At 37.3% G+C, this 71,501-nt stretch overlaps 5 protein-coding genes across 11 annotated transcripts; 3 read left to right on the forward strand and 2 right to left on the reverse strand.

The window, feature by feature from the left end:
- Positions 1-13,733: 13,733 nt before the first annotated feature.
- Positions 13,734-15,553, forward strand: LOC137739502 (WRKY transcription factor 23). Its single transcript, XM_068479092.2, has 3 exons — positions 13,734-14,301; positions 14,526-14,669; positions 14,836-15,553. Exons 1-3 carry the CDS (start codon positions 13,868-13,870, stop codon positions 15,311-15,313), a joined length of 1,056 nt encoding a protein of 351 aa, XP_068335193.2. The 5' UTR covers positions 13,734-13,867; the 3' UTR covers positions 15,314-15,553.
- Positions 15,554-17,372: 1,819 nt separating this feature from the next.
- Positions 17,373-25,894, reverse strand: LOC137739760 (flowering time control protein FCA). Of its 6 annotated transcripts, none has more exons than XR_011069108.2 (16): positions 25,404-25,894; positions 24,687-24,757; positions 24,438-24,516; positions 23,676-23,758; positions 23,528-23,579; positions 21,784-21,848; positions 21,426-21,492; positions 20,814-20,893; positions 20,653-20,717; positions 19,896-19,952; positions 19,525-19,804; positions 18,809-18,946; positions 18,485-18,682; positions 18,079-18,144; positions 17,904-17,947; positions 17,373-17,795 (listed from the first exon to the last, which is right to left on the reverse strand). XR_011069108.2 is itself a non-coding variant. In XM_068479459.2 (15 exons), exons 5-14 carry the CDS (start codon positions 23,565-23,567, stop codon positions 18,088-18,090), a joined length of 1,047 nt encoding a protein of 348 aa, XP_068335560.2. In that variant the 5' UTR covers positions 23,568-23,579; positions 23,676-23,758; positions 24,438-24,516; positions 24,687-24,757; positions 25,404-25,894; the 3' UTR covers positions 17,373-17,795; positions 18,079-18,087. The 6 variants fall into 6 exon arrangements, 2 of the variants coding, with proteins under 2 accessions (XP_068335560.2, XP_088555870.1); XR_015966407.1 differs by having other exon boundaries at positions 24,419-24,516; positions 25,404-25,821; XR_015966408.1 differs by lacking the exon at positions 21,426-21,492 and having other exon boundaries at positions 25,404-25,821.
- A 3,776-nt stretch (positions 25,895-29,670) lies between these two features.
- On the forward strand, positions 29,671-33,834 carry LOC137739986 (uncharacterized). The gene is made up of 6 exons (XM_068479761.2): positions 29,671-29,889; positions 30,285-30,607; positions 31,527-31,974; positions 32,352-32,650; positions 32,897-33,269; positions 33,553-33,834. The coding sequence occupies exons 2-5, from the start codon at positions 30,305-30,307 to the stop codon at positions 33,245-33,247; spliced, it is 1,401 nt and encodes a 466-aa protein (XP_068335862.2). The 5' UTR covers positions 29,671-29,889; positions 30,285-30,304; the 3' UTR covers positions 33,248-33,269; positions 33,553-33,834.
- A 2,047-nt stretch (positions 33,835-35,881) lies between these two features.
- On the forward strand, positions 35,882-38,678 carry LOC137740905 (uncharacterized). 2 transcript variants are annotated; one of them, XM_088700403.1, is made up of 5 exons: positions 35,966-36,126; positions 36,388-36,584; positions 36,624-37,083; positions 38,161-38,287; positions 38,405-38,678. In XM_088700403.1, exons 2-5 carry the CDS (start codon positions 36,534-36,536, stop codon positions 38,448-38,450), a joined length of 684 nt encoding a protein of 227 aa, XP_088556529.1. In that variant the 5' UTR covers positions 35,966-36,126; positions 36,388-36,533; the 3' UTR covers positions 38,451-38,678. The 2 variants fall into 2 exon arrangements, with proteins under 2 accessions (XP_068336808.2, XP_088556529.1); XM_068480707.2 differs by having other exon boundaries at positions 35,882-36,126; positions 36,388-37,083.
- A 4,419-nt stretch (positions 38,679-43,097) lies between these two features.
- LOC137741114 (Eukaryotic aspartyl protease family protein) lies at positions 43,098-45,002 on the reverse strand. Its single transcript, XM_068480917.2, has one exon. The coding sequence runs from the start codon at positions 44,662-44,664 to the stop codon at positions 43,282-43,284; it is 1,383 nt and encodes a 460-aa protein (XP_068337018.2). The 5' UTR covers positions 44,665-45,002; the 3' UTR covers positions 43,098-43,281.
- Positions 45,003-71,501: the final 26,499 nt, after the last annotated feature.

Raw genomic sequence — 71,501 nt, forward strand, 5'->3', positions numbered from 1 at the left:
GACTAAAAAAATCAACCATCGAACAAGATCGAGGATAGGGTTCACAACCCTCTCAAAGTCCACATTATAGTTCTAGAATAATATACTTAAAGTCTCACTACGATCTGACGGTCGAATTTCCGCCAATCACAAAATCAAGTAGCAGTCAACTTTTGGTTTTACAAACTTAGAAATCCAATACAGGAAGATCCGCATGTCGGATTCCCGATCCATAAGTTTCTAATGTTCTTAGATATTATATTCTACTACCTATTTAAGTTTGGTGTCGATCCAATGGTTGGATCGTCAAATCATATAATGTGTAAGTGACAATCGCTATCAAAACTATAGTTATACGATGAGATTTCGTCAATCGAACGTCACATATGGAATTAGGGTATCCAAATTAGTCTAGGAAGGGTAGGTGGGGTCTCGGCCCACGCGGCGGCCGGCCGCCCCGATTTGCCGAAAAATTCAACTATTTCCAAAAATTACCAAATTTCACAAAAATGAAGATCTCAATGAATAAAGCAAGTTTTATACATGTGGCCAAGTTCAATTTGGCCAAGAAAAGGCCCAATTCCCATGAACTCACCAGGAACCCTAGAAATGAGTGGCTTCAATCTGTCACCTCTGGTGCTCCACCACCCCTATAGTTGTTTGGGCTTTGTTCCAAGCCTCAAGAGGATGCTATAGGTGGTGATGATCAAAGGAAATTGTTTCAAAATTGGGAAGATCAACAGCAAGAACTCCCGCACCCACCGGTACAGTCTTCCCGAATTTCAAGCCAAATATCTTTGATTTTTGGGGTGTAATAGGAAGAGGAAATGATGGGGAATGTTTTCCCAATGGTTAGGTGACGTGGTTCGCCAAAAAAAAACTGACAGAAAACCATCGGAATTGGTTGTGGGAACCGAGTCGGGTCATGAGTCGAAGGAGATCCGGGTTCCCTTCCTCCTATCTTCTCTCATTTCCCCTCCCTTCTTCCCTTTCTGATTGGGCAACCTCCCTCCCCTTCTTCTCTTCTTTCCCTCCTCTCTCACGCTGCCATTTGGCAGCTTCTAATCCCTTTTTAAAAATTAAAAAAATAAAATAAAATAAAATAAACCTCAAATTTCTTCGTTTCAACTCCGATTCACAAACGGTGACCTACACCTTCATAGGGTCGAGCTTTATCCAATTTTATCAAGAAATACAATAAAATATATACGAGGATAAAATACATCCTCACATAATTACATTAAACAAACTAGGGCATTTTAATCATTTTCACTTAACGATAAATTTTACTACATAAATTATAATAATTTCCAGAAACAAAACTTTTAAAAGTTCTCAATTCAACTTTACATAACCATAAATCGATTTATTTTCGATTTTTCTCCACATATTCATATATTTAAATTTTTAGGGTATTACATATCTACTCATGCATTAAATTATATGTTGAATTAATTTGAAAAAAAAAAAAAAGGATTCGTAAAACCCTAACATCGCCAGCTACATGATGTGCCACCGTGCAAGCAGCCAACAGCCTGCGTCGGCTTGGTGAACCCAACCCAACAACAGATTAAAAGGTAGCAAGCCCAGAACCAAACGGTGCGTTTTAGGCATCATCGTCCCCATCTGAAACCCTCAGCTTGAAGCCTAAGTCTCCCCCGTCTATTTTTCCAACGAAAACACAACCGGCAGTTGTGTGAATTGGACAAAACTCATCATTTTCACCAATAATTTTTGAAATTCTAGAAGAATTTCGTGAGTTTTTCGTAGGATTCACTCGAATCCCTTCGGTTCTCATTGCCCCCGACGTTGAGGTTCAACCTCCATCATCAAATCTTGGTTCTCCAATGAACCACAGATTGCACCAACCATGAAACACCGCCTAAAGCGGCATTGTTGACCATCTCTGGCGGATCACCACACCTAGTGTCGTTGGGGTAGCCTGAAGATACAAACCCGAGCCCTAACGGGCCTCAAATTCCTTTAGTCCATCTCGCACATCACCATTTTATTGGGTCTTCTTGTGCCTATCAGCTTGATTCACATCACCAGCCCTTTGGGCTTTGGTGATAACCTAGCCTGAGAACCAGTTGAGCCATTTTGAGCTATTGCCGTATCTCCCATACACCACGTCACACATAATCACAGCCTATGCTGGTGTATGTATATCTGTGCAGCATCGGATCCCAGCACACGCGGGTGTTGTGGTTTTACTGCGCTGCGACACACCAGATCCTAGCCTCGCTAAGGTATCCGTGCTCCCTACCGCACATGATCAGCGCCTTGTCTGGGCTTATGCTTGGGGCCCAGCCTTTTTGCAGCCCGTTTTTCTACCTTGGGCCTGCAACTCAAATTTATTTTGGGGACTGATCAGCCCATGCCTAACCCCAGCCCAGTTTTTGGGCCTGGACCTCACAGTTCTCAATTTACTCAGCCCACCCATGGGCTTTGGCCCTATTATTTTGGGCCCCGAGTTTAAATGCTTATTTTTTTAGGCCCTATGTGGGTCCAAAATGTGAAGCTCCACCTCACTGCAAAGAATTTGCGTCCCGATATTGAAGATGAGACGGATAACCCGGTTGAAAAAGTTGAGAAAGCTAATGCTCTGATCTTCATCCGAATACATATTCATGACACACTGCAACCCAAGTACCTTGCTGAGAAGGATCCACGAGCACTCTGGGTTACTTTGGTTGATCGTTTTGATCACCAAAATGACATATTCTTGCCTGAAGCAAGACATGACTGGCAGCATTTGTGCTTTAAGTCTGTGAATGAATATAATTATGAAGTTTATCGAATCCGATCACTTCTTAAGCTTTGTAATGAGAACTTGACCGAAGATGATCTTCTGGAGAAGACCTATTCGCACTTCTCTGCTATTAATATTGTCCTGCAGTAATAATCTAAGGCTCAAAAGTTCACTAAGTTTTCGGATTTGATCTCTATTTTACTTTTCGCTGAAAAACAGAATCAGTTGTTAATGAAAAATCATCAAGCTCGACCTGCTGGGGCGACTGCTGTGCCTGAAGCACATTATAGCATAAACAAACACCCAAAACACCAAAATAGGCATGGTATGGTAGCCAGAAGCCATCTCATGAAGGTCAACAGAGCCAAGACCCATCTAAGGGAGGAAAATGAGCTCAGAAACGCCCTAACCTGACTCCCAAACCCCCAAACTTCAAGAATAAAGGTAAAGCACCTAAAATTATGGATGCAGACATGTGTTATTGTTGTGGTTCAAAGAACCATTGGTCTCGTTTTTGTCGAGCTCCCCAGAAGGTTGTAGCTTAATATTATTCTCGTTGTAAGAAGTTTGAGTCAAACTTTGTGTTTGTGGATGAACCAGAAAGTACCGAGATGGAGGTTTCTGATTTTCAGGAGGATACCACCCCTATGGAAGATTAGAATCTTAGACATAAACTATTTTCTAGTTGAAATTTAGACAATGGGGCTGAATTCCACATAGTGGCCAAACCCCCCTTGTTTTTGGTTAAATTTTCAACAATTTTCTTTTATGTTTGGATTATTTGTTGGTGATTTGTTTTTAAATATTAAGTTTTTAATTAAATACCATCCTTGGATACTTAAATTATTTCGAATGGATATTTTTTTTAAGAACTTTTATGCATGTGACTGATTCAAATTAATTTTTATTTCTAGGTATGACTAGTGAGAAAGTTAGTTGTCTGGCAGTTAGTGCAACCACGCACACCGTTTTGTAGGAACGAACCTATTTCGCTAACTTCATACCTAAGAATGCACCTCTGATAACCCTGTCAGAACCATCCAACCTGATCGAATGATACAATAAGGCACATATAATGTTGTCCAATGGTACAATTTTGACTATTGATGAGGCACTATATTCTCCACATTTCGGAAAAACGTTGTTAAGTTTCAAGGACATTAGAGATAATAATTACTACGCTGAAACCTATGTAGAAAATGGAGGTGAATTTCTATGTATCACTTCCTACGAATATGGTCAAAAGTGTATTTTATAGAAGATGGAGTGTATCCCAAGTGGTATGTATACTATGACCATAAGCCCTATAGAAAGCCACTATGTGGCCGGCCCTACCTCTGGGACCGCGCACGAAATTATACTTTGGCACGATCATTTGGGACATCCTGGACAAGCAGCGATGCATCGTATTCTCAAATCATCACACGGCATCCACTAACCCGAAGTTTAGGTTCAATTCAAGGAATCGTATGTCAAACCTGCTCCATGGGAAAAGCTTATTATCCTTTTTATGACAAGATTCATTGGAATCCTTATATTTTCTACGAAGGATTCAGGAGGACATTTGTGGACCGATTCATCCTTCATGCAGACCATTTAGATATTTTATGGTTTTGGTTGACGATTCCACACGTGTGCTCGTTGTCCACAAAGATCGTTGCATTCTCCAAACTGTTGGCTCAGGTTATCAAGTTCGGGGCTCATTACCCTGATTATTCGATTAAATCTATTCAATTGGATAATGCTGAAAAATTTACATCTAAAACTTTTGATGATTATTGCATGTCGATTAGGGTTGAAGTTGAACATCCAGTACCTTATGTTCACAACCAGAACGGCATGGCAGAGGCATTCATTAAGCGCTTACAAATGATTACTTAATCGTTGGTCATATGTACCAAGTTCCTGATCGCTGCTTAGGGCCACGCAATATTGCATGCAACCATGTTGATCCACCTGAGTCTTGTTGCAACCCAACCATATTGCACCCTTCAGTTGGTTACTGGATATGAACCCAACATATCGCATCTGTGTGTTTTTTGTTGTGCGGTCTATGTGCTGATTTCGCCGCCCTTACGTACAAAATAGGGCATCAACGAAGGATGGGAATTTATGTCGGATATGATTCTCATTCGATCATTCGTTACTTAGAACCTTTGACAGGAGATCTGTTTACCGCTCGTTTCAAGGATTGTCACTTCTATGAGACAGTCTTCCCGTTGTTAGAGTAAGATAAGAACATCAACGTTCCTGAAGAACGACATGAATTATCGTGGACGACTCCCACTTTTTCTCATTTCCCCGCATCGCTCAGTCTGAAACTAAATTGCAGCGCATATTAGATCTTCAGAGTATGCCAGATGCTTTCACTGATCTAGTGTGAGTGACAAAATCACATATTCTAGTTGCGAATGTGCCTGCAAAGATGGATGTACCACATGTACGACGGACTTCCTCCTGGAGGCTCAGGTCGCCAGTTTGGCTGATCCACGTACATTAGCGGCTAGCCAAATATATGCCCCTACACAAAAGCATGGCAAACCTCTTGGTTCAAATGATTCATACCCTAAGAAGAGGAAACCCACGACACAGGCACCTAAAGAGCCTATTGTGAATCCGACTGTCACTTACTCATTCTATCCAACTAATGAGGAAATTCTAGATTACGGAAGAGTCCTTGAAGAGACGAATCTATCTCCTGAGAATCGTGAGATTTATGATAGCTTAGATAGCTTAGATGATGTTTGGTGTAGAAATGAGATGATCGTCGACAATGCATTAGCATATGCAGTAGCTACTAAGCTCATGTTGAGCGATGACATTGAACCTCGTTCTGTTAATGAATGTCAACATAGAACTGATTGGTCAATCTGGAAACAAGCAATCAATGTCGAACTCGATTCGCTTGCGAAATGTAAGGTGTTTGGACTTGTAGCTCCTACTCATCCACATGTGAAGCTCATTGGCTACAAATGGGTTTTCATTTGGAAGCGTAATGAGAAGAACGAAATTATGCGTTACAAAGCTCGTTTTGTTGCGCAAGGCTTCTCACGACGTCCTTGAATTGACTGTGATGAAATTTATTTACCCATTATGGATGTGATTACTTTTCACAAACTAATAGTTTGGTAGTTTCCAAAAAACTGAGTATGCCACTGATTGACATAGTAACTGCGTATCTCTATGGAGATCTTGATACAAAAATTTATATGAAAATTCTCGCAAGGCTTACATTGACTGGATCAAATATTTCCAAACCCCGGAACACGCTTTTAATTTAGTTGAGGCGTTCACTCTACGGTTTGAAACAATCCAGAATAATGTGGTATAACCATTTGAGTGAGTTATTGACTAGTCAGGTATATGTGAACAATGAACTATACCCTTGTGTGTTCATTAAGAAGTCATATTCCGATTTTACGATTGTTGCAGTTTATGTTGCGACATGAATCTCTAGGAAAGACTCGATAATGTCTCGATTAAGAGATAGAGCACCGTTCGAATGGAATCTTAGTACATCAACATGTAGACACTAGACTGGTGTTAAAGACATTTTCCACTACCTTAAGGGTACTACGAATTTGGGCTTGTTCTATCCCTACGAATCCTCGAGTGATGCTGCACCCCTTTATCTCGAGTCGATTCTCGCCTTGTTGGTTATGTCGATGCAGGATACATATCTGATCCGCACAAGGTGCGCTCTCAAACGGGTTATGCCTTTACCGTTGGAGGCACTGCAATCTCTTGGAGATCAACTAAACAGACCTTAGTTGCCACTTCATCTAACCATACTCAAGGGGGAGTGTTATAAACTTCTTGTTTAAGTGTGATTGTGTAAATCCTAGATTAGATTTGATTCTAGTTATTCTTCCCTATTAGGACTTGTATGGAGGAGAAGGATTTCTTCTCTCTCTAATTACTATAAATAAAGGCACTGCATAGAGGAATAACACATCCTCTACACAACCCTACAAACACATCTCTCTCTATATTTCCTATGTGCCGCCAGCCCCCTCTCCCCTTTCAGTTAAATACAGGCCACAACAATTTGAACAATTGTTCAATCAAAATATTTTGAAATTCGTACATATATAGAGAATTGTTATTAACATTTCAAAATTTTCATTTTGCACTCCTTACAAGTATATTATTCTTTCTAAATACAGAAAGTTTGGAGCGCAAAATAAGAATTTTAGAGTGCTAACAACAATTTTATATATATAGTATTACAACTCCCGCAATTTTGAAACTCTAAAATAATCCGATTTCAAATTTACTGAATTCGGCATGGGTTTATGAAATTCTAAAATTTTAGTTCAGAAATTTAAAATAATATGCATTTCCGAAACTTTTTGAATTGAAATTGTAATATGTATTTCCGATCCTATCTGACCTAAAATCAGGGGTAGAAGTAGATAGGTGGCGGGCCGATAATTCTAATTTATTTGTTTTATTAATTAATATATTTTCTCGATGGTACATGTTGTAAACAAGAATAAGTATTTTCTTAGCATTAATAGTTTAGTTTGTTGTGCAAATGAGATCTGCATGTCAAATGGCAAGTGAGAAAGGCGAGAACGGAAAGGTACCCAGAATTACTTTTTTTTTTGAAGAGGTTTCTCTCCTGAGCTTAGGATGAGGATCCTCCTGACGAGTTCATCCGAACCATTCAAATTTAATCTAACAGCTTCAAACAAAAGGATTCTCTAAAAGTTATGATAATTATAACCGATGGATTAAATTTGAACGATCTGAATGGATTGGTCAGGAGAATCCCCATCCTGAGCTCAGGAGAGGATCCTCTTCCCTTTTTTTTGGGCTAAGATAGTTTAATTTTTGGGCAACAAATATGGCAAGCAACCCATTAAATTCTGATAACTTGTGCCCATTGATTGTAAAATTTATAACACATTAGCTATTTATAATATTTTTGTGCAGGGGAATACTATCATACAGTTTTTGGAGGAAAAGAATATGAAAATTTTTCAACGGGGTTTGGAGTAATTTCAATTAGGTATGCATGGAACAATATCACCTTTTGTTATTATTCCACTTAAATTATAACATCTATATTAATTTTTATTAATATAATTAAGAAGGCTAAAGTTCATTTCCAGCAAAAACTAAAGTTCATTTCAACTCTAAATTCATTTCTTACTTTGAAGCTAATGAAATTTCTCACCGTTTGGCAAAGTTCGAAATGTCTCTCGACAAAAATCTCCGTTAAAAAGCTTATTAGCCACATTCTCTCGAGTCCCGTTTACATGTAAATTTATATATATTAAGGCCCAGCCGAATGGTTTAGCTTTGACTTTCCGTCCATGTCCCATCCCATTCCCATGTGCAGCTCTCACCTCACCTCAACTTTTCAACTGAGAATATGCAGATGAGGTTAAGACTGATGACTCACGAAATATGACTACACCCCAAAAGCAACACATTCACTGGTCACACACATTATATATCAAGCGGAAAAAGCATCCCAAATGACTATGTCAAACTTCTGGAAGTAGAGCTAGCATTGAAATATAGTAACAAAATAGCTTAGAGAACATCCATTGTTAATTATATATATGTGTGTGTATATATATATATGCATGTTAATGTTTGTGATTTAATTAATTAATTAAATTGTTGGTCACATGAACAGGATAAGTGAGTGTGAGGCTTCTAGACTCTAGTGGGTGATTTCTTTTGTTTAAATAAGGTAACGGTTTTGGTGGGAGTAAGAAATACGTAGCCAATTGTAAAGCATGAACAAATGAGTTGCATGAAACTTTAGCTTATGGCCCGGCAATAATGGGGGCAGTTAATTAGTCACTCTTTCCTTCAATGCCTCTTTCATGATTTAGAAGAAGAAAGAAAAGAAAAGATAAGAACGTGCTACCTTAATACGAATTGATGCTTTCTTTTAATTTTTTTGAGGTTTTTGCTTACGTTATGGGTATAAGAATTATTTTATTTTGTAAATTTTCCATCCGTTTATTGTCACATAAAATAAAAATGTGAATTTCTCGTTTAAATTTACCTTACTTCTTCTATTTCTAAATTCTTAGGTTCTTTTCTTCTCTAATTTTTCTGTTAAATAAACATGCTTCAAAAAGAAAAATAAAGAAACATCATAAGAATCAAGAGAGAGATAGAGAGAGAGGAAATATTCTTGTTACAAGGTTTTTGTGGTTGTGATAGAGATGGGAGACACCATGCCAAACTTATTAATTAGAAATCCCTGTCAATCGGTCGGCATCGAGAGCTTAATTGGTGGTTCAATATGGACCAAATGCCATCCAACATATGTTATCGTTGGTAGGGTAGGGTCTCAAACGGTCTAGTAGTAGAGCGTTTACTTTCTTATTTGTCATCACATCTCCTCCTCTTGAATTATATTTAGCCAATTAATTACTAATGTTGAGCTCTTTGTGTTATCTCACAATTACATAAGAAGAGTACAAAAGTAACCGAATGAGTCCCATGACATTTACTAAATGTTAGAGTTATTATGATACATGCTCTATTAACATATCAACTCCGTAATTCGGAAAGTTTGTAAGGAAAATGGAAAGAGGCTATGGGTGGAATAGAGCTCGGTAACTTTTGTTTAGAACTCATTCGTGGTATGAAGTTCATATAAAATCTCATTTTGAGAAAATCACCTTAATATTTCTTATATAAATATAAATTTTCACGTGTCGTACTTGAACAGTGATAAGAGGTGAGATAGTCCTAGAGAGATTATCTTTTTTAAAATATATTTTATAAGCTATATTAAGTGGTTGTTAATGGTTCTTTTTTTCAATTTTTTAATTATAAAATTTTTACTTTCTTGGCACATCATATAATTTATGAAATATAGTTTAGATAATGACTGATCTGTACGTTAGTAATAAAGAAATGCTATAAATACTCTTTCAAAAGTGACACTATCTATAAACCTTTAGTTATCTCATATTTTTTTACATAATGATTATAATATTGATACTATAATTAATGTTAAATTATGAAGTATCATTAAAAGCGTAACATTTCTCCCATAAATATAAATTTAACCCGAGAAGAAATGGATTAGGGTTTGCCGATTTAAATAGCAGAGGCATGGACTCGTGAGTTGTGACTGTGGTCATATCTTGGGCTCTGAGTCCGGAACTTGGGCTTGTAACGGACGGAAGAGACTTTTCACAACAAAACAAAAACATTTTATTTAATTAGTATTGCGTTTTGGCCTTTTTTGAGCTCCTAAACGTACGCAAGAAGCAACACTAGTCAAACAGTTGCACACTAATATTATTTTATTTATTTTACAATCATCTCTGGTAGACTACTACCATTATATTATTTATCTCGAAAGCGTGTTATGTAAGAAACCCAAAATATTCCAAAACCGCGTTAAGATCCATTACAAAACATAAACCAATTAAACTTGAGCGCTAATTACGTTCTCCTTGTTGTGGCTTATATTTAACTGAAAGAAAGAGAGATGCAGCAAAAAAAGAAAGATAGATGAAGAATAGGTTTGAGAAATTTTGTGTGTTATACTCCATACTTTGTGCCTTTATTTATAACAATAAGAAAGAGAAAAACTTACTCTTCAAGTAATACAAAATTTAATTAGAAATATCTTATAGATCCTGAAGGATTCCTATACATATCTCTAAATTTACACAATCACATTTGTATTAGAATGGAGATCACAACATTCATATTTTTCTCTCTTTGTTTCGTTTCTCAATTTTAGGACGATGGATTTCCTCAATTGTTACTTACGAATGAAGTGCTTTGTTTTTTGTTTTTCACAAACTCTAGTGTTTATAGGTTTAAAGTTAAACTATAGTTTTAATATCGAACCAACATCAAACTGTATAGGTTTTTTTTTTCTTTCTATCGTTGCAGTAAACCGTCATCTACTTTTCTTCTTTTTTGTTGTTAGTTTTAACAGTATTTATGTGCTATTTTGTTACGTATATAATGGACTAATTACGACAATGAATTGAACTTATGAGTTTAGTAGTTGAGCTTTTCAATATATGTGTGCTAATTTATTACATGCATAATCGAGATTTGAATTGACAACTAACTTCAGCAATGAAATATTGAATTGACGAGTCCTTCAATATTTGTGTGTTATTTCATATTACAAACGTGGTCGAGATTTGAAAATGGCAAGATGAGCAATGAAATATTAAACTCACGAATTTAGCAGTCGAGCCTTCCAAATTTCAATATGTATGGACAATGCTCGACTATATAACGAGGAGTAATACTAGAAAAATCAAATTTTTAGACAAAATTTACAAACTAAATGATATGTTACTAATAGAAAATAAACACGTTTGTCAACAATTAAATAATAATTCAATCATCAACTTTATTATGAATTAGTTTATAAAATTTTATCTATAAATTCAAATCTTCTTCACATTGCTTTATAACAAAATCATACAAGAAACTTGCGTAGGGAAGGTAGTAATGGACGAACACAAAAAATTAATAGTATCAGGAGGGCCATTGCAATGATGGTTTCTTGCAAAATCGTAGCTCACATAAAGCACTAGTGACCTCAGCAAGCATATATGGTTGAGTGTATCGGTGTATGAAAAGATGTATCATCGGGATCGATGCATCAACAGCCACAACCTTTACTTAAGAAAGTATAGTAGAGGACAATGATATAACTACAAGACTAAGATGTTCAATCATTTTTTTTCTTTTTTCGTTTGGCATGCATGAATGGCGCTCAATAAAATCAAAAGAACACGAAAGTAATCAAATGGTATGATCATTTTATTTTAACTATAAAATAAACAGATCAAATTCTTTCGTTATGCAGTTTCGGTGTCAAATGAGTCGGCATCTTTCGTTATGCAGTTTCGGTGTCAAATGAGTCGGCATATTACAGTTATATCTCTCGGGTTAAATGATTCGTAAAACAGAGCTAGTAACCTGCAAAATACATGAGTTCAAAATAGCAAACAAACCTTACCCGAAATATATTTATAAGAATATGAAGCGATAATTGTTTTACCATGAAAAGTTGGAAACAACATAATTAGAGTCCCGGATTTACACGGGAATTGTGTCAGCATGTAATTTTTGTGTGTCTCGTGTGTTCGTGTGCGTAGTACGCCCACACGTCCATGGGTGAAGTTTGCCCTACACATCATACAAATTTTCACGACCAAAAGAGAAAAGACAAGTAAAAAAAGACGATTGTTTCTTTGGGATTTGCATCCCCTTTTTCTTTTTCTTTTTTCTGTAGGTATTTTCTGATCCTTTGATCTTCATTCGGTGCAAGATAAAAAGTAGCTAGGGTTTTTATCACCGACTATATAAAAGGAATATAATATAATTATACAATTAGTTTAAAAAACACATGATTTCACACCTGAATTAAAAAAAAATTGATACTCTTATCGTATATTTGATTATGTTTCAATTCATTGGATTAATTATCCAAAAAAGAGAAAACTCTCGTACCTGATCTCCACCTAAAGTTTGTCCTGTCCACTGTTTTTATATGCGATATAGGGAGTATCGATTTTATATTAGGTTTCGTAGATGCATCGAATATAGTAACTATATCCTAATTATTCCAGTTAAAATTTACAATATAAATAACAACTTGTATTGAATGATTTTACTTATAATTATCTTTATATCTATTTATGATAAAACACAATATTTACTGAGATGTACAAATAATTACGTAAAACAATATTCGAGTGATTATTAGTCGTCGTTGACCCGACTGATCTAAAAACTGAAACAACTACAACTTAAATAGAGAAATGCTAAGGAAACATTACCCTTTGTTACCTTACAATTTAACGTCAACCGTGTCATATTATAAAATATTATGCTAAAAATATGAGGTAACAAAGTATCTATAAAGAATCTCACTTTTAAAAGGTTCTCTTTAGCATTTCTCACTTAAATATATCCTAATTTTAACATTTTGAATCAATGAAGGACATCGTCGACCTAATTTATATAAGATGGTAAGTCCTGAGAAAGCAGACAGTCGTGGATCTTTTCGGTTCCAAAAAAATGAATAGACGTGACATAGCCACCAACAAATTCTTTTTTTTCTTAAAATAAAAAATTTTGAATCAGTCATAAACGTCGTCCGCCTACCATATATAAAAGATAGCAAGGTATAGTGCTAGTGTTTAATAAGTGGGAATTTCTGTAAAATAATAACTGTCTAATTCAGTATAATCTCCAAATAAAGTAATATATGTTAATGAAGTCGATCCCATAATTATTATTCTAGTTAATTATTAATTCATCGAGGATATAACATATCCTCATCCTGTATACTTTACCTGCAGCACCAATTACAAAACGCCACTACCTTTCCATTAATTAAATCTCCTCCATTTTTATAATATGGTTTTGCTTTGACTATTAAATTTAATTAAGTCGACGAGCATTACGAAATTAAATTATCAAATAATCAAAAGATGATTAGAAGAAGAGAAGTTCACAGCATGTAATCTGTGTAGCCGTAAGAAGGTCACGTGCAACGAAACCCCGTTCACATTACATAAATTAATTAATAAAACAAACGGGTTAACCGGTCAAAGGTCCAAGTATGAGGGTCGACCATTTTGTCGGAGGATCCGGCTTCTCTACCTTTCCACTTGCTATACATTCTTATTCTTTTTTATTTTGTGCAATCATAATTAAGTTATGATGATATTTTATATTAATTTTTTTTATAAAGATAATAAGATAAAAAATAATAATAATAAAAGATATTAACATAATTTAACTGTAACTGTACAAATAAGTAAGAGGGTAGAGAATCCGGTCCTTTGTCGGAACCATTGCGTTCAAATTTTTTTGCCACTGCAAACTGTCTTTCTCCGTACAAAACCCATGACCTCCAATTGCCGGTCAATCTTTGAGGCCAGCCCAAAAACGCTCACTCTCAAATCCCTAACCCCCAAAAGCTCTCTCACTCCTCTCTCTCTCTCTCTCTCAAAAATCTTAACCAGATGAAACCCTACCCTACTTTCACTCTCTATATCTTCTCTCTCTCTCTATGACAAACAAAACCCACTTTTTTTTCTCTCTCTTTCTTTTTCTCTCTAGGATTTGATGAAGTATAGATAGTAGTTTGTGTACTGAGAGTGAGCTATGGATGTGAAGAAGGATGTTGGGAAGAGGGAGGACAACAATATGAATGGAGGAGGAGGATGCGGATTTTCCACATCACCATTTGCAGGCATGTTTGATTTCTGTGAAGGAGAAAAGAGTTCATCTTTAGGGTTTATGGAGCTTTTGGGGGTTGGGGTTGGACAGGACTATTGTCCCACTTCCCTGTTTGATTATTTGCCGCAAACACCATCCACAGTCCTGCCTTCATTAGTTTCCACAATGGGAGGAAAAGACCAATTGTCTGCTGACTACTCCTCTTTGAATCAGCAGCCTGCAACACCAAACTCTTCGTCGATTTCGTCGGAATCAAGCGAGGCAGTGAACGAAGAACACACTGATCATAAAGCTGCCGCAGACCAAGAGGAAAATAATGAAGAAGAAGAACATGATGAGCAAAAAAAGACCAAGAAAGAGTGAGTTTTTATTTTACTTTTTAATCGATTAATTTCTCGCTTTTCTTAGCTTAAAGTTTTGTATTCGAGAGATACCGATTTCGTTACAGATGAAGATAGAAATGGGTTTTCTTGGAGATTGAAAGTTTGGGATTTTTGGGTAAAAGGGCAAGTCAAATTTAATAAAAAGCCTGGTGAACGGTGAGATATTAATGCTTTTGTAATTTCTTGTGTTGGGAGAAAAGGTTGAAAGGCAAGAAGGCGAGTCAGAAGAGGCAGAGAGAGCCCAGGTTTGCATTCATGACAAAGAGCGAAGTTGATCATCTGGAAGATGGCTACAGATGGAGAAAGTACGGCCAGAAAGCGGTCAAAAATAGCCCCTTTCCCAGGTACCAAAACTTCAGTGCCAAATTAATCACTTCCATCTGCACTGTTGGTTTGAATTAATCAAAACCAGGAGAATAATTTAGTAATGGGGTTTCGATCAGAATCTCAATTACATATATGTCATGATTAAATTTTGGTGATGTGATGAAATGATGATATGTTTTGTAGGAGTTACTATCGGTGCACAAGTGCATCATGTAACGTGAAGAAACGAGTGGAGCGATCTTTCGACGATCCGAGCATTGTTGTGACTACTTATGAAGGCCAACACACTCATCCGAGCCCACTCTTGCCTCGCCCAACTCACACTTCAGCTTCTGCTTCTTCTGTTGCTTCTGCTTCTCCTTTTGCACCTAATAATTTTGCCATGCCATTAATCCCCACAAGAACCCTATTTCCTCATCACTATCAACAAGTAGAGCCGTTTGCAGATAACTCCTCTCCGCCTTCATCAGCACCTTTTAATTTTGGTAATTATCATGCGAACGGCTCTTCGTCGTCTCTTACAAATGCTACTAGTACCACTACCCGCCTTGTTCATCCCGAAAGGCGGTTTTGCTCTCCGGCAACCGGTTCTGCTTTGTTAGCTGACCATGGCCTTCTTCAAGACATAGTCCCCTCTCATATGCTTAAGCAAGAGCAGTAGATTTATGCTCACTGCCCTTGTATTTATATAAATATATATATATATATATAGACATATAGATATGGATATTATCATCGTGAGATAGTGAGATCCTCCCATTAGAGCTACTTAATTATGTACTAATTTAGCTTGCTTACTGACTTTCTGTGTTAATTATGTTTTGTAATATGGATGGAACATGGACTTTTGAATCCAATGCAGGTACTACTAGGCAGTAGCTAGTTAACCTCTTTTTCTTTATATTTGTTCTTTTTTCATTTTTTTCTTTTTTTTCGTTTTGTGGGATTGTGGGGAATGAGAAATTTTTAATTGCGATTGAATTACGAATGGTATATCATGTGTTTTTTACGTAAGTAGTAGGAAATTTTATTTTTTAAATTATTAATTTTTTAACACACATATCACATCATTTGTATAGTGACTAGTACACGGGGTGGTACATCACGTGTCAGTATACAAATGGTGGGATATGTGTGCTAAAGTGGGATATGTGTACTAAAAAGTTAATCACCTAAAAAATAAAAATTTTCACCACTTCTATTAAAACACGTTGTACACTACTTGTATTTCCGTCACAATTAAAATTTTCTCTTTCGAAAGAGCCTAAAAGAGGAGAAAGAGAGGTGGGGTTGGGGGATGTAAAGTTAAAGATTATGGTAAAGAGAAAAAAATGGGTTGTTGTATATTTAATTCTTCAGACCCCTTGTTTGTCCTTATGTCTTTGTTTTTCTTTGTGAAGGAATGTGTATTGATTTCATTTGGGTACTAGTAGCAGCAGCACTGCGCGCAGTCATGCTTTGAGGGTTAGGTTTTGGACAGTCTCGGCACCCAGTATTATGTAGGAGCCTCTTCTCTCTCTCTATATAACAATTTTTAAACTCTTTTTTAGGAATTTGTTCTCAGAATTTCGTATTTAATAAGTTTTATGTAATTATACTAGAAATGTATAATTTAAATTCAAATGAGTCGGCATACTAGCTAAATGAATGTGTTGTTTTTCGTGCACTCAAATTTAAATTTTTTTTTTTATTTGTTTTTTTTATAATTCAGATTCATGTAAAGTAGAATATTGATTTTATTGAGGTAAAGTAAAAACATTTTCTCATGGGGATTCACATAAAATCAACATTCTAGAAAAAAGGGCTGCAATTTTTGAAGATTTGGTGACATATAATGCGCGCTGGCCCCAAACTATGTACGCGTATGCGTATTTTACAAGAATTCTCTCCCCCCACCCCTACCTTGGACGATCTATGCTGTCAAATCTCACCCTACATATTCGGTTCATTGAATTTGAATAAGATATAAGGGCTTATTAATTGATTTGTCCTTGGAAATTAGGTTGTTTCAAAATTTAATTTAATTCACTCGTTTAATCTAACATTTGAAATTACACTTTTGCATCAATACACAAGAGAGACTGACGAGAGTTTGAATTATAGTCACTGAAAATAGAATTGGAATTGTTTTAGCAGGCAATTTGGAGGCAAAGAGTTGTGTAAAAATTAAATATCAATACTACATTTTATTTTAACATTTCTTCAATGAAATAGACAAAAATAGGTTGCACATAGACTAAATGAGACTAAAATGGTAATTTTATAGGATAAAGTAAGACAAAACCAGCTTAAAAGGTAAAGTAAAATTAAATGGCAGTTTCACGGAACACATCAATTAATAAGCTATGATATACATTCACAAGCAAAGTCGAATCACCTTCATATTCGCTTCATTTACTGATAGAATAAAGAACATCGAATAGTAAATACCGTCAAACAAATTATAACTGATTTAACGAGTCCTCCATAATATGATCTTTAACATACCTAGATATACCTAAAAAACACAACTACAAGGGATTTCACCAAATATCTCCTCTAGTTGGTGCAGAATCCGCTTTGCATCTACAGACAATGTGTTTCCACTCTCGTACCACTTGCTTCTTTTCCTTTTTGGCAAGTATGTGTAAGAACAAATACGATCGGTTTGGGTAAAATCTTCATAAAGTTCAGCAAAAAGATGTTTAACAAAATTATTGTGTTCACATCATATGGGGCAGTGAGGGCCAAAGATTAACTTTCTAATTGGGAATAATTACTTCAGTTCATCTGTAAAATAACTGGACTATGGTACAAATCTTGGGGCAAGTAACGCGTTGATTGCACGACACTAACAACCCACCATAGTTAAAGCTTGGGTGGGTACATTTTTATACATGTGTCTAATAAGTAGAAGACCCCCTGTTCTAAGCTTACACCACTATTGTTCACCAACTAAGTGCTTCTTGAATTCCCCTTGCCTACAGAAGCAACTTAAATATGAATATAAACTGAGAAACGATTAAATACGATTGAAGAAATGAAGGCGGAGGGAGTGAACACAAAATTTCAGGATCTTGCAAATCTTCCAACAGCTAACTAATGGTTCCCTCAGACCGGACAGGCTTGCAATTGTCTTCTCTAGAAACAGAAAATTGACCATTCTGCATAAGAAACAAGAAGAATGATATGAACTTTATGAATAGGAACTAAGTAGGAGGGCCGGAACGGAACTAGAGGACTTTGTGAGACCCCATTCATTTCCTGTCTACCTCTCTGAATCCCGAGTTTTCAGAGCAATATCCCTGGATAGACCCTATAAAAGAAGACGAGTCATAAAGGCAAATATAAAGAAAACCCTTGGTTTCTCCTGCATTGTTTTTTATTCGAATGTGATTCCTAAAAGACACTTATAAGCAGAGGCATTGTTAAGTACAAAATCTACACCTGTCAAACTCAGGTTGGGCCAACTAGAGGACTTGTTTGTGGCTGGATTTGCAAATGATCAAGTTCCTGCAAAATCACAACATCAGCCTATATCGTCAGACATTATTTACACTATAAAGGCCTTTGGGAATTCCTGAACAGAAATTCTCCCTTCTTACACAATGAGTGCATGGTGTAAACAAAACCATTCCAAAACATAACCAGATTGAAGTTTTATACTCAAAGCGCGTATGGTGGTAGACACAATAAAGCGTGTATAGTGGTAGACACAATTTCTATTTGGGCAATTCTTATACTAGCTGCTGATTTGTACAGGTATGATGCTTAAGGCGACAAGACACTCAATTTACACTACAATAGAGAAACCAACATCTCAAAAATCAGTTATGTGAAAATGAATACAAACCGTTGAAGACAAGGAAGGTTTCTGAAGTTGGAGTGTCTGATGGAAGGCATGTGTCTGAATCTCTACGTGTGCTTGATCACTTTGTTGTATAGAAAGAACCGATGTAGATTGAAGATGGTGAGATGAATTTTGCAGCTGTGTCTGTGTCTGTGTCTGTAATTGTTTCTCAAACAAGGCAAAATCCTCAGGCTTGTCCCACTGCAGACCAGATAGCACATACATTAATCGTATGATCCCTATTCTTTTTTATAAGACATTAACCATATCTTCTGGTACTAAGAAACCTAAAAGACATGATGAAAATGGTCAAGGACTGAAACATACTCTGCTTTCACAAGTTTCACAATTGTAGTAATACTTGTATCCATCAGGGCAGGTATGTTCACTCCAGTCACACTCTAGAGGAACTGCAGTTTCATGACTTGAAGCCAATGCAGGTGAGGTAGAATTGCTAGCAACTGTCTGAGGATTGCATCCAGTTCGTGGAGACAGTTGAAGCCATAAAAAAACCAACGTAGTTGCACAGTTCCCAATATTACAGCATGGCAGAAACGAATTTGCAAAGTCATATAATCATTGTTAGTATGTGCCCTGCCAATCTTGTATCATATAATAAACCCCACAGAACAACTGAACATGCATTCACACAAAGTTTGTATCCGCCAATAAAAAGCTCCAGAAACGACTAAAAACCATTCATCCAAATAAATAAAAAATAACTAAAAACCTCCTACATTAATACTTCAAGGGTTACTAGAGACAATGTTGTTACTAGTGCAAACTTGACTTCATTTACCAAAAGAAAAGAGATTACTCCCTCGCACATGCATGCTAATTAAACCTTTAACAAGATAGACACGATTCTTGTAGTTGTAGAGTGCCTAAGCAAACAATTCAATGAATACACAGGGTGTCACAAGCAATGGCCACATGACATTTTTGTGAAACAATGCTCATGAAATTATCCTTTACAAACGCTGACCTGTTCAATCACTGATAAAGTTCACATTCCGATCAATTTATCATTGTTGCGTACTAACCTGAGAACTCTGCTGCTGCCCAATAATTTGCCCAGATGGCTGTGTCAGATGCTGCTTCTGGGTCTCATTAGCTTCTACTTGAGAAGTCTGAGAAGATCTCTGTGTATTCTGTGTCTGTTGTAAAGGCATCCTACACAACTGTGGTGGTGGCATGACAATGGAAGCTTGGGGTTCTGGGTTTGCCAATTGGGGAATAGGTGGGTTTGAAGTTTGTTGAACAGGATACGGTGCACTATGAAAATTATGCCCTCCCATGGGATCACCATGATCAGATACTAGCCTGCAACAAGTAAAGCAGAAAAAGAAAACTCAAGCATAGTACTAAACAAAATGAAAAAAAGGGGGTAAGATGCACAAAGACAGACATGTACCTAAATGGTTCTTGAGAGTGGGGTCCAATGTTCCCGCTGCTAAATCCAAAATTTCCCCTAGAGAAAAAGAATGTTTAGAAAATTGTGTCTAGGATTAACTACTCAATATCAAACCAGTACATAATCAGTCATCCAGTACTGTATACATCAACACACCTCTTTGTCAGCCAACATTTCAGTTTACTTTAACCAAATCTAGAAAGTTACTTGTGGCTTTGGGTGACTGTTTATAAAACTATACCCGTACATGTGTGTGTAAACCTGATCCATCCATCAGATTATTTTTTGCCAAAAAGTGTGGTCAAGAACCAGTCTGGGAACACAGGTCAGGAAAGAGAACACGTATGCATATATATACTCTGTGTGTGTGTGTTTGGTGGTGTGGGGGGTGTTAATGTTTTGTTACTCCGGCAATTTGGTCCAATCACCCAAACTGTCCATCTGTTAGGGTTCCCTTCAAGGATCATCTCTACATTAATTTGCCTAGCCATTTGAATTATTACCATCATCATATGAACATTTTAGCAAAACACTATGCTAAATATATTTATTTAATCTTGGTCATATCAACAAAGGGATTATTGGTTTGGCCAATTTTTTTTGTAAGGTCATCCTACAATGGAATCTACAAAATGGATCGCTTGAATCATTGGGAGATGGGCCCCACATGCATCCCTTTTTCCTTAAAATGAGAGATCTCTATTTAAAATCTTCTGCATATGTAGACAAGTCAAAGAAAACTACAGAAGATTACAACCTTGATTCTATTCCCTTTGGTTTCTTAGGATCCGCAAAACGAACAAGAAGCGGCTGAGCACAACCCTGAAGTAACATAGAAAAGAAGAATCAAACTAGTTGATGCCTACCAAGTGTAATCAGACTACTGATAAATGCTAGTAAGAAATAGAAAAACTTTACTCTCATAATGAAGGTTCCATTTAATGCTTTGATTGCTGCCAGAGCCATATCTATCTGGGAAAACTTTACAAATCCACACCCTAACCAAAAAAAAAAAAAAACAACATTAACCACATCAAGGAGACACAAACAGGTTATGCTTCCATAAAAATATTTCAATGATTTTACAAAATATACAATGACTAAATCAAAGAAAGAGACTATTTCACCATTATTACTAAATGGGAACAATGTTTGAAATTTGAATACATCCCAACTGATGTTGCCAGTGATAAAAGCGAAGCTATTGGCTATAGAGCCCACTAACTAATTCCACCCTTCTAAGAAAATTAACAAGCATACAAATCGGTTCCTTCTTTTGAAGTAAACTAACAAGCATACAAACCAGTACCGCCCCCCCCCCCCCCACCCCCCCTCCCCCCCTTTTTTAAGTAAATTAACAAGCATACAAATCAGAATGGCTTCATTTATTGTGATGTCAAACGGAACCCAGGACATCTTTCGGTTTTTGAGGCAGGAATAATCAGCGCCTACAATGTAAGATATGTTCAATCTACATGTGACTCAAGTTACAAAGAATAGAGAGATGAACAATGAATACAAAAGACATACCTCGACTCTGCCTCAGTTCATCACGCAAAATGTAGACATCTAAAACAAGACCATATGGTGAAAATATCTGACATACACAACACCATATAATGATCATCTTGAAAATAGTTGAGGGAGTATATAACCAAAAATGGGTTTGGAAAACATTGTTCTTTCACTGCAAGTAGCATGCATGGGTGCATAATAATCAAGTATATCTACAGGAAAAGATGTACATGCATAAAACATAAAAAATAAAAAAGGATATGTGCGCACATGCATGATACATATTAACATATATATTGGTTGTACTGATAATACATGAAGGAATTATTTAGGTGGAATGGGATAAATAAATTTCAACAAACGTAGACCTTACATCCTCAACTTCTTTCCACGAAGCTTCCTTGTTAAGGCCATTGACATACACTTTACCAAGTGTCTCTACCAAGAGGACAAGAAAAGAAAAAGTCATCAGAAGCTGAAGATTATAAGGGGCCCAAATAGGAGTGTTTCATACAAAGTGTTTTACTCCGTAACTTTTGTTAAAGGCACTAAAAGGTTCTATTAACATCCTAATATGGCCTGCAGATTGATCTGGAAGTGCGTTCATCACATAGAAAAACAATCGAAAACGCAACCTAAATCCGTCAATTGCAAACACACAATACACATTCTATCATCATTATTAAAATTCAAACGCAATTTAGAAGATACTTTATCATTCTCTAGCCAAACATAAACAAGGATAAACAAACTATTTCCTCTCCTACAAAATATACTATAAGTCATAACCACATCTGGGGTCACCAAACTTGAAATTGGAATTCATGCCTTCCTCAAGCACAATGGACACTATTGCATTCCTTTTCATTTATAACCAAATAAATACACCGATCTTGATTATTTTTTATTTAAAAGGGTGGTGGATTTTAACTTGACAAGATCCCAGACTTTCATGTTACCGAAAAAAACAACTAAATCTTTCCCAAGTTCAGCAATCATAATCAATAATGAAACCTCTAAATTTCAAGAAAAGTTCATTCATTCAATCTATATCAAATGAGGGGTGAGGATAACAAAATTTTGGAGCATATCTTAATATTCATATCTATCTACTCGAAATGTCAGCACCGGGACTTTCCATACATTTAATTTTCTCTTTAGCATTTTATCTATTTAATTAATTATACCCCTCGAGTTATACAGAAGCAAAATTTCACACAATTGAATAGCATGTAAGCATAATTTATCGTGGAACCTCAAGTAATAAAAAAGTAAACAGAGAATTAGAGCCACAACCATTTCGTTTGGCAGCGGTCGAATAGCTTCTCCTTTTTTAATAGGTCTCTCATTTACTGTTTCGTCAACCATCGTCAACCAAAATCTATGGTTTGCATTAATATTTCTTTTAACTTATGTTGGTGCCCTTTTAAATATCAAAATATTCATTCTAGTACCTACTATATTTTCTCAAAGCAAAGTGAAAATAGCATAGCTTTCATTCTGTACGTACGGATCACATAAGCTTATGCTCTTAAAACACAGTGGTCCATCTGTATCTAACAAGACCCTTGATGAATATGAAATTAAGTAAATTAAACCAGAATGCCTGTAAAACAGATAATTATCAAATTATTTTGCATCAAAATGACGTATCTATGAGACAAGAATGTGATAATGAAGAAAAAAGGAAATTGCATTATTTCAATACTGTATGTCTCACAAGTTCTTAATAGGATAAAAATCCACCTAGTTTTATATTCATTATGGATCCTGTTTGACACATATCAAATCAGTATTTTTTTTCCACATAACTTTGATGTTCAGTATAAACTTGTTTGATGCGTATCAACCAAATTTTTAGAAACACAAAGTGTGTGCAAAACAGAGGTGAAAAGCCAAAGTTATGGCATAAATTTTGAAAAAATTATTTCATTTTTTATTTATGAATTTGGGCATGCTTATGAGTGAATGGAACTAATAAAAAAATTTGTATCGCAGTTACTCTAGAAACTCTTACAGATTAAGAACACAGATCTAACAATTCGTAGGATACTGAGTTGCTGGTTTACAATCCATAAAATGGTTCCATAATAATTCCTTAAACAATAGAAAATTACCAAGGCGTTCCAATTCCCCATCGGCATATTTAACTGTCATCGGGAAGGCTTCCTGGACAAAGAAATTATGACAAACAGGAAACTTAATAACATGATGAATGACATCAATAGACATCTATTGTGTTCATCTAGCAACAACTAAACTCACCCCAGGAAAATAGTGCTGATTATTTAAAGCTGTAATGGCCCTGTCTGCTTCATGTTGTGTTGCAAATTTCACAAAACAAGTTCCTGCAGGAGTAAAGCTAAATCTGTTTGCTTACTTTCATAGTTGTGGAAATACAAACACCCAAACACAAATGGTGGTAGCAAAAAAATGTTAATTTTTTAAAACTTGACTACCTCAAACACAGTAACAATCACTAATGAAGAATTTTGGAAATAATTTTTTTTTCTTGGTAAGCTATAGGGGAAACATGAGCAAATGGGTGCTCTTATCAGCCCCTCCAAAGACAGAGAAACAGAAACATCATTTCGTTGCTTGCACTAACAAGCAGTGTTTAAAATATCCACAAAATTGTCGATATTTCCGTCAATATCCGAAAAATCAAGGATTGATATGGAAGGGGGGTGGAATGCAAACTTCACCCTATATAGGCGAGATAAAAGAAAATCGATGAATATCGATGATATTTACCAATTCACTACAAAAAATTTGCTGAAACCCATTGTAGATTTTGAACTTTTGAATTTTTTCTCTAATTTTGACTAAATCTAAATGAGTTGATATGCCCAACTCATTGCAAATTACCATAATTTCCGTCGAAGGCAACCGATATTGATATTAGTATCGATATTTCCATAAATTTACATATCGATATTTCCACCTATATTGATATTTTAAACACTGCTACCAAGGGGAATTGAACCAAGATTCTATCCTTCACCCACCCCATAATGATTGAGGTACCTTGTTGGTGGCCAGTCCTCTTATCCCGCAAAATCACAACCTCAACAACGCTTCCAAATTGCTCAAACAAGGGGCGAATCTAACATTTAGAAGAAGGAAAAAAAATGTCATTTTATAGAATTAACAGTTACAAGACCAATGCATGAATTTGAAAGAGAAAACACGCTAAAACACAGCCATTTTTGATAGGTTGTACAGAAAAACGAATACTAAAGACATTTTGACAGCTCAAGGGGACCTATTACTTACAAGTTCCTCTGTCGCTATTCGGGAAACCTGTGCAACATAAAGTTTAACATGTAGGGCGCTTTCAATGTTATCTGAAAGACAAAAACCACCAAATGAGAGAAACAGAGGTATTACAACAAAAATAGCTTTGGAGGGGATACAATAAATAAACTTGAAACTAAAACACAAATGTGGTTTCCATGCGTTTTAAAAGTATTCTGCTAAACATTGATAAAAACTTTCCCTAGATGATAAACAGCGAAAATGAGTAACATTAGCAATACATGGCAGTATTATTGTCAGCCTCGACTGATAGATTGTTTCGATTCGACTATTTTCCTGCATTTTCTTGCCCACCAAACAGAGCATTAAGGAAAATACAAATGTATGTAATAATTAGTAACTTTTGTATTCATTTTGATTAGTGGAAAATTGGTCACCAGCTTAACTTACTGTCAAACTCCACCAATACAATGTTTGGGTTCGACCATTTTCCTGCGTTTTCTTAACTACCAAACGGAGCATTAAGGAAAATACAAATGTATGTAATATTAGTAACTTTTGTTCATATTCATTTTGATCAGTGCAAAAATGGTCACTAGCTTAACTTATTGTCAGCCTCCACCAATACATTGTTTCGGTTCGACTATTTTCCTGCATTTTCTAAGCTACCAAACAGAGAATTAAGGCAAATACAAATGTATGTAAAAGAAGTTGATATAGAATTGATAATCAAACCTGGAGAGAGTCCTTGATTATGCTGAGACCAAGCCCTTCTGCGTACAGAAAAAGGCACCGGATGGAAGGGGCCATTAGAATGGTTGCCATGATGGTGGTGGTCGTAGTGGTTGGAATCCTGGTGGTGATTGTGGTGGATAAGATGGTTGTTGTGGTGGGCATCGACGGAGGGCCAAGGCGAAGAGGAAGAGAAAGTCCCAGGCTGCGAGACGCGCTGGGACTCCAGGTGGTCTCCGTGCCTCTCCAGCTTCGCAGATTTTGTGCCTGGATTATTTTATGCGAAACCCTAACCCTAAGCCTAAAATTACAGACCTGAGCGCAATTGAAGAAGAAGGCGCCACGCTACAATGGTGGAGCTCGCGCGCAGCCGATTCCTTCTCACTTAACGAGAAACAGTTACTGGTATATATTTTGTTTTAGGTATTACATGAGCCCCTATGCAATTTATCCAATTTTGGTCAAGTATAAATTTCTTCGAATATTGTCGTATTAGATCGTCCCGATAAACGTCAAAAGATAAATATAAAATTTTATTTTAGTAGTTGACATGGCAATTTAAGATTTTTTCTTTCTCCAATTCGTATGTTTCTTTTGCTATAAATGATATCTGTATTGCTTTTGAAAAAATAATTATATATGTATTGATCCATTCTCAAAACGAAATCAATTAAAATAAATTTTCAAGATTTACAATTGATACATTAATAGAATCCATACAATACAATAATTAAAAAAATTTAATACCTTTTCTCATATGTTGTATTGTTGCGGGTTTTAGAAGTGTATAAAACATACAAAAAATTATATATATGTGTACAACTATACTAATAAGCACTTTTGAACTTCCTTGATTGTCACTTCATAGCTTTCTTCTTCATTTTTTGACATCTAGCGAATGAGAGCAATTTCTGAATCGCTAAAAAATTGAATAAGTTCTTCAGTTTCAAATGCATTTAATAAGATACGATGATGATCTACAAATTTAAGTGCACCATGAGAAAAAAAAAAAAAAAAATTTCAGCTGCTCATCATAATTAAGGTTGGCATATGTTAAAACATACATATAACAAAAAATTAGACTTTTCGAATTTGAGTTATATATTATAGATGGCATCTCAGCATGCAAGTTTGAATAAGGTTAACTAATATGATTATTTTCATTCCATGAGAATGTCATTATTACCGGTGAGAATGTTTTATCATCTATGCGAGAGAACGATTGAAACTTTATTGTAGGATGTTAAATCTTTAGTTTAAATTTGAAGCTAAATTCATTAATGTTAAGGTTTTAGCCTCAAGTATCTTTAGACCATCTCCTACTTATGGGTTAAAACTTAAAATTTTTAACCCATAAAATTTAGGTTTTAACCGAGAAACAACTTTTTTTGCTTTAATCCTTATAAGTTAAACATTTAGCCCCAAATTATTAAAGAATAAATTTAAGCTATTTTTTTTTCATCAAAGTAACTTTTTTAAAAGAAAAAAAATTATGTAAACTATCTTAATTTAATTTTATGAACATTTTAACCTAAAAATATTTAGATTCCGACAAATATTGAAAGATAACAAACCGGCATCATGAAACTTGTGAAACACTATGAAAGAATATGAAACACATAAAAGATTTTTTTTTTAATTACTTTAGTCGTTGGATTTAAATTTAGATTGTTAGATTTTTTTTTTTATCAAATTAGATCTTAACCGTTGGATTTAATGAATTTATAAATATAAAACTAAAAAATATATACATTAGTGGTGGGATAGCCCTCCTAACCTAGGTGGGAATCCTGGGCTAAATTTGGCTCAGAAATAAGTTTTGAGTTTTAACTCATATTTGCCTCAAAGGTTGGAGCAAGTTGGGTTAAGTTTAGAACTTAAAATTTGAGTTTTACTACAAGGGTTGGATTAGGCCTTAGGCAAGACATGCAATCCAAAATTAAGACAAATTTGAAGAGTCTGAAATGAGACTTCATTTCTAAAGGTTAGAACTTTTCTCGCCTGCTATTAAATGAAAGTTTTGAGGGTTGTCTGGTTTAGAGAAAGAGAACACGTTGTTATCTAGTTTAAAGCAAAAAACTAAGAGCTCAGGTAGACTAAAGTAGGAGCAACGATACTAAACTAAAGAGGTAGGCAAAGTTGTAATAAGACAAACTAAGGAAGGGAAAAATTGAGAGAACAATGTGCTTAAAGCATTTCCAGCGTTGGGCAATTATCTTGGGCATAGGTTATTCAATGCCCCAATCCCCCAGCAATTCGCTCCAGCCCAGTCCAATCACCTCCAGGCGAGTTCAAGCTCTCCACCAGGCAAAAATCCACAAGCCCAGCTCACAGGGGCAGCGACATAAGGTGATGTCAGCCACTAAGAAAAAAAATTATAAAATACTAATATAAATTATAAATTATAAAACTTTAATGAAAAATTATAAAATTATAAAAAAAAATAATTAAAAATAAAAAAATTATATAAAAAAAAATATCTAACCATGTTGTTCCAGTGTAAACCACATTTTAATATTTTCAAATACTTTTAATCAAATTTGTATTATTATTAAAAATAAAAAAATATTTTTATTATATTATCAAATAAAAAATATTAATATTTTAATATGAATTGTCCGAACTATTCAGTTTAAGAGTGAAGATGTACTTAGACAATTATTGTTCACTAAAGATAATTACAGTTTACTTAAGCAAATTGAATTACTTATAACCCAGGAGCTTGACAACACGGAACTGCTCTGATAAACAATGTTTCAATACATGGCTATATAATCTTAAGGAGGTGTAGTCAAACTCGGATTTGAGAGGATTTTAAAAGACTTTAAAATCCTAGTGTAGTCAACTAAAAAATTTTAAAAGATTTTAGAATCCATGCAAATCTAGGTGTATTCCAGTGAGATTTTATTACAGATTTTAAAGTCCATCCAAATCTAAATGTATTCAAAAAATTAAGATTTTGTAGGATTTCAATAAGTGGTGGATTTTGTGGGATTTGAGAGAAAGAAGTATATATAACCAAAACTAGATCCTCTCATGAGCTCAGGATGGGGATCCTCCTGAGCAGCCCATCCGGACCGTTGAAACTTGATCCAACAGCTCCAAATAGGGGGCCCCTCTAAAAGTTATAATAATTGCAGTCGTTGGATCAAGTTTGAACGTCCTGGATGGGCTGCTCATAAAGACCCCCATCCTGAGCTCAAGAAAGGATCCAGTTCCTATATAACCAAGACAAAAAAGAATCCTACCTCACCTCCTAGGATTTCAAATCTTATTCCATCTGGGGAGTCCTTAAATGTCTTACAACCCTTGCCACACACATAGTGACAAACCGACGAACACCAAATACTACCAGAGACGTATATGCAAAGAATACATGGCCACATTGGTCTAATAAGAATTTCAAAAATACTTCCATCATAAGAAAGAAAAGCTCAAAAAGGACTGATCCTAATAAATTCCCTAATGTCAATAACTCAAATGCATGCTCCAGATTGAGTAGTGACGGTGCCTAGAAATTTGAGTTACCAACAGCAGAGACTTTGCAAATGGGAAGTTTGGTTCATTTTCTTTCTGTCATAGGCCTCAAAATTCAACGGCTGTTGAATCTCTGGGATGATGCCTAGAACGTGAATTCAATGCAGAAAAGGATTTGGGTAGCGATCAATGTGGCCATGTATTATCTGCATATGCGTCTCCAAATATCAGTGTTGGTGCCTAACCTATTTTTCACACAGATATTCAGATGTCGATGAGGATGGGTTCAGTGTTCCTCCAAATGCTGCCAGAATTGTTGATGAAATAGATTTTGGCGACGAGGCTGATGAGGATGATTTTTCAAAGGTTGTTGCAATTGTTGGTGAACTAGAACATCTGCTAAATAAATAAAAAATCAACTGAACAAAAGGCTAGTCGTTGATGAGGGTTTCTGGTGGCGTAGCAGTGCTCAATTGAGAGAGAGATGGAGCTATGATAAGGTGAAGGGGACACGAAATAGGAATGGGATAAAGTGGCTATCAAGTACAGTAGGGCAAGGGAAAAGATTTTCCTTTTTTTTTTTAATAAAAAAAATTATATGAAAATCCACCAAAATGCATCAAAATGTACAAAGCAAATTCATTCAAATTCTTTAAAATCCATATGGATTTTATAAGAGTCTTAAATCTTTCTAAATCTTATCAAATCCATTACTTTTAAAATTCTTTAAATTTTTTAAATCATAATTTAACTACACTCCTAATATACGTAAGCATGTGTCCACTGACTTTTTGAAAACTCTAGGGCGGACAAGGACAAACCATTTTTTCTTTTTTGTTGGTACGGATTAATATTATGTTAAAAAAAAAAAAAAAGAACGAAAATTCAGCAGGGAGTAAGAAGGTAAACAAACCCAGCCCTAGCCCGGACCTTCTTAGCTAAAGCTTTAGGCTTTCTCCTCGTCCACGTCCCAAAACCTCTGCTTTGCGGTTCCACTCTCATCACTCGTCAGGTAACCATTCCGTACACCAAATATCATTCAATTTTTGTGTCATTTTTTCAAGCATTCACTCGTAGGCCCCTAATTTGCCCTTTTATGTTATTGTATAATCAAGTAATCGATTTATTTATTTTTGTTTTAGTTTCAATTTTCATGAGGATTTTCTGCTCAAAGAAACAGACCCTGTTATCCAATTTAATCCTTTATTGTTGCTTTTGTTTATAAATTTGTGCAAGTGTTTTTGCTTCGCAATAATTGAACTTAATCGAATTGGGGATTGGGTTTTTGTAGAATTGCGATATTGATAAAACGGTGTTTGGGAATTTCTTAAAGTTGTGTCCTCTTGTGTGTAATTTGTTGGCTGTGGAGGATATTGATAAGGTTTGGTTTGTGTTGTGGAATGTTAGAATTCATAAGGTCGAATTCAATGGAAACGAGACCGGACCCAGATATCGATGATGACTTTAGCGAGCTATACAAGGAGTACACTGGCCCTCCTGGGTCAAATGCCACAAACACACAAGATAGGGCAAAACCAAACAAAAGGTCTCTTGCCGGGTCTGATGAGGAAGAGGAAGCTCGTGACCCCAATGCTGTCCCAACTGATTTTACCAGCCGAGAAGCTAAGATGTGGGAGGCCAAGTCAAAAGCTACTGAGAGGAATTGGAAGAAGAGGAAGGAAGAGGAAATGATTTGCAAAATCTGCGGGGAACCAGGTCACTTTACTCAGGTAAAATTTTAGTGCTTTATTTATTTTTCTGGCCATCTTTATGCAAAATCACACACATATGCAAACACATTACATTCTTTTTTTGTTTTTCAATTGCTTATGCTATAAAATGTTTTTTTTCTACTTAAAGACATTCATAAGTTATGTTCGGGAATGTTGAGGATGCCCTTACATTTTTTATATTTGATGTTCTCGTTATGTTTGCATATCTTAGACCATCTTGTAATTGTCTAAATAATTGGAAGGAGTGTTTGTCCCAGAACTTTACTTTGGTTCTCTGCTAGATTTCCTGTTCAGATAGATTTGTATTGCTTTCTCCTTCTAGATTTTCTGCATGCATACTAGTCATGTTGAGGACCTAATTTTGTTCAGCACACCAGTGGTTTCTGACTTTTAGGCTTACTGGATAAGATTTTCATTGTCTGCATCGCGTACACACCCATCCACCCACGCACAAGCACATCTCATTAGACATCCAACATGGGCAGGAAGAAAATAATTTTTATTCATAAAGAACATAACCCATTTACCTCTGTGGGTTGCATTAGAAAGCTAATGTCAATTGGCATTGCTTTTCCACAATAACTAATCAAGCTGTAACTCATGTAGGTTGTCACTATTTATTATTTAAATAAATAAATATAGTGCGTTCTGTGGTGCTGCATTAAGAATTTTACCAAAATGACTTCCATCTTTTTCTTTCAAAGAAAATTTGGTACTTTGTAAGTTGTTTTGCAAAATATAGTCTAGTCAGAAATTTATGAAGGCTACAGAAGCTAATATAACCTCATAGCATGTTTATAGACTTGTTAGTTTTTCTATCTCATACCTAAATGTTTGTCGTTTATATCATGGTAATAGAAGGGTGTTACTTTTTCTTTATGATAACATGTTCTAATGCATTTTAGTAATTCTCTAGGGTTGCCCATCTACCCTTGGTGCAAGTCGCAAGTCTCAAGATTTCTTTGAAAGGGTTCCTGCTAGAGAAAAGCATGTAAGGTCCCTTTTCACTGAGAAAGTGATAAACAGGATTGAAATGGATATTGGATGCTATGTTAAGATGGACGAGAAATTTATCATTGTCAGTGGCAAGGATAGGTTAGTATTAAGAAAGGGTGTGGATGCTGTGCATAAGGTGATTAAAGAGGAAGGCGAACAAAGGGATGGTTCTGGTTCTCAAGTGACTAGATCAAGGTCACCTGAACGAAGCCCTGTTGGTGCACGGTTACAACGTTCTGAATCCCAGAGGTCTCATTCTGGTCCCCGGAACGGGTCGCATTTTCAACAAAGGTTTCACAGGCAAGATAAATTTGTTGAACACCAAATACGTCATGATATGCAGAAATTTTCCAGGGGTCCTCCACAAGGTAGGGACAGCATCGGATATATTTACAATGTATATAGGGGGCTGTCATGTTTGTAGCTTGTTAGGTTCGTATAGAATTTTCTACCTGCTGTCTGTAAAATCTTTCCCATTTATCAAAGAATCAGCTTGTTGCTTAGATTTGTTTGCAGCAAGAGGTAAGTTCTTATCTTCAAGAATTGTGTGTAGAGTTCTGAAGTAGCTTTCATGGTTGGGTCTGAATTGATCGGGTTGTCTCCAAAATGAAATCATTTACTCAAAACTATCCAGAAATTTTCTCAGATGGTTTGTCTCTGAAAATAAGATAGTATGTTGAATTAAAGCTGCCATCTGTGTTAGCATCTTGAATCAAGTGCTTGACATACTCTTCATTTCATGAAGCTTATGGTAATAACGGAGCTAGAGGTCGGCCAAGTCGTTCAAATTCTCCAGCTCGTGCCCCTTACATGGGAAACTCATATAATTCATATGATGGTCATAATCAAAGCATGTCTGCTTATAGAAATGATGGATGGAATTCTGATAAAAAAGGATCTGATATGCAATCTGGTCGTCAGTTTGATTACTCTGCCATCCCCCAGACATTGGAAGAAGTAGAATTGGAGTACAAACGAGAGGCAATGGAACTTGGAAGAATTCGTGACAAGGAAGAAGATGAAGAAAATTGCAGACATCGTGAGGTATGGACTACGTTACAACTCTGGGAACAAATAAAACGAGAAACACTTTTATGTCTTTTTTTTCTTGCTTGAAGTGATAATTGGTTTATTAACCCATCCTATAACTCTACGTTAACATCAGGTATACTCGTGTCTAGTATATCTCCAGCTACCCTGACTGTTTTCTTGCCAATCGTAATTGTTTTAAAAGACTTGAACTCTTGGTACAAATTTCTTGTTGCTGACATTTTATTATACGGATAAAAGGCGATTAGGGAAATAAGAGAGAACCACATGAAGAAACTGGCCCCCCTGAGGGGCATGCATGCAAAGCAGTGGGAGGACTTTCTTCAACTTGATGCCCAGAGGCGTCAACAACAGGCTAATCAGCAGATGTCGACTTTGGGTTTTGGTGGTTATAAATCACACAATTATTCTGAATACGACAGCTCCTCGGCCAATCCTCAGTATGCCGGGGAAAGTTTAGCCATGGATTCAAGGAGCAGGTACCCCAATCCCAACCCTATGGAAACCTATCCTTCAAGGCCTCGTGACAATTTTGGTGAGTTTCAGCGTCAGAGGCACGAGGGTTATGGGAGAGGTTACAATCGATACTGAATGGGAATCTGCAATTACGTTGGTGAGTAGTCTTACTCTTCAGGAAAATTAACAAGGATATAATTGCTACCTTTATGGCTTGTCCTCAAAATTGAATATCCAATGCTCGTATAATGTGGTTCTTTGGGATGAGAAGTGAAATTTTATTCGGGTGCTTTTAGCAACCACATAGCATGTTTTTTTTAAGCATATCCGTGGGTGTTGGTTGGGTAGGGAGAGCAGATGTTGGCGTTGTTAACGTGGTGTTGCAGATTATTGTTTGCTTATTTAGCACTAGCTTAATTTTCACTCGGAAAATTTTTCAGGGTCCAGGTCTGTCTGGGTCAAGTAGCAGTATGCACAGGAGAGCACCAAATCTAGGTAAGTATGTTATGATTTTAAAACGAGGAGAGAAATGGTGGGCATTACGGTCTGCTGTTTTACAGTTTGGTGGCTCAGTTCAGTTTAGAGCTTCTTGTAAAGATGTGAGCCATGATTTGCGTTGGCTGGTCTAGTGTTTGGATATTGAGATTGTTTATTGAATTATGGTTAAGTTGATAGACTTTTCATCTTATTAGCACACGAATATGAATGTTTTTTTGTTTAAACTTATGAATTGTTCCGCTTTAACATACCAACTGCTTACGTTTGAATATGGGATGAGAGGCGCCCATGCAGGTAATAAGTTTTCATTTGGACCTTGATAGGCATCTGCGTTCTGAATGTTTTAGGATTGGGAGAAGGTTGTTGGGTTGATGGCAATATACTTAGCTGGTATGAATATGCTTGTTCTGATTCGTGTTTGATTTTTAACGCCGTCTATTGTGAAAGAAAACCGCGGTTTTAATTCTCCAAGTTTAGTAATATCTGTTCTGGAAAAAGATAATTAAGCAAATTCCGAGCCAGATTCATGTTCAGGTTGAGAGTCCGTAGCTGAGGAAACACAACTTCAACCGACTAATTCAAATCCACTTTTGAATTACGAGATTTGGCGCTGATTGTTTGTAGGCTGCAAACCGATTAATTCCACATCAAAATTCAAATGCTAATCCAAGTCCAACCCGGGAACTATTTGACTCTTGTTTGTTGGAAAATTAGTTTTATTAGTATAGTTATTTTATTTGTTTTCTTGTGGGCCAAGGATTGGGATTTCTAGCCCGTTAAGTTTTAGATCTCTTGCTCGTTAAGGATTTGCATTCGTTTGCTCCTACGTAGTCTCTACGGTTATGTATCTTTCTTGGTAATTTTGTAGTGTTTCTTTGTTTTCAGTTAATGAAGTATTATTTCGTAGTTTTTATTTTTATTTTTTATATAAAACATATAATTTTGTAGTTGTGTAGTCTGTTTGTTGTTGTGTAGTCTGTTTGTTCTTTTGTATTTTATTCGTATTTTGCTTTTCAACTCTAATTTCTTCAATTTCCTTCACTTTGAAGGTTGTTTAATGTTCCACGTAACTAAGTCTGCAAGTTGAATTGGTGTTTTTGATTCCCAAAGTATAATAACTTGAAAATTTTGAATCTAATTATTTTTTTTTTGAAAAATTGGAATGGATTTAGGGATTCCGATAATTCCAAATTTTCAATCCAATTTTTTTTGAAAGTGTTTTGAACTTTTTCTAACAAAAATATTTCGAAATATTCTGATTTTTTTTTATTAAAAAGGATAAGCATACTAGTATACCAAACAATTATTTAAAATTAAACATAAAAATATACTATTAGTACATAATAAAAAAGGACAATAAACTGCATGTACAATAAAGTTTGGGAATATTAAAAACGTATAAATTATAGGAATTTCCGAATTATGTTACGAACTTTTCAAGATTAATCCAATTCCACAAGTTTTCAATCTGAAAATTGTGATTTGATTCCAAAATTTTAGAACCGAAATTGAAAACCTTGTTTCCGATCCGATTTGTCCGAAAATCACCCGTACATATAACTCACTCAACAAAACAGCATAGAGTGCGCTCTGATGGTGTGGTTTGGGAGGACTGGAGTAGAGGCCCTGGAGGGTGCCTCAGGGAAAAATCAGCCAAGCTTGTTTGAATGTTCAAGCTTACTCTGAAATTGGGACAAGGCTGTTGACTTTCGGGTTCCAGCAATGTCGACAACAATGCACCAACGAATAGGATGCAATAGGTTGTTTGAATGAGATTCGTGTGAATTGTAATATGGAAGTGTGACTAATTGTGCTTAATTATGTAATTCATTGACTTTGCCATATACGTGTTTTATCTATTAAGTTGTTTCAAGAATTTGTCCCTGGTCGATCGCTTGTTAATACGGTCTAGTAATAATTTTCTTCATTTGTAAGTGAGAAGTCTTAATTTGATTCTCGTTAAAAATAAATTTGAACCAAAGTATTATGACTAACTCATTGTAAGATTTAAATCATTCTCTCGTTCTTTTGAACATATAATATCGTATGTAAAAAAAAAACAAAAAACAAAAAATTATCCGTCTTGTATCGTAAAAACTGTTGGGCCTTTTTTATTTCAGGAGCTCACTCTGTGCGTGGGACCCAAGCTTATGGACAACCAAATGCTTACGACGTCATGGTAAATTTTTTCGAGTACTCAAAATATAGTTCAGTGCACCACGAGTCATATATAGGTGGAGAAATATTAAAATAAAATTTCTGCTCCACACGTAATGTTGAGCTGTATTTGGATAACATAGAAAAATCTCTGCTGTTTTCTTTTCGGCTACAACACAGTAGCAATCAAAACACACGACATAGTAAACATAAGAATATTCTACATCTGTCCATCTTTGTCTTTTTATAGTTTCTTGTTCCCGTTGGGTTTCTCCTTAAGAAAAAGGTTGATTTGTGCCGTACTCTGCGTGCGTCCTAACTCCACCATCAGCTGCAGCACTTCTCTCTTCCACGCAAAGGTACCATCTATTTTTTGTTTCCCTTTGAACTTCGTAATCCAATTTTTTTTTTCGTTTGGGGGGATTTTTTATTATTCTTTTTGCACAGCAGTGTAGTTTGAGCTGCACTTTGACGGTTGACTTGTGAGATTCAGCTTTTTTGGGTGTTCATAATTTTATTGTCTTTATTTATTGCAAGACTTTCTGTATCACATTCAGCCCCACACTTCTCTGTAGTTTGTTCTATAAAGATTGAGACTTTGGAACTTGTTTAATTTGCAGACTTCTTCTGATAGTTTTTGAAGGTTGTTCACTGTGATTCTTTGAGAATCATAGGCTTACGATAATTTGTAACCAGGAATTACATCTTAAGCCGTAACCGAAAAAAGGGGTTGTCCTTGTCCTACTTTGATTGGTAGGGTTCTTATATGGCTTCAGGAGAAAAAGAGTTTGAAATAGAACTTGAAAGTGGAGGGAGTACTAGTAAAGAAGATGCGAGCTTAGATGTTGTTTCAAGCAACGGACAGAAAATTAAGTTCTTGGGTGGTGTTTTCGGTTGGTTTTTGCATTTGAATGAATCAATTACATGTACATGTGGCATTGTATCATCTAGCAGTCTGGAAAAATCTGGCGAGGTTTCGAATGTCAGTGTAGAGACACTAATAGAAAGGAATTCAGAAGGGGAAGAGAGTCAAGGACATATGCCCCGAGCAGAAAAGGCGTGTGAGAATGAGCAGTGTAAGAAGAAAAACTCTAGGAATGCTCCTAAGCCACCACGACCTCCTAAACGTCCATCACTGGATGCCGCTGACCAGAAGTTGGTTAGGGAGATCACTGAGCTGGCCAAGAGAAAGCGTGCAAGAATTGAACAAATGAAAGTAGCAAAGAAGATGAAAGCATCCAAATCATCCTCTTTCTACAGCGGCATATCTGCTCTGATCATCACACTACTCTTCTTCTTTGTCGTAATCTTTCAAGGTAATATTTGTTTTTCTCATTCAATTGGGCCCTTTTCCTTTCGTTTCCTTCTTTTTGTATGTCATACTATAATTAATGAATGCTACATTTTATCTCATTCTGTTGCTTATAAGATACATCTGATGATTTAACAGAACTTCCGAAAGGTTGAATACTGATTGAAAGAAAAAATTGGTTTATCTATATTCGAAAACATTGCATTGATTTTTTGGTACATTTCTCTTTTAGTATTCCTATTTGTGAGTTTAAGCAGGGATCTTGAAGCTGCTCTTTTTGTGGTCTCGTTTACTTATTCTTTTGTGGGTTCTGGCTCTTTCCTTGATTTCATTGGTGGTCTTTGTTTTCATGTCGTTTTTCGCATTTGTTTTGATATGCACCTACTGAACCGTAAATTTCCCAAGTATACAATTGAACTTTATTCAAGTCAGGGTACATTACCTGTACAAAAAACAGTAATTAACTGAAGATGGAAGGGAAAGGTAATTGAAAGAATATATAAAATATCATACTTATCTGCACTAGTCAGGATCTGAATTCATCGGAATTCTAATGTATGATGCTGTAGGGGTGACCCTTGCTAAGATTGCAATCTATAAATTCCCTTCCGGCTCCTCGCTGTGAAATTTATATAGCTCTTTCTAGTCTTTGAAAATGTGATCCTTTTCTAAGTTTGTGTTATTTGCGTTTCCATACAAAATCCCTTTTACTATTGTATTCTTAAGCCTGCTCATGTACACATGGATTATTGGTTGTTACTTTGTCTGTTGCTTTAGTCCATGTTCGTTAACTCATCAGTTCATCCTCCAACTCCTCCAATGGGGCCACTTGTTTTTCGAATAAATACATTGGGAACATATACCTATGTACCAGAACTGATGGTGAAGTAGATTATTTACTGAATTTATTTAACTCTGTTCTTACCATCACTCACTTTACCAACGAAGTAACCTTCGCGTCCCTAACTGTGTCCTCCATCCATTGAGTTGTTCACTAAAATCATTTTTTTTTTCTTTCTAATTACTGGCCCTACTCAATCATATCTGTAAAAGCATAATGCTTGTTGAACTGTTTCTGTAGGGATAAGCTCCAGAAGCGTTCCAACTGTGGGTACACAGGGGTCTCCTGAGCCAGCAGTCGCAACAACTCAAGGTTTTGTCCCAGTTGAATACCACAAAAGTGACATACGACGTTCTACCAATCAAAAGTTTGTATTCCATTTCCCTATTTTCACGATCTCCATACTTTATATCTAAAACATTAAGAAACTTGAGTACTCTTTCTAATCCCATCCTCCCCCCTCGCGTGTATATTGTTAATGCAGCTTTGGGGAAGACCAGATTTCCCGTTCAGGTGGATGGGGAAGTTGATGGACAATATGAAAGGGGGTTGACGATATTGGTGCTTACATTTTGCTGCCTATGGTCCATGGAATTAATACAGATCTGTTTTCTTCCTCCATTCTTTAATGTTGCAGCAGGGGTATCTTTTTTCCTTTGTATATATATGTACATACAGCCAAAAACTACACGAGATTTTCGACTCTTGTACAGTATTTTAATTCATTTGGTGAAAAGAATGATTGTGTTGATGAGAAATGTAGTGCTTATTTGTTGCGGAATTAGTATGTCACAAGTTCACTACATGCAATCAAACATGAAAGTCAAGTCTTAATGGTACCTTGTTGGAGAAGTTAGCAAGTGCAGATCGAGTGGCAAAGTTCATGCAAGATACGTTTTACTGGTCCTGGACAATGTTGCACGGGTTGGGGGTCGGCTCGGTAGGGGGAATGGGTTTAAATATGGAATATACTGACCGCCTTAAACCCTCTCTACCTTAGTGATCTCCCCAACTCCCAAGTCCTGAGGTATAAGGTTCTGAGGCAGGTCAGAGTTCTTCTAATTATAGCCCTCTTCTATTGTTGCATATTGTGATGATTGCCAAATCCTTGTATCTAAATCCGAAATTGGAGTGAGGTTCTCACGACTATTGCTTGCTTCCAAAGCCTCCACCATAGATAGAATCCGCCACAGAATAATGCCCCATACTCTCGGTTTGCTCTCCAACGGGTTGGTCATGGCAACCCGTGAGAACAACGCTCAATCATCAAAGCGTCTTATCCTCAAAATTTTAAATAACTAGTTTTCAAGTACCATGAAACCCCGGAGTCTTTAGACTCTCACATTTCATCTTCCTTAAAAAAATTGTCCTGAACAGTCACCAAAAACAACAAACAGTAGGCATTTCTCCCACCACTCTCTTTCCTTTACTGCTCACTGTCACACACACAAACCCTAATAAAATTGAAAAAAATTCTGCTCACACAAACATGGTGTGTGAGTCTCTACCAGGAAGAGAAAATCGTCACCGTATAAAACACACAAAAAGATTCACAGAAAATTAAGAAGTCGGTAATAATATTATCCTTCATTTATTCATTACAACAGAAATCAACATCCTTTACAGTCCATAGCCAATAGTACGTCCGTACTTAGGGTACCAATTAAAATACGGAATGATTTTAATGTCGGACTGGCTGGTCTCCTTCTCCGGGAATAAAAAACAAAGGAGTTCAATTTCCTAAAATGCTGCAGAGGCTTGTCCCAGATAAGAGCTGTCATAATCTGCGGTGGTGAAGCGGGGGTCAGGCAGCGTCCTATCCGACACATTGTAGGCCTCAAGGATAAGGTGATACTCGATGTCATGATCTACCACCTGTGTCTCGCCTGTGTACGAGGCCGAGTACGTCAAATTGTTCACTGGAGGCCGAGATTTCTTGTTGTACTCCGACACTGCGAAATTTGCAATCTCTTGGACAAGGGGGTCCTTGAGGTTAGGTATTTTCTTCCAGCCACCCACCTGTTGTCCGTGTGCGACTGTGGCAGCGGCGGCCACAAGAGCAAGGACAGCCGCGGGTGGGAGGCAGTACTGATGGCGCATCATGACTCCTTTATTTCTTTGTTTAAATTGTTTGGTTTTCTTGACTACGAAGTGACTTGCATTGCATTGGAATTTGGAGGGGTACATGTATGTATTTTGAGTAATGTTAGGGAGATTAAATTTTGTAAATTAAATGATATGGAAGTTGATCACTGAATTATTATTTAAACATTGATAAACAAATTCATTTTCCATTGGTAACACATCATTTAGTTTGCAAATTTAATTTCCCTAGCATTATTCATATATTTTACGCGTGCAACAGGTCACTAATCCGTCAAAGATTTCTGTTGTAATTTAATTCTATTTTTCAAAAAATAAGAAAATGGCAGAAAGATACCATTCCTTGCATCTCTTTGCTACGGTATAGATATTTGTTACACTGTAATAACCTTTTGTATTTGACACATATGGTAAAGGGCCAAATATGAACGGAGCCCGTTAGACCAACTTCAACCCATGACCTAAAACCTATAATTTTCCTTCTATTCTCCCCTCAATCCATTCCAACTCATATTCTAATTTAGACTTAAAACCTAAAAGCTAAAAAAAAAAGCTAGATTTAGCCCAAGATTTAGACCAAGATTAGTGATGGAGCCCCACCCACATTGGCGTGTCTCCCATTTGTCTGCCAATAAAATTAAGCCCAATGGCTCTTTTGGTTGATCAACGACTCACACTCAAATATGTTGTTGGTTATCCAACGGTTCATATTTAACGGTAAAAAAATAAAAAAATCTAACAACCTAATTTTAAATTCAACGGTTAAAATAATTATTTTACTCAAAATTCACCCAAAAATTCTATAAATACCTACATATTTGTTGAAACATTCACACAAAACTCACTTTTCTCCTACAATTCTTCCAATTTTGTTTTTCTACCATCTTCCAAAACCATGTGTTTGCTCATGTGTCTTGAATTTATACATCTCTATCATGTGTTTCATATTCTTCTTTAATATTTCATGAGTTTCATGTGTTGGTTTAGTGATTTTTCAATGTTTATCAGAATTTAAAAATTTTTGGGTTAAAATGTTCATAAAATTAATTTAGGATAGTCTACATAATTTTATTTTAAAGTTAATTTAAAAAAAAAAAGTTACCTAAATTCATTTTTTAATAATCCAAAGCTAAAATTTTAAACCATAAATGTTGGAACAAAAAAACTATTTCTAGATTAAAAATTTAGGTTTTAAGCTAAGGTCGGAGATAGTCTTAGGGGTGGGCACAGGGCCAGAATTTGAAGAGATCGGACCGGATCCGTTTGAAAATGCAACGGGGCGAGTAATAGGATCCTGAAACTCGGAACCGGTCCTAACTCGACTTGTTTAAAATGGGCCGGTTCCTACGGGTCCACAGGTCCTCCGTTTTCAAATTTACAATTTTTTTTTTTTGTTTGACAACTTTTGGAGATGTACATCCACAACAATGAAGCATCCACGATGATAATCCATGCCTACAAACCCAATTGGTTTTATTTACTAATTAAAAAATAAAGATGGCTCAAGCCGAACTGTTCTAAGAACAAACGAATTCAGAAAAAACCAAGCGCATGTTCAATGAAAACCCAAACGCTCTAAGAACGCACAACAAATTCACCAAAAAGACAAAGGGCATGTTCAATGAAAGCCCAGGTGCTCTAAAGTCTAAACTCCACAACAAATTCAAAAAAAGAAAAGAAAAAAAAAAAAAAATACCCATCTCAGATTTCCCACCATGCCTGCAAATTAATGAAAACCCAGATGCCAAAATCTTGTAGAAAATTAAGATCTGAGAGGAGACACTGGAAGACTAAGAACAGAGGGAATGGTGGTCGATTTCGATTTGCATGGCGCTGACGATGATCGTGTTTGATAATCTCGAGGAGCTGATGATGGTGGTCTTCGTCCTCTTTGCTTGGGACTGTAGAGTTCGACAATCTCGATTTCAATTTGGAAGAAGATGAGATGGTGATGAATTTCGATTTTGATTCAAAAGTTTGAAGACGGAGAGAGGGAGATGAAGACGAAATCGAGTCGGTGAATTGTGATGGCTTTCATGAATGAACGGAAGACAAGAGAGAATAGTCTGACTCTGAGAAAAGATCTAATCAAACGGTAGGGTGGAGGTGTGATTAAATCCAATTCAATAATCCAACGGTAGAAACGGTTCGGGCCAAGCCCCCGTTTGTCCTTATCATTGGACCCGCCTTGCCCCGTTATTTCCTCCGCCCCGTCTCGTTTCCATTTCAAAATATTTCGACCTGCCCATTACCCCCACCACCCCTCCCCCCCCCGGGGCGATCCGCTTGGACCCGCCCCGACCCGTAGGTTCATGACTCGTTTGCATATCCCTAGAGCCTGTTACTACAAAATCTGTAGCGGTTTTTTTTTTTAAAATGTTATTCGTACCACATATTTATATTATTTTTCTAATAAAGATATGACTCGTATATGTTTGTGGATGTTACTTTTATTAGAGAAATAGTACAAATGATGGTATAAATAGATGATAAATATAATATTTTAATTGCTTTCAGATTTAAGTGTATATACAGTTTTGTAGCAAGGTTAAATACATGGTCAAGGCCTGAATCATTGGCTTTGTGATATTTACATATATTTACAAGAAAATCAATTTGATCCTCTCCTAATTAGTGAGTTTAAATCTGAAAGGAAATCAATTTATAATTATTAAATGACCGTTTTTTATGAAGAAAAAGGGAAAACTCTACTTACAATATATGTTATGGCGATGCTCATAATATGTTGAATGGTGATGATCACCCATTATAGTTGGAGAATGTGGTGAGAAAATAAATTCCTAAATCAAAAGAGGATCAAATTATCGTGTAATTTAAAAGGATTTTGGATTTGTCAAATTTTTTGTTAAAATGATTTATAAATGATGTATTAAAATATAGATGGTTTGGATCGTTGAAATCCATTACAAAGTACATAGGTCGTGACAAATGATGTCAAAATGTAATTATAACCCATCTATATATTGCAAATAAATAAATAGGAAAAAAAACACAGATTAATTAGGATTTACAGCTACCATACCATGACAGTGTTGTATGAAATTTTCAATATCTTTAAAAACTGAATTATAGACTAATTTTATTTTCATTTGATTCATTACTTTATAGCAGATTTAGCTAAACAAATCACGACTTTAGTTTAAGAAGACAAGAAAAGAAAATTTTAAATGATGAGGAAAGTAAACGTGGGCACAATCAAAGTTTAACACAAATAAACTGCAAGTACCGAGTACTCGATCACAATTGGTCACATTTCGTAGGAACAAACGAGAGTGTTTCCTCGGCAAGATCATGGTAAACCAACATATTCTGTTGCTGAAAATTTCCAAACACAGACATCGAGCTTGCAGACCCCATGGCCAAGCAAAGCACCCCAACATCCGTATCCACCAGAATATAGTTTTCACCTGGTAATTCCAAATCCGCACCCTTGAAATTAAACACCAACTTTGGCACCTCTACCTTTCCAGAGTTGTTAACGTCCTTCGGCAGCTTGTAGCACGCGTCAAGCCCCACCGTGTCTGTTGCATCCGCCTCCGGAAGTTTAATCTGGGAAGTGAACTCTTTCTTGAGTGCATCAAAAGCATCCTCTTCTATATACGTAAGAGTTGTCCCCGAGTCTATGATTAGGCCACCACTCCCATCATCTCCGAGCGTAAAAGTGTCTTTTTCAAGGGGCAATCGAGTTTCACCCACCGTGATGCCTTCTAGGGCAAGATAGTAGAAAGTTGATTGGTCATGATTTGGGTTTTTGATCAAAGGGGTAGTTATGATATTTGCAGGACCTGATTTAGTGTTGTTCAAGCTTGCTAAAGACCCCATCAAAAGTGTGCTACTACCGTCTGTGTCGTCAATGGAAGTCAAGCAATACGAGAATTTGGGCTCCTTGAGCTGCGAAACCAAGGACAACGGTCCACGGCCTAACCCCACAAGTCCGGAACCTTGATCAAAGCCCCCACCTTCATTGTCTTTGCCACATCCAAACCCTATTTTGGGAACTGAAACCTCTCCGAATGTGAACGTTTCGGTTGCTAGAATCCCATTCGTGGAGGAAGAATCCCCATAGGCGTAGTAGTACTCGCATGAACTGTTGGTGCATGTTTGGGATGGTAGTGCTTCACAAAGCTCGCTTTTGCATGATAGCTTTGAGAATGTTGAGGACTTTGTCGGGTCGAAGATTGGGGTTGGTTGATCATAACAGTCCTCACACGGCTTGCACTGAGTCCAAACGAGGTCGCTGCCGGTATCCATAATGGCGTTGAAGGTATCTGCCGGAGTACCCATCGACAACTTCATTAAAAACTCTCCTTGACCTGCGTGGACAGGAGACGTAACACGGGAATCCTGATCTGATGGTGACGCGGCTAGGACCATTGCGTTGAGCCTTTGCAACCTTTTTCGACCACGACTGATTCTGCGTTGGAAACGCTCGATTTTGGTCAAGTTTTTATCAGAATCAATGTGTTTGAGAGTCACCTTGAACCCGTTTTGCATGGCCTGGTGGTCGCGAAGACGGAGAGCTCTTCTTGAAGTGGAACATGCAGGGTTAACAAAGAAGGAAACTAGTAGCACTCCTAGGGTTAATAGTACAACACTTGAAAATGAACCAAGTGAACCCATTAGAGAAAGAATAAATGAGCGCTAGTTAGTGAGAATTGTTGGTCGATCGGGGATCGATATAAAAATGTTGTAACACTAAGTTTAAGGAAGGCCAACTAGAGTGGATAGCTAACTTCAAGAAATAATCTGAAAGACATACCAACTTGGTGAGCATGACATGGGGTTGAGATATCTCTATTGCGTCGCGGCTAATGCCTGTAGGTCTTACGTCCTTTTTAAGGAAATTGAAATTGATAGATAAATATATGCAAGGCAGCTACAATTTTATAAACCAAAGACAGGAATATATGGATGGAGAATTGATCTCTCACACGCTTTAATCCCTTTCGTCACAGTAAGGCTCTTTGGGGTTTGGAATATATATATATATATATATATATATATATATATATATATATATATATATATATATATATATATATATGTTGCACCAAATCGATGTTGGCCACCTATTTTCATGACTAAGAATCGACGATTGAGTTTAGGTTAAGAATTGAGTAAACTAATCTCACCCTTTCTGAAAAATATGGGACCCGTATATTTGTAAGATGATGTGCAGACTAGCTACATAATAGCTAATTGAGTACTATGGAATTATACCAAGGCATAGCTAGACATGCCATTGCTTTAAAATTCTTCAAAATAATCATAAAGCTAAAGAAATTGGTACGCAAGTGAACCAGAAATGATGCATTGGAGGGTTGGTGGGCGAACTCCTTTACTAGTGATTGAAAAGGTACTTGGGGTTGGTTTGATTTTCACGCATAAGGGGGAAAAACAAGGTGGTTTGATGGTCTAATGTTTTTCTGTTAGGTGGCAGGGACATTGGACTATTATAAATTTATAAATATATGGGAGTGCTCAAGTGCTAATCGGTTAATAAGTTAATACGACACTAACTATGTTAGGTTTTAAAATATTTTTTATGTGTCAATTTAAAATTTTCCCCATATGGATTGAAAGATGTGGAATTTCAGCATCGAAATTGATTCGGGGTTCATTCTATCTAGGCCTGGCAATTTCTGACACGACCCGATAACCCGACACGACACGACACGAAATTAACAGGTGTTTGGGTCGACACGATAACGAATCGGGTCTTATCGGGTAACCCGATAAGCACCTGTTAAGATAACGGGTTGGGTCGGGTATACACGTGGGTAAACACGATACACGATAAGCAGAATATTATTTTTATAATTTTATAACCCTAAAAAAATACTGTAATAATTATATACATTAATTTTACAATTTTATACCCCTAAAAATTATAATATATATATATATATATTAAATTAACTATAAAATTTATAATAATTATAATTATTATATATACTATAATAATTATACCCCCAAAATATTAAGTCTATCTATACTAATTATATATATATATATATATATATTAAATTTTATAAAAACTATAATGCATATTAATTAATAATTTAATATGCATGAATCATGATCATGCATTTGCCAACTTGCCGCCTTTTTTGAAAAAAAAAATGGAGAGAAAATGAAAATGTTAAGAAAAGTTGAAAATAAAACAAAAAAGTGAGGGAATTAGGGAAAGATGTTGGAGGGAAAAGTGAAAATGATAAGAAAAAGTTGAAAATGAAACAAAAAAAAGAGGGAAAAATGAAAATTAATAGAAGTGGTGAGAATTTTTTTTTTTTTTTTAAGTTATTAACTTTTTATCACACACATGACTGTCATGACATATCTCACTATTTTTATAATGACACACGTGACACGTGATGTATGTACTATTCCGTGTACCAGTCAATTATAATTTATACGTACAAAATAAATAGATTTAAATCTACTTAATAAATATATATATACACACACACACACGGAACTTGATTGATGGCATACGAATTCTCCAAAACTAATTTCAACGATCCCAACCGTCAAACTTGTTTGTATATGCTTTGAGATCACATCACCAAAAAATCATAAAAAATAAACATTCAGAGATCAAGTAACGGGACAAAGCTTTTCAACGGTTATAAACGAAAAATCACGATTTAACGGTTATTTTAACTCTGATTTTGATGATTTTTTATAACTACACTCCTTGACCCTATATGAATACAATGAATGAATTCGATCTTCAATTTAAAATATTTACACAAGTGGATACCACAAAATCTTTTATTATACTTAATGAAAGTATAAATAAACTCTAAGTGTTAGTCAATCTATCTTTTTACGAATTCTCCAAAACTAATTTCAATGATCCAAACCGTCAAAATTGTTTGTATATGCTTGGAGATCACATCAGCAAAAAATCACAAAAAAAAAAAACATTCAAAGATCAAGTAACGGGACAAAGCTTTTCAACGGTTATAAACGAAAAATCACGATTTAACGGTTATTTTAACTCCGATTTTGATGATTTTTTATAACTACACTCCTTGACCCTATATGAATACAATGAATGAATTCAATCTTCAATTTAAAATATTTACACAAGTGGATACCACAAAATCTTATGTTATACTTAATGAAAGTATAAATAAACTCTAAGTGTTAGTCAATCTATCGTTTTACGAATTCTCCAAAACTAATTTCAACGATCCAAACCGTCAAAATTGTTTGTATATGCTTGGAGATCACATCAGCAAAAAATCACAAAAAAAAAACATTCAGAGAGCAAGTAACGGGACAAAGCTTTTCGACGGTTATAAACGAAAAATCACGATTTTACGGTTATTTTAACTCCGATTTTGATGATTTTTTAAAACTACACTCCTTGACCCTATATGAATACAATGAAAGAATTCGATCTTCAATTTAAAATATTTACACAAGTGGATACCACAAAATCTTATGTTATACTTAATGAAAGTATAAATAAACTGTAAGTGTTAGTCAATCTATCGTTTTACGAATTCTCCAAAACTAATTTCAACGATCCAAACCGTCAAAATTGTTTGTATATGCTTGGAGATCACATCAGCAAAAAATCACAAAAAAAAAACATTCAGAGATCAAGTAACGGGACAAAGCTTTTCGACGATTATAAACGAAAAATCAAGATTTAACGGTTATTTTAACTCTGATTTTGATGAATTTTAACAGCTACACTCCTTGACCCTATATGAATACAAAGTATGAATTTGATCTTCAATTTAAAATATTTACACTAGTGGAATTTATATACTTAATAAAAGTATGAATCAACTATAATATTAATAATTATATACATTTAATATTTGTAATAGATTAGTAGTGTATGTATTATTTTTTTTATTAGGCTTTCATTTTCGAGTGTAGATATAGTACTTGAACGAGAAATGTTTTAATGTTTTCAAGTAATATTTATGTCGCAATGTGTGGTATGTGCAAATTGTAAAAAAATATATTTTTTTCTTAACGGGTCATAACGGGTCGGGTCACTTTACCCGTTGGGTAAAGTGACACGACCTGTTAAGGACCCGTTAAGATAACGGGTGTGACACGACACGACCCGTTAAGATAACAGGTGTTACACGAAAACGACACGAACACGACAGACACGACCCGTTTGCCAGGCCTAATTCTATCTTGCAAGTTTGTATAATACATGACTTATAATTGGAAAATCATGTTGCAAGCAATTCCTTCTTGCACTGTGTTATATTGTGTATTTCTTTGTGATCTGTTAAGTTTTCTCTTAGGCTTAAGCATTTTCCTTGAAACATCGGGTTAGGATTGCAATTCATGTGAGTAGTACTGTATTTCATGTGTGTTACCTTGTGTCTTCTTTGTAATTTGTTAAGAAGAAGGAAATGACTGATTCCACTAGTTTTATTTTATTTTTATTTATTTTTTTTTTTTTGAGAATCTCGGTGGTATGAGGGAATTTTATTGATATAAAAGAAAAAGTTACATCTAGTTAGGGATGACATAAACCTTAGCCCTCATAAAGCAAGAAAAATAAAATACAAGAAAAGAGGGAGGATATAAACCTTACTCTTCTTGAAAAAGAAAATACAAGAAAAAGAGGGGAGTGCATAAACCTTACCTTTCTTGAAAAAGAAAATACATGAAAAGAAAAAGAGAGGGCGGGGGGGGGGGGGCTGCGTAGGACCAAAAGGTAAGAACATGCAATAAAAGATGCAAACCAAAAAAGAATATCCAAAAGGATTAGGTAAAAAAGAAAATGAAACATCAAGAATGAGAGATAAACCTAAAGGCTGGCATGCTAAGAAATCTAATTTTAGAAAAGGAAGAATCTCAAGAGGAGGATCGGAAGATGAGAGAATCCCTAAATAGGCTAATTTGTCAGCAACTGCATTTCCTTCTCAAAATGTTTGAGTGCAATGGAAAGCCATGTGCGGCAACCAAGAAAAACAGTTTCTCCAATAGTCTAGAGCGACTAATGAGGAGAAAGAAAATCATAAGCAAAACAAGATACTACACTAGAAGAGTTACTTTCAAGCCATGAATTTTGCCAACCTTATGAATGAACTAACTCAACAACAAGTGTTAACGTTGGGCACTTTCAATCCCACAAAATGGTACAGGCTGGAAAGAAGCCATGAAAAGCCTAAGGGGGATCAAGAAGCCCAAGGTCTAAAGGGCTTAACAAAGGATACTCCCGAACGCTAAAGTGGATCGCTTATGAGCTTAGCCCAACCAGGATATTTAAAGAGTTTTTCGACTACCAGGGGCAAGTGAGCAAGCTGACAGTTTTGGCACAAGTTTCTAGGAATAGGTCTACCTATATGTCAATTAGGTTATATGGCGACTCATAACCACTAGCAAAGACTTAGAATGAGACGTAGAGTTAGTCAAAACGACGCTTAGAGAGCCGAGGTTGGATGACTAAGCCAAGTGCAATGCTCGGCCCTTATCACTCTTCCATCTCGACTGAACACATGTCACTTCACAGTCGAATTTTTGGCTGATAAGTGAAAATGTGTCAGTATGTTAGTCTACATAGGTTATGCATTAAATGCTAGATTAGGGAAGCCAAGGCCGGGGGATTCAGTAAGGGCCTATATAAAGGGATTGGAACCTCCTGTATGGGGGTCGGACGATTGAAAGAGGAGAAAGTTCATGTATTAGCCGAGCGCTAGTTTTAATCCTAAAATCAATATAATCCGAGCAACATAGTGGATGTAACCTATTTTTGAGGGTTGAACCACTCATTTTGAGTCCATTTCATTTTAGTCCATATTGCAAACCCATCAAGTATTAGTTTTTTAACATTTTGGCGTTGTCAGTGGGAATCATATATAATTTGGTTACATTATCTACCTATGACTTCCCTGACTTAAGAAACACGTTGAGGGAAGTCATAGGTGAGGAAATGAAAAATGTGTAGAACTGGCTGAGAAATATAGAGTGAGTGTCAAAGCCTAAGAATTCCGACTATGCTGAGGAAGAAGTTTCCCTGCTATTATCCAAAGAACTGTTAGATGAACGAACAAGTAGAGATACATGAGCACTCAAAATACAAAACTACGAGGGGCTCACTGATTTATATGACCACCTAGACTAGTTCATTACGCTGTTAAAGGTGGAAGGAATACTGACACAACTAAATGCAGGCTATTTCCAACCACTCTTAGGGGAACATCTCAATATTGGTTAAATAGATCACCCTCGGGGTCTATCACGTCCTTCTCTAGGCTAAGGCATGTTTTCCTAGACTCTTATATGATCATCTCTAAAAGGCAGTACACTCGACCAAGCAATTGAACAAGACAATAAGTAGATTGCAAACAAAGAAGAAGAGGTATGAGAACTATCAACCCAGCATATAGAGTCGCCTTGAGTGATATGACAGGTACAAAGCCTACACTACACAAAGCCCAAAGAGGATCAAGAAGCCCAAGGTCCAATGGGCTTAAAAGAGGATACTCCTGAGAGCTAAAGCCAACCGCTTATGAGCTCAGTCCAACCAGGATATGTAAAGAGTTTTCTGATCGCCAGGAGTACATGAGCAAGCTGACAAATTTATGGAATAAGTATCCACAAACAGGTTAACCTAGACGTTAATCAGGTTACATGGCGGCTTGCAGTCACAACATGCGTGCAACAACATAAGAAAGACGAACTGGCAATATTTTAGTAGTAGTCTTGAAAAGAAAATTTGCCAAGGCAATATGTCAAAATTGAGTAATTGAATTAGCATCTTTGACCTCGGTATCAATACTAAGAAATTACTATTGGCATGACACGCTCGATCCTAATATCCCCAAATATCAGAGTAGGCATGTGCTGGCCGACAACCAAAGGTGACAAAGCCATTTTAAACATGCATAATGATAAAATATGTAATTAGAAAGAAATACACCAATGCAGAACCGTGTTCAGAGCATACAACTACTCAAGAATAATGTGAAAGAATTATCATAAAAGGTACAAACAAAGGAATGAGTCATACACTGAGAAGACTTGAAGATACCTAAGTGGAGGTGTCCTGACGCCAGGATTGAATGCCTCGACTCTAACTTTTGAAGAAGGCGCAAAACAAAAAGTTAAGTGGACCAAAGTTTATAATAATAATATTAATAATAAGAAAACCATTTTCTTTTTGAACATACTAACCCCCTATTTTGAAAACATATATATAGTACTACATAATAGGTTTCTTGAAAACTCTAGCATGCCATGAAAAACATTTATAAAACAAGTATGTAAAATACAGTGTTCAGTAATGGTAATAGTCGCCCAAAGGAATATTCATAAAACCTCCGTAAATCACATCAATGAGGTACTCAATTAGGGGTATCATAGTCGCCTGAAGGCATAACTTGTCCATCACCCAAAGGTGAAGTTGTGTGACACTGGGTTATGCTAGTGAAGAAACATGGTAGATCCTTGTAAACACTAATATTCCTGCGATGAATGAGACAAGAACACGTGTACAAAATAATATTTTGTATTAATTTTGAGGTTACAATCTCTTTTACAATTTGATCCTCTAATTCTATCATCGTATGATATAGATTTGTGGATAGGCTGTTGATCCAAAAGGCTGTCGGGGCTTGATCTTAGGATGAACGAGGATGAATAGATCTTTAAGGGCCTTCGAGGCTTGATCTTGATGAACAATTGTGTGGATTTCTTTAAGGATTTGACAAAGAACGAAGAGAGCTTTCTTGATCCTTCGGGATTTTTGGGAATTTAGGAGGTTGGATGTTTGAAAGCTTTAGAGTTTCATAGCTTCAAGGGTTTGGGGAATTCTCTTCCAATTTGGGAGTAGAGAAATGTATATGTCAATTCCTCCTTTGATCCCTTGATGGAGAAGCCTATTTATAGGCTTTGAGAATGAATCACCACCATCTTTTTTTTGTGTGAAGTAAGTGGATGATGTAGGTGAAATGAGTGGTGGTTGTAGGTGAAGTAAGTGTATGATGTACGTGAAATGAATGAAGGTTGTAGGTGAAGTAAGTGTATGATGTAGTTGAAATAAATGGAGGTTGTAGGTGAAGTAAGTGTATGATGTAGGTGAAATAAATGAAGGTTAAAATTTTAATGCATTGGTCAACATTTATTTCACCGAAATTTCGATGTCTACAAATGCCCCCACTTCAAGTCGCATCATATACATGTGATTCTCACGTGTAGAAGATGCGTTTTGAAGTCCCTTAATGTATATGTCGATCCAAGGACCGTCGATTCTTGATCTTAAATTGGGCTGGAAATTTCTTCAAGGGCCATTGAGGCTTGATCTTGAATTCAACTAGAAGATTTTCTGGTTTCCTCCCATTGTTGATTTTCCACAGGGTTAATCTTAAACTGGGTTAGAGGGTTTTTTGGTTTCCTCCAAAGGTCCGAACTTACTCCTTTGGTCTGGAGTTGAATTTGATTTAAGGGTGGTGGACACTTGATCTTAAATCAGACTCGTGCTTTCTTTAAGGGCCATTGAGGCTTGATCTTGAATTTAAATGAGACCATGAGAGGTTTCACCTGGCAAGTGAGATTCGGATTTGTTGGGGATGAATTAGCACTTGCAGTTGTTGCGTTTGTTGATTATCTACAAGCCTGATGTTTCATTGTCACTTGTCTTATCTGTTCTCCAAGCAGATGTGGTACCTTATCTGGAAATACATCAGTAGTTGAAGATGAGTACTCGAGAGCAATGCTAGGTAAGCAATCAGGGAAAGGGTTCCAAGCAATCAGTTCCTGACTAGAAGCTTGATTCCAAGTGTCGACTGATTGCTTTCATTCTCATTGTCCTGCAGGTAAGAACAAGGACAAAGAAAAAGATAGGGAGAAAGCACGATATGAGATACTTTTTCTTTTGAAGAAGTTGTGGTGATTTGACGGCGTCGCACGGCAAGGGTTTGCTATTTGGAAATGGTACTAGTGAAAGGCTGTTGAAGATTCTCGAGCTCTTCGATTAGAGCAACGATGGCGGGCTAGGATTCTCGAGCTTCTCTGTTTGGATTATGCAGTTCTGCAGGGAAGAGCATCATGCTTATAGTGATTTATTCCAGATTATCGTGCTGCATTCTTCTCTTCTTGTTTCTTTTGCATAGCAGAAGTGGTGCGCAACCTTTTGCATTTAAATGGTCATTTAGAGCATCACATCTTAGCAACTCATCCATGCTTGGTAGCTTCAGTGTAAAGAGCTAATATCATATCAACTGTTCTGAGGTATTTGTTGAGGAAATTCGAAACCTAACAATAGTTGAAGATGAGCACTTGAGAGCAATGCTAGGTAAGCAACTAGGCAAAGGTTCTGGGCAATGACTTCCAGATCGGAAGTTTGATTTCAGGTTCCGACTGATTGCTTTCTTTCTCCTTGTCTTGAGGTAAGCGCAAGGGCAAAGGAAAAGATAGGGAAAAAAAACATGATATGAGATACATTTGCTTTCGACCTTGATGATATGAGATACTTTTGCTTTTGAAGAAGTAGCGGCTGAATCAGCACATGTATTTGTTGCGTTTGTCTTTACATGCTTTGGTATATCGTTTCCACTTGTCTTTTTTGTTACTCCAGGGATCTGGTATCTTCTTTGGAAGTATATCAACAGTTGAAGATGAGTACTTGAGAGCAGTGCTGGGTAAGCAATTAGGGAAGGGGTTCCAAGCAGGCGGCTCCAAATCGGAATGTTGATTCCAAGTGTCGGCTGATTGCTCTTTTTCTCTTTGTCTTGCAAGGAAGAACAAGAACAAAGAAAAGGACAAGGAGAAAGTATGCTTTGAGATACTCTTGCTTTTGACCCTAATGATATGAGATACTTTTGCTCTGGTGTGACTTGGTTGAAAAGGTATTTTCAGGGAGGAAGAAAACTAAGTATGTTGAGAGGTTTGGTTGCAGATGCATTCTTGGCAAAGAAGAAGAGTCAGGCATTTTGGAAGTGTGTCTTGTCATGGAGGATGAAGGTCGACATATATAGGGGTTTCCCAATAACAGGTAGTGGTGCGGACGTGGCCTTGTCACCCATGCTTGTTGGAGATAACTTTGTAGTTGGAATAGTAAACTTCACCTGTTTTCAACTTTGTTAGATATATTTGACAAAAGTTGCACGTGATATCCGAAAAGATGAGATTGTGTTTGAAAAGTGTTGACGGACTTTATGCAGGAAAATCTGATTTTTGAAATTCGAAGAGTGATGTCTCTTCATTTTTTTTTTTAATAGGTGGCTGTGTTGCCTCTCCTTTTAAAGAGGTGTCAATTGTATTCAAAATGCAAACTTTGAAGATTGCCCACCCGTGAAAATTATCTCTGTTGTATTTCTGATATTTTACTCTATCCCACCTTTTTCTTTTATCATTTCTGAAAATGGCTTACCCGTTTAACATTTGCTTAGATTTGAGTCTCGGGAGCGATATAGGCATGCCACATTCGGGTAATGTATGACACCCATCATTCTTATCTTCAAATGGCCCTCTTACAGTTAAAGACTCCGTGATGAGGGATGCAACAACAACTATGGTAATAGCTAGGAACCTCCTTACTCCTAGAGATAATAGGCTGCTTTCAAGACGATCCGATGAGTTGGCTGTCCAAGACTCACTGGCTCTCAGTGTTTAGTGTGCAGGCTTTGTGTCCAATATGGGCCAATGTTTACTTGCTCGAACTCGCCAAGTTGAATCATGGATGGCTGAGGTGGTAAATCTTAGACAAGAGATCAGACAGCTCAAGCGCGAGAATAGAGATTGGCACACGCTTGCAAATAATTATTCGACGAACATAAAGAGGAAGCTTGATCAGCTGCAGGACTCCGAAGGTCGGATTCAAAGTGACCATCAAAGGTTTGTGGCTGTACTCCAGAGGCACTTTTTGCCTTCGTCATCTGGAGCTCGATCAAGTATTAAGGCTTTGAATAATCAACCAGTAATGCCTCTTCTCCTTAGAGTTCCTACAATAGAGCATGTATTTTATTAAGATATGTTACTTCCTTTTTTATTTTATTTTTTTAGGTGCTTAATGCACCATGCTCCCCCTACTTTATACTTTTCAATTATTCTGTCGCCACCATCCTTTTTCTTTTTCCTTCTTGACTTGCTAATAGTAGCATGCAATTGTGAGTGGTTTCAAGGTGGCATAGCTGGGTTCCTTGGTGGGTGCTTGAATTTGCATAGGATGTCATTCTTCTTTAGAAAAATGTGAGCTCCACCTTTGAATTGGCATGTGGGAACTTATGTCAAATGTATTAATGGGTCAATTTTGAACATGTGCCTTTGTCCTATTGATAGGAGCATATTTATGCGACTTTGTTATCTTATTTCTTTGCATTTACTTAGTTAATTTCCATTTATTGTAGTAATTTTAAGTTATTTTCGTATTATTGTAGGTCCAATTGGTAAAGATGATAGTAAATAACAAAATGGAGCAGTTTTGGACTTGGATTAGATAACAGGCGTGGATAGCGTATGGGCTAGACGTTTTTGGTGGTTAAATGGTGCTAGATATGTGCTAAAATTTGGAGAAATTAAAGTTGAGGCTTGGTTGAAGATTGTCCGCCCGTGAAAATTGTCTCTGCTGTATTTCTGCAGTTGAAGACTCTGTGATGAGGGATGCAACAACGACTATGGTAGTACCTAGAAACCTCTTTACTCCTAGAGACAATAAGCTGCTTTCAAGACGATCCGATGAGTTGGTTGTCTAAGACTCCCTGGTTCCCAGTGTTCAGTGTGCGGGCTCTGTGTCCAATATAGGCTAACGTCTACTTGCTCGAACTTGCCAAGTCGAATCATTGACTGTCGAGGTGGCAAATCTTAGACAAGAGATAAGACAGCTCAAGCATGAGTATAGAGATTGGCACATGCTTGCAAATAATTATTCGATGAGCGTGGAGAGGAAACTTGATCAGCTGCAGGACTCCGAAGGTTGAATTCAAAGTGACCATCAGAGGTTTGTGGTTGTACTCCAGAGGCACTTTTTGCCTTTGTCATTTGGAGCTCGATCAAGTATTGAGGCTTCGAATAATCAACCTCTGGTGCTTATTCTCCTTGGAGTTCTGCCAAGTACTGTGGTGGCACGTGAGCAACCTTTGTGAAGGCTTCCTTTTCTTTCCTTTTTTTATTTATTTTTATTTTTTATTTATTTATTATTATTTTATTTACATATTTATAATTTCCCAGAGATATCAATAGACAGGCTTTATTTCATTCAACGTATTGTGCTAAATACAATAGAGCATGTATTTTACTAAGATATGTTCCTTTTTTTTATTTTTTAATTTTTTTTTGGGTGCCTGATGCACCATGCTCCCCTACTTTCTACTTTTCAATTATTCTGTCACTCCCTTTTCTTTTCCTTCTTGACTTGCTAATAGTGGCATGCAATTGTGAGTGGTTTCAAGGTGGCACAACTGGGTTCCTTAGTGGGTGCTTGAATTTGCATAGGATATCATTCCTCTTTAGAAAAATGTGAGCTCCACCTTTGAATTGGTGTGTGGGAACTTATGTCAAATGTATTAATGGGTCACTTTTGAACATGTGCCTTTGTCCTGCTGATAGGAGCATATTTATGCGACTTTGTTATCTTATTTATTTGCATTTACTTAGTTAATTTCCATTTATTGTAGTAATTTAAGTTATTTTTGTATTATTGTAGGTCCAGTTGGTAAAGTTGACAATAAATAGCAAAATGGAGCAATTTGGAGAAGTTTGGATTGGATAGCAGGCATGGATAGCATATGGGCTGGATGTTTTTGGTGTTTAAATGGTGCTAGATATGTGCTAAAATCTGGAGAAATTAAAGTTGAGGCTTGGAAGGCAAGGAATTAGATAAGATTCCAAGCCTCAACTTTAATTTCTCCAGATTTTAGCACATATCTAGCACCATTTAAACACCAAAAACGTCCAGCCTATATGCTATCCACGCCTGCTATCCAATCCAAGTCCAAAACTGCTCAAAATTGCTCCATTTTGCTATTTATTGTCATCTTTACCAACTGGACTTACAATAATACGAAAATAACTTAAATTACTACAATAAATGGAGATTAACTAAGTAAATGCAAAGAAATAAGATAACAAAGTCGCATAAATATGCTCCTATCAAATTCCCCCACACTTAGCTTTTGCTAATCTCCGAGCAAAACAAAGAAAACAAAACAAAACAAAACCTAAACCTTCCAACAATTGCCTCAGGGATTTCCAATGAAACATAACATGTTAGAAATCATTATTTACATAGATTTTAGCCATCCTTACTCTTGAGCATCTACTTAACCGCAGTAACCATTCACTAGCTCACATTTAATCAATCAAAACAACATTTGAAAATAGTAACATGCCTTAGAGAATTCACTCAATTCCTCAATGGATATACTCTCTATTTTCACATAGATTTTTTTACTACACTCCCTAAACTAAGTCAGTATATGTGAGAAGATTGATGTAAACATGTAGACTAGCACTCACATATGTTATAATAAAGAAGGCACTTTCTGAATTTACTAATACAAACATGTATATGATCTCATGAACGAAATGCCACTACTTGGAAGCAAGAACCAGGGATTCCATATGCTCATACCAATTTCAAACTCCACATATTGAATAACATAACAAGCAAGATAAAAGTCTAAGGGTTGTAATGGGGCTAAGGTATTGGTTAACAAAGAATGGTTAAGGATAAACAAAGGTTCTTAAAATGATAGTAAGCAAAGTAATGAAATCAACACTTAGAATTCAACTTTTGATTGTAGCACCCAACTATAAACACAAATGGGAGATTCATATAATTTTAGGGTCAGATTCACATTTTTGGACCCTTCTTCAGAATCAACACTTAATGAACTCATTCTCACTTCTTTTCAACTTTTTTTTATTCTTTTTCTTTTCTCCTTTTTTTTCAACGTTTTTCTTCTTCTTCTTCTTCTTTTTTTTTTTTTTTGTTTTTTTTGTTTTTTTTGTTTTGGGAACATAAAACATACGCACTACTTCACCATATTCAAAAGAACAAATCCTTTCCCCACACTTGTTTTTCTGCAATTCGTAGATCAAAAGGAGTTCCCAACAATTCATGCTTCACTATTCTTTAAGAACAAGGGTATGGATAATCCTATACTAGGTTAGGTAGGGATAATGCAGGCTAACAAAGAAAATAGGCTAAATAAGACTCAAAGGGGTTAAACTTACAATACATATGCAAGGGATAAGGCTTTTTGACTCTGGTGGTAACTAAACAACTTCATCTTGTTATTTGTTATGCAATCAATTTTATGCTTTGAATGAAACATGCATAAGTTCTAGTATTTGGAACTAAAATGATGAAAAAGCATTCTAGGTAGCAACCAAGCAAAGAAATAATGAGATCAAGCAACAACTTTAGAAAACAAGAATATCACAGATTAATAACTCTCTAAACAAAGAATAGGCTCAAGTCTCAGAGGGTTGTAGCATTAGTTTGAGTTTCTTCCTTCAAGCATGTTACGAAAATTGATTTTTTCCTTTGTGATGATATGTGAATTCGTAAATGACAACTACAACTAAGTATTAACCAAAGAGCATATCAAACTTCCACCTATGTTTGTAACTTTATTTAATAGTCATGCAACTAAAAACCAAATCCTCATCATTGTGTTGGAAGGTACCCTAAGACACAAACAAACAACAAAGACGACTCTTTTTGGTATTTTTCTCAAAATGTTTCGATTTTTTTTTTCAAATTTTTGTTATATGACACACAATAAAACAGTGAATAACAATATTAGTAGTGATAGGTGGTGAAATTCGAAAATAAGTCATGAAAAACAATTTGTTTACCCCCTTCCACACTTAAACCTGATATTGTCCTTAATGTTTCAAAAATAAACTGAAACAAGAAAGCAATAAAAGATAACTAGCTAACAAGACAATCATGGCAAAAAAAAAAAAAAGAAAAAAAAAAAAGAAGAGTAAAAGAGAGCAAATATGGTTGTAGGAGTCGAAATTCCAATGTCTTTTTGTTTGAATACATGGGTTACCTCCCAAGAAGCGCTTACTTTAACATCTTCCAGCCAGACAACACCTCCATTTAATCCTCGCTATGGCCTGCGTTATGGAGTTGATCTTTGAATGGAAGGTGATACTTGAAATGATCCGGTAAGGGTTTAAATTCTAGATTGAGTGCCTGAATCATGAAATCAACAACATGTTAGTAGAAAACGAAATTGAAATTTGAGGAGGTGGTTTACCTAGATGCTGTGACAAGAACTCAAAGACGAACACTACTTTGAAAGTTTCAGGAATGTTGCTCTCGGCTAGACTTGGTATAAGGGCAGTGACTTATCCCGTGTCATAAAATCGAACTTCTTCGGCAATGGTTGTCTCAAGTACATCCTCTTTGATGAATTCTAGATATTCCCTAGCCACTTATTTCTCTTGAATCCGTCTTGTTGTACAAAGCTCTTTAAAAAATTCAGCACATTCAGGAACTTGCTTTATTGTACCAAGAATCGGGATATTAACTTGTACCCTTGGAAAGGTTTCGAAGATGTCTTTATTTCCCTTTTCTTCCTTGGATTACAAAAACCTACGAGGAAAAGGTACATTTTGTGGAATGAGGTTAGAAAGAATTGAATAAGGAACAACCTTACTAGAATTAGATGGTATAGGAGCTAAGGTAGCTGCGGTAATAGGATTAGAGATGATTGGGTGTTGCTGTAAGGCTTTTTCTAAGCTTGTTGTGGCTGAGTCTTCCTCTTTCTCTTTGGACGACAGCTCTTTGTCAACTTCTAGGCTATGTTTGGACATCTTTGGTTCAGCTCCAACCTCTATACCACTTCCCAAAGTGATAGCTTCAACGATTTCAAAATCTCCCGTTGAATTGACAATAGTTGAGTTAGAGAGTTCGCTTTGTTCTCGAATTTTTCCCATGAATTCTGCGATCTGTCCAAGTTGATTTTTCAATTCAACCATCTTTTTAGCTTGGTTTTCTAGATCCTGAGTCAAAGAAGCACTAGAAATATTTAGTGTTTGAGGAATTTTAACATGATCCATTGACATACTTGAATTTGGTTGGAATTGTTGTGGGGCAGATTGTGGTGGCTGTATAGGTCTTGAATAGAACTCCTCAGATGGCTGCCAATATCCTTCTTGTTGAACTTGTTGAGGTTTTCTCCACATAAAATTTGAATGATCTCTCATACTCGGAACAGAACGATTCCCTACTTACTCATACTAAGATTGCATAATTTGTAGGGTTTAATTTGTGTGTTAGTTTCTACCACATCACCTGCAACTTAATCACACCCAAAACCTTTCATATGGTGGCGTGCACCATTCCTGAAACTTATATATATATATATATATATATATTTTTTTTTTTTTTAGTTTGTTTTTTTTTGGTCGGCTAACACCTTCCCTTTCTTTTCTATATATCCCCCCACATAGTGCAGGGAGAAATGCAGAGGAGCTTGAAGCAGCAGAAGGCTAGGCATATAGCGAGGAGGTAAGTAGGTGTGAGTTGATAAACTTTGGCTTTGTTAATCACATTCACAAGCAGCAGCAAATGCAAGCATATATGAGTAGACAAACTTTGGTTTTGTTAATCACATTCCAAGGTAGCAGCTATGGCGGAGGTGCAGAGGCAGTTGGAGCTTGAGGCAGAATGTAACGCATCGAGATTCATGACCGGCTAGTCGTTTGACGGCGGTTACTGAAGCTCTTTGCTAATTTCGATCATGGTGGCCAAAATGACGAGCTTGAGGTGGTGCAAGGCATCGAGCTTCACGATCGGCTAGTCATTTGACGGCGGTCACTGAAGCTCTTTGTTAATTTTGATCATGGTGGCCAGAGTGACAAACTTTAGGTGGTGCAAGGCATCAAGCTTGAAGTGGAGGAGTTGCAGTAGAAGACGAGAAGTAGAGCTGGATGAAGAACTCGGCTCTTTCGAATCTGTGCAGCTCCTTGGTCGATTCCAGAGCTTTCATGAGCGAAAGAAAAACCTTCAGAATGTCCTGAGAAACATCTTCCTCGCTGTTACTGCCTTTGGTCTCGAAGGAACCCACCACAAACTTGACGGGGGAACTCAAGGCCTAGTTGGAGTCGAGCTTGGAGCTAGGAGTCGGGTTTGGTCACCATCGGCGGTTGTGGGTCGTTGCAGAGAGCAGAAACATTCTGAAGGCCGTTCGACTTAATGGTTTGGATTGGAAGGTATAGCAGCCATGTCAACAATATGAAACCGAAAGACAGGATTCTGGAGGGTAGTGCTTATAAGCTTGGTGCACCTAATGGAGTGGAATCATTCTTCCCAAAGCTTGACTTTGGAGACGGAGTCGACCTCAATGGAGTTGGAAAGAGCAGGGTCAGCGTGTGAAATAGTGGATTGGGGCCCTGAGGAGGATGGGCCATTGCCAAGAAGTTTGCAATTGGGGAAGCAGAGTGCGCCGGAGGTGGAAGCCCTGCAGATTTTTATCAGATGAAGATAGTGGGATGGTGAAGACAGTGCTGGAGAGATCAAGGCTGGGGATGAAGTTTAAAAAGCCAGCATGATGGTTGAGGTTGGCGAGCCGATATCCAAAAGATGCGCTGAAGATGTCATACTGGATCAGCCGATACATGTCGATGACTATGGAGGTAAAGGAAGAAGGCGAGGCCAGAAAGTATCCCAAGAGTCCAATCCTAATCGAGGCGGCCATGGCGACTTTCTTCGTCCGCTTGGTTAGTTGTGGCGATTGGAGGTCATGATTCGAGTTCAGAAACACCAAGAGAGTTGCAAAGGGAGATAGAGTGACATGGCTGGGGAGTTGAGCGGCGAAGGGATTGGGCCTGGACGTTGGACTTGCGCGGGCTTGGGCCTAGTGTTGCTTTGGAGTCCATGATGCTTTCTGCCTTCTCTTGTTGTTGCTCGAACTCGATTACGGCCCACAAGTTATAGATATATATATATATATACACACACACACAAACTGTAATTATATATATTTTTTATTTTTATTTTATTTTTTATTTTTTTTATTATTTTTATTATTTTTATTTTTCTTACAAAGTAAATTTTGTTGCCTTTGTAATAAAATTGAAAATCTTTAATAAAAACCTTTATTTATTTATTTATTTATTTTTTGATGTGACTGAACTCGAAGTTAAATGTTCGAGCTGTCTACGTATCCTTCCAAAGAAGAGATCAAGTCATAACGTAGTTCAAATGAATGACATATTTTTTTTTTTAAATTTTTTTATTTTGCCGTGCATAGTTTATGCTTTTGCGGGCTAAGAGCGTGGTTCATTTGTTTTAGGGGTAATAGCGCTTCAAGAATCTGCCATTGATGGGGCCGATCTTTAAGCCGTCTTTCGCCATGATTAAGTAGGCGCCGTTGGTGTAGACTTCTTGTATTACGTAAGGTCTATCCCACTTTGATGTTAACTTGCTTTTTGTTTTGTGAGTTGTGATGATAAGCCTACGCAATGCAAGGACAAGATCTCCCATTTGAAAAGAACGAGGGTGAACTTTCTTGTTGAAAGCCTTGGAGAGTCGCGCTTGATAGCACTCTAGGTGTTGCTGAGCTTCGAGCCTTCTTTCATCCAGCGCTTCCAGCTTTTGAAGACGTAACTTTGCATTCTCTTCATCAGTCAAGCCTTTTTGTATAGCCATTCTTAGTGAAGGGATTTGATTTTCGAGTGGTAGAACAACTTCCATTCCATATATGAAAGAATAAGGCGTAGCTTGGGTAGGAGTCTTGTGTGTTGTCCTATATGCCCAAAGTGTTTCACTTATTCTTTCGTGCCAGTCTCTCTTTGTTCGATCGATCACCTTCGTTACGAGGTTGCATAATGTTTTGTTGAATGCTTCTGCAAGACCGTTGGCAGAAGTATGATACATGGAAGACTTGTGCTGCTTGAACTTGTATTTCTTGTAGAGCTCATCCACGAGTCGATTGGAGAACTATTTTTCGTTATAAGTGATAATGTAGCGAGGCACACTATATCGGTGGATGATATGCTCCTTGATGAAACGGACGACAGTTTCCTTCTTGACTTCCCTTAGAGGTATGACTTCAGCCCATTTAGAGAAGTAATCTGTTGCAGCTTGGATGTAAGCTTCTCCTGCAGATGACTTTGGTGTAATTGGTCCTACGACGTCCAATCCCTATGTATTGAATGGCCATGAAGCGACTGTACAGTGTAATGGTTGATGCGGTTGATGTATGAAGTTGGCGTGGAATTGGCAGGCTTGGCACCTTTTGGCATGTTCCAAGCAGTCCTTCACCATGCTTGACCAGTAGTAACCCATTCTTTTGAGTTGGAAATGTAATTTCGGTCCAGACTGATGTGCCCCTCATACACCTGAGTGTGTTTTTTCCATGGTTTGATTGGCTTCTTCCTCACCTAGGCATCTCAGAAGTACTTATTCAAAAGAACATTGGTAGAGTGTTCCTTTGTAATAGAGGAAGCGAGGCACTCGTCGACGTATTTCAAAGCAGTGTTTAGGATCATCTGGAAGCTTTTCATGCTCCAAGTAGTTGATCAGTGGCCGTCTCCATTCTTCAATGTCGACCAGAAGTACTGAGATGATATTTGCATCGTCTAGTAGCATTTCAGTGACAAGAAGGATCACCCATCTTTGGCAAACTAACACGCCTACAGCTTTGTCTTCTCTTAATGTCATACTTGAGGCGAGGTTGGCGAGAGCGTCTACCATTTGATTTTTTTTTTCTTGGCATAGTTTTAGTGTTACAGCCTTGAACTTTTGTAGCAGTTGAGTTGCCAACTGGAAGTATGGGACGAAATCATCTTTCCTTACCTCATATTCAGTCAATAGTTGATTGATTATGAGCTTGGAGTTGCCATATACCTCAAGGGCTGTGATTTCCATGTTGATTGCCATTTGGAGCCCGATGATCAGTGCTTGGTACTTAGGGATGTTGTTAGAGCATAATTCGCTTAGTTGGAAGGAATAAGGTAGTATTTGCCTTTGTGGCGACATGAATACTACTCATGCGCTCGCTTCGATCCGCTCGAAGAACATCATCCATGTCGGGAAGATGTTGATGTAGAACACCTCCTCGTCGGGCAAGTCGTCTGAGATTTTCCAATTAACTGAGATTGGGTGATCGACAAGGAAGTCTGCTAACGCTTGTCTCTTGACAACTTTAGTTGGGATGTAGATGATCTCATACTGATTAAGAAGTAACGCCCATTTAGCGAGTTGCCCTGTCAAGACTGATTTGGACATGACGTATTTGACTGGGTCAGCTTTAGCAACCAAGTGGATGGTGTAAGCATGCATGTAATGTCTGAGTTTCTAAATGGCGAACATTAAGGCAAGGCATATCTTTTCTATTGGGGAATAGTTCAACTCAGCACCGGTAAGAGTTCGACTGAGGTAGTAAAGTGCTCATTCTTTTTGGGATTCATTTTCCTATGCCAAAAATGCTTCAATCGAACCTTCCTGAGCGGCGATATATAATGTGAGCTGCTTCCCGGGCACAAACGCCTCTAGGACAGGTGTACTTGATAAATACTTTTTTATGCTTTCAAAAGCATTATGGCATGCTTAGTCCCATATGAATGGAACATCCTTCTTCATGAGTCGACTAAACGGTTGACAACACCCTGCAAGGTTAGAGATGAAGTGTCTGATGAAGGCTAGCCATCCATGTAGACTTTTCAGCTCGTGTAGGTTTCTTGACTCGGGCATGCTTTTAATGGCCTTGATCTTTGATTGGTCTACTTCAATGCCACAGTGCTTGACAATAAAGCTGAGGACCTTTCCAGAGGTGACGCCACATGCATACTTTAAAGGGTTCATCTTGAGGTTGTATTTTCGCAGCCTTTCAAACACTATTCGCAAATCCTTCAAGTGATTTGATCTTTTCTTTGTCTTGAGCACCGCATCGTCTACGTAACACTCTACATTTTTGTGTAGCACGTCATTGAAGATTTTTTGCACTGCGCGTTGATATATAGCTCCAGTGTTTTTCAAACCCAAGGGTATCATCTTGTAGCAGTAGATACCTTTTAGTGTATGAAAGGCTGTTAGTTCCTCGTCTTTGGGAGCCATATGAATTTGATTGTATCTAGAAGAGCCGTCCATTAATGACAGTACCTCATAGCCATTGGTTGCGTCCACCATGATTTCGAAGATTGGCAAGGGGAAGTCATCTTTCGGGTAAGCATCGTTGAGGTTTTAGAAGTCTACGCAAACACGTATTTGTCTAGATTTCTTAAGGACAATGATGATGTTGGAGATCCACTTGGGTATTGCACATCTCGAATGAAGCCTGCTTCGATTAGCATGTCAATCTCGACCTCAATTTATGGAATGAGCTCGGATCGATAGTGCCTTTGAGTTTGCTTTATCGATTGCATTCCAGGCTTGACTACAAGATGATGCACAACGATGACAGGGTCAAGATAGGGCATTTCCTTGTAGGTCCAAGCAAAGACGTCTTTGTATTCTAATAGTCAATGGTAATACTCCATTATCTCGTCTGCACTTAGCAGTGTACTTACGAAGATAGACTTCGACTTATCTTTTGTGCCTAAGTTAAGCTCCTTGAGGTCATCAACCATGGCTTGCCCCCCATCCTCAAGTTGTGGTGGCGCGGCAGTGACATCTTCCTCGGGGATTTCTTCTTTTTTGCCTTCTTGGATCATGATGTGAAAGACGTCTTAGACCTTGCCTTCAATGCTGTCATTTCGGGCTTGTTGACGTGAATATTGGCCAGTGTGGATGATAGTGCGCCTTTTCACTTTCAGTGATCCAATTGTGTCAACCTTCAAGATTGCTTGGCGCTTCATCCTTGAAGGAATAGAGCTTCGAACATCATCTTTTCCTGCCAGATCGTCGAGTTTTTCTTCCTTTGGCGTTGTCTCCCTTTTTCTAGAAGGCTTCTTGTTGTCTTCAAGTTTATCCAAAGCTGACCATTACGGAGGAGTGCTAGCCATGTTGCTTTGGTTTTGACAACCTTTTGAAAATAGAGCTTTAGGATGTTGGCGTGTTAAGCTTCTTGAAAATGGAGGTTTGGTTTTGACCACTAATGCGATCAAGTGTTGAAATTTTGAGCCTTGAACGATTCATCCTATTGAAGACTGATGTTCGAGGGGCGGACTTAGGCTTCTCTTGATCTTGTTCAATGCTCACGCTGATGTGTTGAGTGTTAGCGTTTTTCACTTTACTTGAAATCTTCATAGGTGCATTTGGTGTGAAGCTGAGTCCAGCTTTGTTGTTGTCAACTCCGTAACTGTGCTCATTCAACTTCTTTTAAGTCTTGGTGAGGTTGTGTTCTTTGTCGTTGACGGTGTTTGAAACCTTCTTTCCAGGATTTGAAGAGGAAGCAAAGTCGTACCCAGACTTTGACATGAGTTTGTAGGCGTTTGGATCAAAACCTTCTTCAGTCCTCTTGGTTGGAAGAAAGCTTGGTTCGATCCCCTTTGGTAGAGCTTTTATGAAGCCTTAAGGTGGTCTTACAAACTTAGCGTTGCCTAGCTGTGTCAGAGGCAAAACTGCATTCGTCTTGAGCAACTTTACATTATCATTCTAGAGCTGTGTGTTGGGTTTACGTGCTCTAGTTTCGAACGGAGATTGACCATTCTTTCTTTTTGACATTGGGATGTATTGGAAGATGGGTGTGTTCAGTCATTTTGAAGGCGTCTTACTCCCTTTGGTCGTTGCATGTTTAGCAGGCTCATCATCGTTTTTGCTTGAAGATGGCATGACTTTTCCTTCTTGCTTCTTGGGCATGACTTGCCACTTCTGCTTTTTAGGTACTGCCCGTGGATTTGATCTTTTTTAGAACAACTTTGGGCACCATATCTTCATCCTTGTAGAATTTGGCATCCGTAAAGTGTGATTTGGCTTCTGTGAATGGCTTGGTATCACCTTGGATCACTTTCACTCATTCCCGGTAGAATTTTAAGCATTAGTGGAGGGTGGATGGCACTACTCCATTCCCCTGGATCCAAGGCATTCCTAAGAACAAGTTGTAGGAAGTTTTTGCATCAATCACGTGGAATATTGTTCTTGATTTGAGTTCGTCGATGGTCATCTCCACTTGGATCATACCCATCGCTCTTTGTCCTCCTTGGTTAAAACCCTGGATCAGCAAGTGGCTTAAGGACAGTTCATCCACCTTGATGCCAATTGTGGTCATTGTTAACTTTTGCATGATGTTTATGGCCGATCCACTATCCACAAGCTTACGGTTGACTTTGTGCTCCCTTATGTACCTCGAGACGAAGAGAGGGCGGTTGTGATGCTTTGATCCCAATAGTAAGTCTTCATCAATGAAGTTGATTGAGTCATAGGTAGCACAGCATGTGATATATTCATGTGGCCGAAGCTTTAAGCTCTCGTTTTTACTTTCTTGTACCTCATGGTCGTCGAGACTTTCCAAGACCGTTGCTAGTGCTTTTTGCATCTTCTTTAGCAATCGCAGAGCTTCCTCGATGCTAAAGTGTGTCGGCATACCTTCTTTGGGCATGATGGTCTTCTCTTCCTTGGCAATGATAGCTTTTCCTTTTAAGGGCTCTTCTATCTCTACTTCAACCATTCTTCGGGAATACTCATGCAAAGAGACGAGAATGCGTGCTCCATAAGTTCCCTAACTTATGTTAGCTTGTAGGTCACCAACGTCCACCCTTCTTCATAGTCGGTAGGTGCATCTTGGTCGTTTGCCCCCAGGGATGGCTATGTAAAAGGTACCATGCAGCTTGAGTAATGACGGGAATGATCAGGTGTCACTTGGAGAGGCACGAGATCAAATGATCTAAACGCAATCGTAGTAGTATGTGTTGCGGCCGTGTCTTCAAGGTCGAGCTCGATTTGCCTTTGTTATGCTAGCTTCATGATGAGTTCTTTGAGGACGAAGCACTTGCCAACATGATGGCTCACAATGCGATGGTACTTGCAGTACATAGGATTGTTTACGGGATTCATCTCTTCGGGACACTTGCAATCGGGTAGCTCAATCACCTGTTTTTCCAGCAAGTCGTCTAACATTGCAGCCATTTTAGAGTTAAGAAAAGGGTACTTCTTCTGCTTCAGTTCCCTCAAGGTGTTTTTGTACCTGTGTTAGGTGCGAGAAGGCTTACTTTTCTTTATCTCCTTTGCTTTGTTGTTGGAGGAGATCTTGATGGGCGCGGAGAAGGTCTTGATGGAGGTAGTGTTAATGGTGAAAGCTTCATTAACAGGCTTTCTCCCAATCTTGTTTACATTTGGGGTGAACACCTTATCCTTATTGAAGTCAGTAATCGGCTCATTTTTTTCGTGATTAACGATACTCAGCTCCATGTTGTGGGAACGAGTTGCCAGCTCCTCAAATGTTCTCGGTTTTATGCCTTAGAGGATGTAATGTAACCCCTAGTGCATGCCTTGAACGCACATCTCAATGGCAGAGGTTTTAGAAAGCTGATATTTGCAATCTAGACTTAATGAATGCCATCTATTGATGTAGTGGACGACAAGTTTATCATTCCACTGTTTCATACTGGTCAGCTCCATCATACTTATGGTATGGCGAGTGCTGTAGAAGCGGTTGAGGAATTCCTTTTCTAGCTGATCCCAACTGTTGATAGACTCAAGCTCGAGGTCGATGTACGAGTCAAATGTGTTACCTTTTAGCGAGCACACGAACTGCTTGACAAGGTAGTCTCATTCTATCCCAGCATTGTTGCAAGTTTCAATGAAATGGAGGACATGTTGCTTTGGATTTCCCTTTCTATTGAACTACATGAATTTTGGCGGATGATAACGCCTTGGCATCTTCAAAGCGTCAATTTTCTTGGAGTAGGGCTTTGAGTACAGTACAGAGTCATATGAGCTTCCTTCATACTGTGTCTTGATTGTGCTTACGATCATTTCCTGTAGCTGCTAGATAGATAGAGATCCCATGAGCGCCGCTGCTTGGTCTGGCTCCCACTTCTCTTCGACTTTCTCCATCGGAGGCTCCTCTTCTTCATCGGTTTATTTCTTTAGCGGATCAACCTTTGGGTCAACTTTCATGTCTGGCTGCGCATATAGTTGGTTAACGAGTGCGGCGATTTGTAAGTCTTTCTCCTCCACAGTCCATGTGAGCTTTACAATTGCTTCATTAATTTGAGCCAGCTGCTCCTCGATTGAAGTTGCTCCGGTGGTCATGACTTACAAGGCTGTGTTGCCACTCGAGTTGGCATCGGAGAGTAGGGACTCTGAGTACTTCCTTGGGCTTTCCTCTTTTGGTGCCCTTAGTGAGGCCAGGGTGATCACATGCTTGTACCTTGGGTACTCTTGTTCCTTCAACAGAGTTAATGTAGGGGCAGAAGCCGCGGCGGAAAGAGCACTTGCCTTGCTTTGGGTTGTGACGCTCGAAATGTCACCATTTGCGGTGAGAATGTTTTTGTTCTTCGCTTTGGTTGTGGGAACAACTTGATCCTTTCTTGATGCTATTTGTGTGTTTTTTTTTTTGGCAGATAAAAAAGAGAGGTAGAGATGGTCCCACTGGGCATGCCAAATTTGTAAACACTAATATTCGATGAATATGACAAGAATATGTATACAAAATAATATTTTGTATTAATTTTGGGGTTACAATCTCTTTTACAATTTGATCCTCTGATTTTATCTTCGTATGGTGTAGATTTATGGATGGGCTGTTGATCCGAAGGGCCGTCGGGGCTTGATCTTAGGATGAACGAGGATGAATAGATCTTTAAGGGCCTTCGAAGCTTGATCTTGATGAACAGTTGTGTGAATTTCTTTAAGGATTTGATGAAGAACGAAGGGAGCTTTCTTGATTCTTCAGGATTCTTGGGAGGTTGGATGCTTGAAAGCTTTAGAGTTTTATAACTTCAAGGGTTTGGGGGAATGAGTGGATGCTAGTAAGTGGATGATGTAGGTGAAATGAGTGGAGGTTGTAGGTGAAGTAAGTGTATGATGTAGGTGAAATGAATGGAGGTTATAATTTTAAAGCATTGGTCAACATTTATTTCACTAAAATTTTGATGTCTACATTCCCACCACCTAAAGGTGAAGCTATGCGACCATAGGTTATGCCAGAGAAGAAACATATACATATAACATCACACACCGACACTAGCCGTGGCTAGTGAAGCTGTTCGACACTAGTTTCGCCTGTGAAGCTGGGGGTATGGCATAAATACCATCAATTGTGTCTTATGGCCATAGACGTCTACATACTCGTGTTGTGTGGATGCGCTGTATTATAACCCACTAGATAAGCACTGAAAACATATCTCAAAAACCTTATGTCTAATTTGGAGCTCAAAAGCTCAAAGCCTCATCTCATAAATCCATGATAATTCATATTCGTAAATCCATAGAATTTCATTTACGAAAATCCAATAATTCATAACCTTTAGTAAAACGTAAATTCGATAAATCATAAATAATGCATAAAACATAAAATCATGAAATCATGCTTTTTGTGAATGCAAGCCTAATATTTTATAAAAACATGCAAGTTAACAAAGGGTCCACTCATAGTTATTTCATTGCACGAGAGCCGCTCGAACTAGCGGGGATGGTGTCACTTCCCACCGACGCACCTAAACACAAATAGAGGCGATATAATAAAACTTTACTAAAACAATAGAATTTGGAAAAACGAAAAGCAGATTCGGGTTCGGCACATCGAAAAACCCAATAAAGGACCTTGAGTTCCTCCACGCGTCATTGCATGTGCTGCTAAGGGGCTGTGGCCCAGAAGGCCACGCGCCACCGTAAGTGCCAAGTTTGGTCATCGGGAAATTTGCCGGTGTCGTTGTGGACGACGACGAAGCACAGTACCTCCGATAGAGGCACGTGTGCTCCACGTGTTGGCTATGACGCGCACCCACGCATGGACCATGAAGCTGGGATTGGGTCTGGGTTTCTGGGTTGGATATGGGTTACTGGGTTGCATGGTCTAAAGGTTTGGGCCTTGTTATTAGATTGGGCCCAGCAGTTGGGTTGGACTGGTATTAGGTTGAAGGTCGGGTCAACTCGAATAGGCTCGCGAGTCGCACCCGCCAAACTCTAGGAAAAAGAAGGCCAAATCTAGGGTTTTTGGCAGGGAAACTTCCCAAACTTCGATTTGGGGTCAAAACTCAACCAAAATCGATGATTCCAAAGCCGTATTAAAGTTTGAAACATGGAGAACAAGGTAATACCAAAGTAGGGTCGAGTTATCATCGACGTTAGCCAGAAAATTGCTCGAAAATCGCCAGGTTCTCACCGAAATCTAGGGAATTTTTCCTCCCAATCCATCTGCACCAACACTTCATCAAAATGCATGTATAACCTAATAATTAAAATTAGGATAGCTAGATGAGAAAGACTAAGGGAGTCCCGAGACTTACCTTCGTCGGAAAATCGAGGAATCACTGGGAAAAATCAAGAACAGTGGCAGTGGCCACTGTGTGTTTTGAACCATCAACCTGGAGTCCTGAGCAAGTTAGGGGAAGTGATGGTGGTCTGAGTGGTTTGAGGTAGAGGTTGGTTTGTGGTCTCGCTGGAGAGAATGGCGAGTAGGGGG

Source organism: Pyrus communis, chromosome 9 (assembly GCF_041283825.1).
Source record: "Pyrus communis isolate YQ-2024b chromosome 9, ASM4128382v1, whole genome shotgun sequence".
In the NCBI taxonomy this organism is placed as follows: domain Eukaryota; kingdom Viridiplantae; phylum Streptophyta; class Magnoliopsida; order Rosales; family Rosaceae; genus Pyrus; species Pyrus communis.

Excerpts from the sequence above, each read along its gene's own strand:
- LOC137739760 (XM_068479459.2), bottom strand. The coding sequence starts at position 23,567 with ATGACAGTTAAATATGCCGATGGGGAATTGGAACGCCTTG. Across the intron at positions 19,953-20,652 it reads CCAAAGGGAATAGAATCAAG|GGGAAATTTTGGATTTAGCA; the intron begins GTTGTAATCTTC and ends CTTTTTCTCTAG. Across the intron at positions 18,145-18,484 it reads AACCTTCCTTGTCTTCAACG|GAACTTGATCATTTGCAAAT; the intron begins GTTTGTATTCAT and ends GTGATTTTGCAG.
- LOC137740905 (XM_068480707.2), top strand. The coding sequence starts at position 36,534 with ATGGCTTCAGGAGAAAAAGAGTTTGAAATAGAACTTGAAAGTGGAGGG. Across the intron at positions 37,084-38,160 it reads CTTTGTCGTAATCTTTCAAG|GGATAAGCTCCAGAAGCGTT; the intron begins GTAATATTTGTT and ends CTGTTTCTGTAG. Across the intron at positions 38,288-38,404 it reads CGACGTTCTACCAATCAAAA|CTTTGGGGAAGACCAGATTT; the intron begins GTTTGTATTCCA and ends TTGTTAATGCAG.
- LOC137739986 (XM_068479761.2), top strand. The coding sequence starts at position 30,305 with ATGGAAACGAGACCGGACCCAGATATCGATGATGACTTTAGCGAGCTA. Across the intron at positions 30,608-31,526 it reads AACCAGGTCACTTTACTCAG|GGTTGCCCATCTACCCTTGG; the intron begins GTAAAATTTTAG and ends GTAATTCTCTAG. Across the intron at positions 32,651-32,896 it reads AAAATTGCAGACATCGTGAG|GCGATTAGGGAAATAAGAGA; the intron begins GTATGGACTACG and ends TACGGATAAAAG.
- LOC137741114 (XM_068480917.2), bottom strand. The coding sequence starts at position 44,664 with ATGGGTTCACTTGGTTCATTTTCAAGTGTTGTACTATTAACCCTAGGA.
- LOC137739502 (XM_068479092.2), top strand. The coding sequence starts at position 13,868 with ATGGATGTGAAGAAGGATGTTGGGAAGAGGGAGGACAACAATATGAAT. Across the intron at positions 14,302-14,525 it reads CAAAAAAAGACCAAGAAAGA|GTTGAAAGGCAAGAAGGCGA; the intron begins GTGAGTTTTTAT and ends TTGGGAGAAAAG. Across the intron at positions 14,670-14,835 it reads AAAAATAGCCCCTTTCCCAG|GAGTTACTATCGGTGCACAA; the intron begins GTACCAAAACTT and ends TATGTTTTGTAG.